General features: G+C 47.8%; 2 protein-coding genes across 2 annotated transcripts in view; both read right to left on the bottom strand.

Annotated features, from left to right (window-relative positions):
- Nucleotides 1-17,669: 17,669 nt before the first annotated feature.
- Nucleotides 17,670-40,523, bottom strand: LOC144112276 (beta-scruin-like). The gene is made up of 10 exons (XM_077645188.1): nucleotides 40,485-40,523; nucleotides 39,065-39,207; nucleotides 38,130-38,249; nucleotides 36,838-37,024; nucleotides 33,133-33,327; nucleotides 32,592-32,803; nucleotides 31,230-31,414; nucleotides 29,847-29,954; nucleotides 24,366-24,535; nucleotides 17,670-18,042 (listed from the first exon to the last, which is right to left on the bottom strand). The coding sequence occupies exons 1-10, from the start codon at nucleotides 40,508-40,510 to the stop codon at nucleotides 17,670-17,672; spliced, it is 1,719 nt and encodes a 572-aa protein (XP_077501314.1). The 5' UTR covers nucleotides 40,511-40,523.
- A 20,440-nt stretch (nucleotides 40,524-60,963) lies between these two features.
- Nucleotides 60,964-72,089, bottom strand: part of LOC144112382 (beta-scruin-like) — a 21,456-nt gene continuing 10,330 nt past the window's right edge. Inside the window, exons 7-8 of the mRNA XM_077645250.1 lie at nucleotides 68,712-68,881; nucleotides 60,964-61,336 (exon numbers count right to left, since the gene is read on the bottom strand). Coding sequence (XP_077501376.1) covers nucleotides 60,964-61,336; nucleotides 68,712-68,881 — 543 coding nt within the window. The remainder of the gene's footprint in view (nucleotides 61,337-68,711; nucleotides 68,882-72,089) is intronic.

Consider the following 72,089-nt stretch of genomic DNA (forward strand, 5'->3'; position numbering starts at 1 on the left):
GCGTCAGTCGCAGCCCAGAACTCTGCCAAGACCACATCGTGTAGCGGCTCGCGTCCTGCAGCAAATCCGTATTGAGTGGGTCCCGCGTCACCTCCTGAGCGCACAAAGCCACGCAGATTCAGCGACCCGCCTTTCGACCCCAAGCTCGTCTTTGCCTCGAGTCCTCACTCTGGATGGCACCACCCTCCTTTCAACAAGAAAGGAACAGCTCCGGCGCCGCACATGTGCTCTAATCCTTCCGTAGCGGTAACCCTACCCCGTAGTCTTACACGTGCAGAGGAGGTTGCGCTTCAGAGGAGACAGGTCTGGGTTGCCCTAACTCCAGATGTGACACGCAAGAGGCCGCATTTCAAAAGTTTATATCCCCACCCTGGGTGTCAAGTCTGCAAGATCAGAGACTTTGAGGGGGATATCCACCACCTGTTGTGGGTTTGCCCGGCGCTGAAGCCGACGAGAATTCGTCACCTGGCGGCGGTGGGTCTCTCACAGGACAATCCTGATTCCTATATTGCCTGGACACAGCGTCCAAATTATCGTTCACTACTTCATTCCATTAGATCAGCCCACCTTTTTTTTCATTTCTTTAAGCATTTTCCTCATCTCTCTTTTCATAACCTTTATGCTCTGACGCAATAAACATCTCTTCAAAAAAAAAGCACAGTGAACTTAATCTTTAGACCAATGCCCTCCTAACGGATATTCAAGTTACTGTATTAATGGAACGATTTCAGTTTCAGGCTCGAGAGTCTGAAGTGACCGAGCTCCCGCCCGCCCCTTTTCCAACCGCAACTTGCATCATCATCAACTGTCAGATCACTCCCAATGCAGGACAAGGGCCTCTCCTATATCTTTCCAATTAAACCTGCCCTGTGAGCCAGCTGCTACCGCCGTATCCCTTCAAACTTAATATCAACCGCTAATCTGGCTGGTTCTTCTTGCTACTGTTATATTCTCCCCGAAACCGCCCAAACAGGACATGGAAGAAGAAGGAAACGTACAACAGGAGCGCTGACTTACAGCTGTGGGTTTATTGCGATATGCCCCTTATACCCTGCGCAGTACAATACACAGAAAAAGAAGGAAACAGATGATGTACACAAAAAGAGAATCATGTAATCAAAGAACACTGGTTGTCACGAATTTGTCATTGTTTTGAAGTAAGGAACGTCATTTCGTTGTTTGACAAAAGAACAGAAGGCGCCCTGACACAGGTGTATTTGTTTGATGTTATGTTAAAGGCTGTAGTCATTTCCCTGGTCAGTTGATCTGCGTTTCCTCCAATGACTTTAAATTGTTCGAATTCTGATTGACATGCGCGAAAGTTTTTCATATGGACTGATATATATCCTCTATAGCACCGTTACATATCATCATTATGCTCACGCAAACGGTGATTGACGCAGGCCTGCCCGTGTGCCCGATGTATTTGGCACCGCATGTTAAGGGAAATGAATAGATCACTTATTTCTCGCGTTGGACGAATCGTTTTCGATTATTGATCCTGGCCAAACGATTCACACAGTTGCAAATGTTTGCCGACTTTTCTGGCGCAGAAAACACCACCTTTACCTTTGCACCGTTCGCAATCTTTTTGAGATGATCCCCTCTAGTCTTAACACAAGAGTTGCATGAAAAACGCACTATCGGGTTTCTAGATATCAAGCTGGAATTAAAACGTCACCACACATCTTGGATCTATGAATCAAGTAATAAGAAAATAGCAAGCGATAAAAAAATGCACCCATGAGAGTCCACGATGTCCATATTTTGAAGAAAGAATACTTGTAATGGGGGGGAGGGGGGCTACAACTGTGAGCTCTAGCTCGAAGGTGAGCAGTTCTAAATCTAAAAAGAAGTTTCGATTTCTTGAAAATATTGAGCAAAACACAATGGTTCTCCCCTATAGACTCAGCAAAATGCGATTGATGCATGGATGGGAAATGATTCTTTAAGTTTTTTAATCAGCATTTCCGAGGGAGCAATTTGACAGAACATATACGAAGAACTAGGCCTGCTGTTCCACTGAGGTGATGCGACATTAAAGTGCATGGAGATAATTATGGCACGTAAGAGGCACGTATTATGTTAGTTTTCTGGGCGGGCTACAAGTACGACCACAGTGATTTTCTATTAAGAGAAACAGGTCATATTGTGTTGACTTTCTTCATCACAGAACTCTCTAGGGTTTGTAAAGACTGACACCATGCAATGAGCTCATTTCCGTATACCATACACGCATCCCTGGATGTTGCTGAGGAAACGGTATCTCCCTGGAATAAGAGCTCTGGAGACGCTCAGGAGCTGTATTTAAGTCTGCTGTACCCTAGTAACCCTACATTAGACCAAAAAGTGTATGCTTTTATGAGAAACACTAAAACGAAGCTTATTTTAATTGTGGAAGCGTCACGTACAACTCTATGCGACAACAAGACTCAGCACGTAGCTATGATGTCAGTTGACACCACCATCTTTAAAAAGCCCTCCGTAGTTGCAGTCTTCATCATTTCTGTTTAAAGTGAATTTTTTGTTGGCGTTATCACCAACTTCATGCATCCTTATGTGGTGTTTGAATTCCTTCTATGCTTCTGGCGACCAGACTGAGTTCAAGTGAATTGTTTATGTGCGTTCTTGGAAAGAAATTGTGATGAGATTATTAGCCTTAGTTTTCTCACATGCATTTAAACTCATTTGATTGAACTGATAATGGAATAATGACAGGAGAATATTTGACCATGAGGTTCACTGACATGGCAAAAGAAGGGAAAATAAAATTATCATGCGGCCTTTACAGCTGCCTTGTTTTGTTCTGCGATGTTTACTGCGACTTGCTAAAGCCGCATACCATGGGCTGTCAAAAAGAAAAACAATTCACTGTTGATCAAGACTAGGGCAAGAAAACCAGTGTGAAGGAAAATTTAAAAGACTGCCTATCAAAAAAGTACTTCAAACCACTTGATGCCGTCTAGCCGATCGCATCACAGCGACAGCACTGTGTCGAGCGGTTGGTTCAGAAATCTTCCTTGGCGATATGACGTTCTCATCAGTGAGGAGCCGTGTGTTTCTAAAAAGCAACTTTTGCGCTGACGTTTAAGATGGTGACGTAATCGTCTATTAAAACAGTGACGATCTTCTTGCTTCTCCTCCCTTCTACGGAGAAGTGCTTAAAATCTTGATGACTCCACAGTTGCCGAAATTTTAAATTCCTGCCGCCTTCGCCCCCATGCTGCCGCTCGTCGTCCGACACTGCCAATCAACGCTTCGCGGGCTTTACCTTCGGCAGCGTTGGTGTTGTTCCTTCAGGCAACCGTTTCTTCGCTGTGAATGTAATGCTGCTGTAACACACGGCATCACTGCAGCCCTTGACCAATGCTGTGCACATCTCAGATGCATAAACGCTGCTTCATTAATCGTCTATGCCATGAACTGAAATGCTAGCACAAAAAAACTCCGCATCATGTACCTCCCAGCTTCACATATTCGTACCCTTGATGCTGATAGGATTTTAGCACATCTTCGTCGCCTTTTTAACACAAACTGGCAAACTGCTCACGTAAGCAAAGCTGGACTAAGCCTCCAGAGAGGGTGCCTTCTTGTGATGTCGTTTCTGCAGTGATACAGACTAGTTCATACAATGTGCAAGAAGCAGTGAAAGTATTAGCCTGATAATCCAACTGCAAAATTCCGCGTCTTTCGCAGGGAAGAGGCATGACATTATTTTGAGTCCATGAGTCTCTAGCGCTGTAACATATTTGACGTTAACATATGGGACGTTAAACCCCATAAAACCAAACCGAAATATTTCCGCCCCCGAAACATTCCGGGTGCCATGGCGAAGAGATTTGTAGCGGACTTAATTTCCCGAACCGTTCCTTTGAGGAATTTGTGGCCATCTCGTTTCAGCGTTTTTAGTTGCAAAAGTTTTCGAAAGCAATGCACCTTCTGCATACTAGCTTGCTACATCATATCCTTTTAAACGAACACTCGCCAAAGTCATAAAGGAAAAAAACCGTAAGAGAATTGACGTTTCGTTAACACTACGGGTGCCTTGAAAAGAATGCGGTGCAGCCTATATAGGTGAAACTGGGGACTTCAGGAGACGATTCAAAGAACACCAGTGTGACGTCAAAAACAAAAAAGTGCCTTCAACGCTCTCGCCGAACACCAGCAAAACACGGGCCACTTGATGGACTGGGATTCCGCGCGCATACTTGAAAAAGAAAAATTATTATCTACTCGCCTGCTCAAGGAATCCCTTCGCATACAAATTACAAGCCAAGCGATTAACAGGACACAGGGCAATCTACCCGAGATATACATCCGCACGATACGCAACTTTTTCCTATATAAGCAGCCCGTATTGTTTTTTATCCAATTGTGAACAAGGCACCCGTAGTGGTGCCGAAACGTCAATTCTTTTACGGTTTTTTTCCTTTATGACTTTGGAGAGTGTTAGTTTAAAATGATATGCTGAATTTCCCTCGCCAGACGTTTCCGTCGAACTCCCAACTAGCTGGCTACATCTCGTCACATGCCGACCGTTCCCGAGCGCCCCTCTGGAGGGACGGAACGAAACACCCATGATTCCTGCGACACCATGACATTTCACTGCCATGTCGACCGCGTAGTCCATCTGTTTACCATAATCAGCTATGTAGCGTAATTTATCGGAGTGAGAGGGTACCCGTGATTAGAAGCGTATCGTTAACGAATGCATATGCGTGGAATTTTGATGCTGCTGGTACGGATGAATCTGGTACGGCAAGTTACACTCTAGGCCAGGTGTGTTCAGACTACTACTCCTATTACTGTGCATCAACAGTGACGAAGTGTTTGCACGCACATAAGACGAAGGCAGAAGGCCTATAAGGTCTTTCAATGAACTATAAGGTTCATTGAAAAAACTGCGCAAGAAATACATATATGGGACATAAAGAAAACAAATAATTTGCATGGTATCACACCTGTCCTATTTTTGGCATCCGCTTTCCCTTTTCGCTTACTTAGTAATTTGCGCTGTGCAATTATGTCGACAATGTATCACTAACTTTCCCAACTTTCCAATGTATCGACGTTCTGAGTTAGGCGATGCGGGCTGGGCAGCATTATTTTTGTTTCTTTTTCTTTGCCAAACTAATATAAGTACAACTCATGGACAAAGTGGCACATACCCTCAAAGGAGGCCTTCCAGACAGTAACGTCTACCTTATAGCTTTCTGTGGTTGTGCAGCCACGGCTAAGCAAGAGAGGGAAGGAAACGGTCCTTTTTTTCCCGTGCCAATCATCCTTATCACGAAAAAAGGTCACCCCACCTCTGATGCCGTTTGCAAAAAGACGGTACCCTTCCCTTTCCGTTCGCCCTTTCACAACCATAGCCCGAATAAAGGAAGCCCCACTCGCGACGACAAGCACAAAAGGGTCTTCCCTCTAGAACATAGCCTTGCCTGCATAGCTGTAGAAAGCTGTTCGGTCGACGCGCTTGGCTGGAGGTTCTTTTTTGAGGGAAATATCCTGCTTCGTTCTTGAGTTGTACCCGAATATAGTTAGTTATCCACGTACTCTATTCGTGTCAAGCGAATTAGGCAAGCTAGCAAGCCGCAGTTCAGCTACCGTGTGTGGTTGTAGAAAACCGAGCAAGGGGCAGGCAGAGAAAGAAGCATGCCGAACCACCCCAGCCAAAACCTAACCCCACGCACGACGGAGACAAACAGCCGGGTTTGCAATGGTTCGTTTGTAATCCTCTGAAGGCAGGCGCGGCAACAAAAGAAAAGCATTCACGCAGCGCGGGTCAAAAAAGGACCGGACACGTATCTCAACCAAAACCAGTCTCGGGTCGCTAATGGGCCTGTCACACTAGGCCAACAGTCGGCCGATTGTCGGCGTCGGCGCCAGTTCTCCCACAAGACGGCAGCTGGCCGATGGTCCGCCAACTCCCATGTCACACTAGCGAGACAGCGTGCGAGACCTCCCGCAGACTTGGCCCTTCCTCGTTCTCACTTCTCTTTTCTCATTTCCTGCTATGCGAAATTCATGCGCCTGGATGCTTCATTTTTACCTCTTTTAAATTAATCCCACCATAGTAAAAGAAACTCATTAACAATCGTGATTATGAACCTAGGTTGAGTGCAGCCCACTACTGAGCGGCACTTATTGCTGTGTCAGAAAGGCATAGCTCAAACACTAAATCCAGTCGTTCGCGGGTAAACAGGACGGGAGAGATTATTTAAGGCTAAAATAATAAAATGAAAAAATATCTCAACCACGCGGATTCGAACTAGAAACCTCTGGCATGCAAAGCTACGGCTATGCCCACGACGCCATGGAGAACAGAGCCATGCGCGTCCAGAGTTTCTGATAAGAACTCCGCAGTGTGGCATTTGCGACAGAAGTAAAGCAAGCGACCCATGTGCGAAAACTCGGCCGGCGCGCTGCACCGGTCGCTGCTTGCGAATAGCAACCCCGCTACAAGCAGGGACACACGGAGCAGCAAGCATCGCCGCGCCGCACGACTCAAGCACTCGAGCTCAATGCGTACGCTTTGCCACCCGCAGCGGTCTGATTACTGGTAGGCTTGGTGTAGAAGTTCGCACCAGAAAAGAAAAAACAGCCATATTATGAGAAACACCGCCTGCTATACAAGAGCAGCGACAAAGCATGCTTGCCCTAGTAGCGAGCTTTCGGCAACGGCTGTTGTACTCACGCTTCCTACCTGCTGTTGAGTTAGGCGAAGTTGGACATGGGGGAGGATTCCCTGAAAACCTCCGCGAAGGTGAATGAGCCCTGTGGAAGAAACATGGCTGCAGGAACATCGGGTGCAGCGACGATAATAGCGTCCCCACGTATTCGTTCGGGCCACCAGACGACGAAGTACAATATCAGTGTTGCCCTCTTCAGTCACGCTGGGGTTGAACAATTGCCGGAATGCCACGCCTTCGACAAAGGTTCCGCGTTCCGGTCATCAGTACAACATCTTTCAACCGGTGCTGGGAGACAGCCTGCATTCCTGTGTAACGCAGGCGCCTTCCGGGTCCTCATGGGCGCGGTCAGGACACGCGTGCCTGCCGACCTGGAGGCTGCGGGGACGACAACGTGACCGGGTCCTGTTCCCTTTCCTTCGACCGAGCTGAGAGAGACCATCAGTACCGCCCTGCCGTGGGTGGCACCATTAGTGCCATCGTGTGATTGGACATCATTCTTCGAGCTGTATTCCCCAGCTAGGGAAGTGGGGAATGCGAAGAGTATATAACGAGCCTCTGGTTTGGCACCAAGGGAGAGCCCTCATCTTGAGATACCCGTTGCTGGGAGACTCCCGACTGCTAAGAAGCTTCCTTTACTGAGAGGCACTCTAAGTTGCCCTTACTTGTACATTATGTATATAGCCTTTGTATAATGCTTTCCAAGTTTTCTTCTTCCGATCGTCCTCGTCTCTTCTGCGGCCCAGTCACGCTACCTGAATCCCACACACTAAGCAGAAATCAACCCACATGGGTGTTTTTGGCTTGTCCTCTAGCGTCCTCCCAAATCGAGGTTCGATATACACCGTTAGACTTGGGGTCGATTTCAGCACCAGAAAATACTGAGGACTTACGGTTGGCGAGGGAGCAGATTGGGTGTAAATGTTTACACAAAAAATACGAAGCACTTGCCGTTGATAATGGGAGTATATTTGGTCTAGATTTTTACACCAAAAAATACGATGCACTTCCGGTTTGCAATGGGAGGTTTCAACCGCTTCGATACGCTGGGCGGTGGCTGCGGTGTCGTGTTTATGCAGGCGCCGATTTTGCAACGCCGGCATCTAGGAGAAGGTGATGACAGCGGTCCGTTTTTCTATATTGCATTTTTGCTCTTTCTTAGAGGGCTACCAGAACTGCTAACTATAGAGGCGTAACGGTGCTAGTTCATTAATCACAATAATCAGGTTCGAATGTGCTTTGTAATCATGAACAAAGCCCAATCGAACTTCAATTTTGAGATATAACAACCAGCCCCGTTCCGTCCATGCCGTTACGAAGTAGTACTGTAAGGAACAGGGCAAAAACGCTGGATACAAAGTGCATCGAACCGCTGTCTTCACCTCCTCTTGGATGCCTGCGTTGCACGGTCGTGGCGCCATGCATACACACGACGTCCCAGCCACGTCGCAGCGTACTGCCGTACATCGCGGAAACAAAACGAGACCAACGGTGGCGGAAAGGAAACGTCTTTAATCATACTCCGCTGAGTATACGGCACTTCTGTAAAAAATACACAAACCATGGCTCCGGCGCGAGCCAAAAGTATCTTGATGGGGTAGTTCGCAGTGGACAAGAAAATCAGAATTGGGGAGACGACAGGCAATGAAACTGAAAACAAGACCGTGGTAACGGATCTACGTGCCAAATTACTGCAACACATTTTTCTTCTCGTAAAAGCATACCATCTCTTCAATGTGGTCTAAAAACCAAATCCCTGAAGTTAAAGAACCTGAATGGTGCACAAGCCACTTGCGGGCAGCTCCACATTGGACAAATAATGTTTGCCATATCTCTGTCTTCATAAGTTTTTAAAAGAATGCATTTGTATATTGTATCCTTAAAATCCGTTCATTACTGTTATTTTTGCAGTCCATAATGGACCTTTTTAAAGAGAATTTTTAATTCCGTGCTCCACTCGCGTATTGAAAATATTTTTCGAGCACTATTTTCATCCAATCTATAAGTCCTCAAAGTCGATAAAAGCAGGATTCGCAGTAAGGATTACACAAAAACATTGCATAAAGCTTGTGCTCCGTGGTTTTATTCTCGAACAAAAATATAGTCCTTGGACTTTACCTTCATAGGGCAAGGTAGCTGTGTAAGTTTTAGACATTTCTTTTTTTCGAGACTGCAGTTTTAAACACTTTACAGAACATTGTTACTAGCACGTCCTCAAAACACTGTTCGCAATTTAACTTGTTCATGCGACTTATTCATTCCATTGGATGTTCGAAAATACTGAATTACACAGACCACCGCTACAAATAGCACTGGATTATCACAAATGTCAGTTACTAACCTACACACATATCTGAAATATTAACACCAGCAGCATTAAAAGGCTGCATAACATGTCAAGCTTATTCAATTGAAAAGAAATTGAAGAACCTGCGTAAAGTAAAGGTCACCATGACCTGTAGATTACAATTTTATTTTTTAAATGGAGGACAATAAACAACATTTGAAACCACAATTCTTGGACAGGTATTAGAGATAGGGACTAACTTGAAATAAGCACGTAAAAGTAATCAAAACGATAAAATAGCAAACCTTCAAAAACAATGCAGAGTTGACTTGAGAACTTCTTCGCTACACTCAGGCTAACTGGTGCTGTCAGATGAGATTAACTAAAAAAATGTTATGCACCAGACAATTCCCAGTGGCTAACTTCAAGATGCAGATTACAAACTACAGTAAAAGAAATACTAAACAGACGTCCTAAAGCAGCCCACTAAATCTACAGTAAAATATCACAGGTATCTAACCTGTAATGTTTGTGCTTGTTCTTGAGAAACACATGGGATGAACATAACCTTAGAAAACGTATACAATACATTCAATTTAACACAATCACATAAAAAGAACACAAAACAAAACTTTACACTCAGTATATGGAGGCCTATGCTCTAGAGAAAGTTTATGTGCCCCAAAAAATATGTTAGCCACCAATTTGAAGGAGCCTGTCAGAAATAAAATGCAGCACTCATACCTTTTATGGACAATATTAGAATACAGAAACATATGCTTTTCAGTCCAGCTAACAAGTAATGACTAATGCTGAAACACAAGGAATTAGTCATTAGTCAACCTGGTATTACAAGACTGCGCACTACAAGCAAAGCAAAAACACATGGGCTAAGGTCAAAGCGCTCAGGACACAGGCATTCCCTTTGATCGCGAGAAAGGCATTCATCATCGTCACTTTAGGACGAAGTGAAGAAAAATTCCAGAAAAGTTCCCCTGGCAACTGATCAGACTAAGGACTAGTAACTCTGTGATTAAATAAGTAATTGAATTTCTGAAGACCTGTGTCTAAGCACATATTTGCTTGATAACTTAATTGTTCACCAAATCCATTATCACCATTATTTTTTCTAATTAAAGGATATGTATAAATGCTAGCAAATGTGTCATGTGGTAGAATGGGAAGTTTATTAAAGAACAAAAAAATTACAAAATTCTGACAGTGCTACCAGGAAGCTGTCCGAGCTAGATGCAAAAAGATAAAAACCATGACTAGCCCATACAGGGACAAGAAACCAGTAGGGTGATGATTCTTAGGGTCAACAAAATGTTGCTGTTCCTGTTTGTCATGTCTTTCCATGCTGAAATGCGAGTACAGAATTTGTCGAGGTTTAGAGCCCAAGGAATTCGCTTCTGAGCCTTGTTGTGCATCGCTAGCATTCCAGATCTCTTGAAGGTACAGAAAATCTTGCCCTGACCACCGTGAATGTTGGACATCCATGGATGCTCAGAGGCCTTATTACACGGCTTAGAAGCCAAACCCTTTGGCTCTGTGCTTTTTGACAAAGGCTATACATCAGTTTTCTCACAGATTCATGCTTATATTGTTTTCCTTTTTCTTTGCTCTGGCCAACTGTATGATGTTAACATTGATAAGTTATAGCAGCAAAGTTTGTGTTCCACTACCAGTATTCCAAAGAGTACTAAAAAAACGACATGTAAAACATGTACAGGCAGATAGAGAAATTCAGCCGTGAAGGAAAGACGAAGTGGTTTTTAAAAACTTATGAGCTCAAAACCATCGAAGCGTGGTTTATTTTAAGCCAAATATCTAAAAGCACTCTAAACAAATGTCAGCAGACAGAGTGCCTTCTTTAGATTGTCCATACGGAACACCCAGAAGGCTGCAAACAGCAGAATCCCCACAGAAGCGATGAGGTTTTCACTACAGGGTGATGGCCAATGAACAGGAAAACTGCGCCTTGATAGGTGAGGAGGCATGTTGTAAGTGCTTGGTCCTGCAAAATTAAAAACGAAATATCACTGACATTTCTAACACTTGTAGAAATGAAAAAAATACTGTCGCATTTCAGTATAATGCACATTATGACTACACTATCCTAGGGATGAGTTCTTGAGGGGGTGGTCTCCCCTCCTCAAAGTGAGAAATTTTACAAAGAAAAACATGCTCAACCCAATTTTTTCAAGAATAAAGTCAAAGAAATGCGAGGTTCAAACATGCCAATGACTGATTTTTAAAGATAATGGTAACCAGGCTAATGTACTTGGAGCTATCAACACTGTCTGGCTTCAACTTCATTGCCCACCACTATGTGCAGGAGACCTCGGTGACAAGTTTTGTATCAAAACTTTTTCATTCATGATTCGTTAGTATGGATGAATAACTTTGCGAGAATTTTGTTCGGAAACCAAAGTGTCCATATTACAGAGGTGCAACTGTACATATGATTTGTCCATTAGAGCCATCATCACATTTAGTGGGCCATCACAACTATGCAAAAGTTAAACAAAATGCTGCAATGGCCTCCCTGCCAAAGATTTGAAAACCATATTCTAGCTATAAGACAACTGAGCTGCTCAATCTCATTTAATTGCAACCATTGCAGCAACAGCCTAACTGTAATCGAACTAGAGGCTAAAGAAACAATGGTGAGCCACTGCTCATAAGGGAGCGTGATACAAAGAGCGTATTCGAAAGGTACAGCTGCACACGAAATCTACCACTCTTGCTTTACCCGTGACATTTGATGCATATGGCGACTACATGAATTTTTGCTGAGCATCGAAGAAGCAAATGTTCTCCAGGGAATCACATTTTGAGTGCCTATAACAGCCCGGGATGCAACAATCAGTACTCCCCATGAATCATATTTGCGTGTGTATAATGAAGGCCTAAAAATACAAAAATGGTATGGTGTTGTTCAAGGTGTATATTGCCATTATACACAGCTGGTGAAGTAGCACTCCACAATGATTGGATGCCATCGAAGACTACAACACAAAACACTCTTTTCCAACTGAAAATAAAAAATAGCTGCACAGTATCTAGACCTCATTACCATTTGTCAATAAAATGAAAAAACCACAGTCGCAAAAGCAAATTTCGTGCAAGTCCGATGAAACCACAACCGTGTCAACATTAAATTATTGGTTAGTTGAAAAGAGTGGTAGTGAACACGCGTGAAAATGAGACAGTAGCAATGCAAATCCGAAAATAGCAGCGTGTCAGTACGCTGCATCTGGTTTAGTCATGAAAGTGCTCTATTTTCAGAACTGAGCATAGTTACAGCAGTTACACTGGCTCCTTGTTCCTACTACTGTCCTTTTTTAATTGCACAAGTAACTATGCCTGAATTTTAACGAAAATCCCTTGGAGGTCAGCAGCACCTTACTGTCACTGTTTGCATCCCACCTCTTTGCAAGATAACGAAACACCAGGGCTTTGTGCCAGCCCCATTCTAAAATAATCACAAATCCCAAGCTTTGCTAAGGCTCGTGACATCAATGACTAAATTTGAGTAAATTCTTTGCCTAAAAGGTAGTCATCAGATGCTCAGATAAATACTGAGCTGCTATTTTCGTACAAAAATTTCTGTTCCTGCCTATGTCCACCAATAATTTGCACAAAAAAACCTACAAGTGTTGCAGGGGGCATCTTTCCTTGCAACTTAACTCTGAACTGTTTGGTACTGCTTGTAGATTAAACTGATGCAACCTTGGAGTTCTTCATAGATTAGAACCTGTATAGAACAATGTCCAGTCAGGTTTGATACCAAAACCAATCATTACGAATAAAATGTATGTCGTTCGAATTACTGACTCCAATAATGATAGGAGAGCAAGGCAATGAAGTATGTGATGCTTTGAAATTAAAGCAGCTGTTATATTTTCACAAATAGTGACAGCACGTTTATACTGCATCCATCGAAGCTATGCCGCAGCGAACTGCAGAACATAAGGCAAGAACTGACAGCCGTTGCTTCCTCACTTTCACTCGTGTTCCAGCGACAGAGATTGCGCCATTGATTGAAAGCAACAGATAATCAGATTGGAATTCTAAATGTGGTGGCCGAATCTATGACGGCAGAATACAAGTATGCACTTCAGAAGCTTTGAGTACATTCATTTGCTGTGACGCGCACGATAGGCAAAATTATGTCTTTTGTGGGGAACCATGGCATTTTAGAAAAAGCAACCTGATTTTTTTATGTTAATAGCGATGCCGCATACCTCGTTCTGCGGACATGCATGAAATTAGGAGTGGCCAAAAATGCTGCACATATCCAAATTAAAATGACACAAATGCTTCGGAGGGCACTAAAATAACAATGCCGAAAACATACAGCCGCTTGCAAGGTGTACTTCAGTGCAGGCGCAAGCAGACGCAAGCAGACTTGTACTACAGAGCGCTCGTGCGGTGCTTTGCGGAATGAAGGCGAACTTCTAACGCAGGCAGTGGGATTGACTGAGAATGCAGATGCTCAAGCGCTGGCGCATAGTCATATAAAACAACCCATACACTGGCAGCGCGTCGTTAAGAAAACTTGTTTTGCTCCATTACGCAGCAGTGCTTCAGCGTTCCACACAAGCCTGCTCACGTCTTTATCGTACAAGATATTTAAGACCCAAAATCGCTTACCATGACGGCGAGACGGATGTGAGACGGCAGGGATTCAAAAATATCCTTCCGGGCAGCAGTGTCGAGGTAGAAATTTCTCTCCCGCTGGCCAAGGGAGCGGCAAAGCCAGCGCTTGTCTCAATTCGCTCACAGCGGCGCCATACCGATATTCGCAAAGAGCGAGGGGCAAGCTCAGCCGTCGTTTACGATATCCACTGCGGTGAACTCGGTTAAGCATCCATCTTTCTTTTCTCCGTCGCGCATCGAAAAGCAGCTGCGGCAAACGCACAGCCGCCGCTCACGATATCCGTTCCAAGATAGGCTCCAGACAACCCGCCGCGCAATCCGAGACGGCCCCGCTGGCGCTGCTAGGCCTAGCGCCTACGCCGCTCTTCTTCTTCTTGTGGCTACGTGGGGGGGAATGTGCTCGATTTCTGCTACCCATATCGCGGGGGCACAGCTTGGAGCGGGGGATGGGGAAAGGGGATGTGGGGAGGGGGACTTCGGTCACAGCGTCCGCACTCACTAGTCACGACTCCTCGGACTCTCTCGCCGTCTTCTGATCCTTTGCGCCGCCTGCTGTCGATTGCATCTCGACCGAAACCAAAACTTGCTGCTTCGTTCCGGAACTCTAAGCGAAACAGATAAAAGTACACTGGTCCACTAGGGCGTTCTTTTGAACAGCAGCAGGAATTCGACCTCGCTCCGTCTCAGTTGTCGTACGGTGTTTTTTTTTCTACACCGTTCGGAAGGTTCTGAATGGCGACAACCACTCCGTTAGAGACGGCTGATGAACGATTGCGGACCTTGTTAGCACACCGTCAGTTCTAGCTCGTGTTGCTTCGGTGTTTATGATATCATGTGCACCGTTTTACCGGTGTTCTCGTCTGGCGATGCGGTGTTTTAAAGCGGACAAACACGGATAAACCTGCCATCTCGTGTGATTCGTGTTAAGTGTGCAACACGGCACCGCCCGCGGTCGCGCCAAGGGACGAACTGCGCTGCAGCCTGGCGCAGCGGACGCCGCTTCGCAAGTAGCCTGCGCTATAATATCTCTTAATATCGCTTTCTGTTAGAAGTATAATCGCACCATAAACTAAAATTATGGTCAATTTCCGCGACACCTTCGGCTGCGGAGCTAGCGTACCGCAGCGGGCGACAGGCGAGCCGGACCGCAACGGCTGGCCAGCGGCAGCTTGCGAGGCGATTCTGGCGAGAAATTTTGCTCGTATCAAAGTTTCTGCTTTTACCAGCAACTCGGTGTTGATCAACGATCCTCAGAAATAATACATTTGCCATATTTTTCTTTCTCAGCGTTTACTGCTTACGTCAAAAACAATCTTAAACCGATTTTTATTACGGCGGCGGACGGGATCCAGGCTGGCCTGCCGGCGAGCAGGCTCGGTTTACTTCACGTTCGCACCAAAAAAGACATAACAGCCATGCTATCAGAAAGGGCGCCTGCTATATTCGAGCAACGACAGCATGCCTGTGCAACAGCCGCGCTTTCCGCAACGACGCCGCCTGCGGGAGCGCCAAGGCGACGAACTGCGCTGCTTCCCAGCTGCCGTACTCGTCGCCAAGCGTAGCTGGTTTCGCAGCGATGCCGCAGCTCAGGGAGCTTTGGAACAAGCCAGGGCCGTAATATAGGAACTTCTCTAGTCACCCCTTTACTGCCAACCTGTCGCATAATAAAATAAAGTTATGCTCGATTTCCTCGACGGCTTCAGCAGCGGATCTAGCAGACGTCAGGCGAGCCGCACGAAGCAGCAGCAGCAGCAGGCAGCCGCTATAGCACGAAACTTGCTTGTATCGCAGTTATCACTTCAACCAGCACCTTGGCATTGGCCAACGATCCTGAGTAATGACACCTTTTTGGACATTCATCTATCCCAGCGCTTGTTATGAACGTAAACAAACAGTACTATAGCGGAATCGTGCTCGTGTCTCGTGAATGTTTTTGCTCTGCGACCGATCTGCCGACGACACGGTCGGCAGACTGGTTTTGTCGACGTCGCGGGCGTCAAACATGTCACACTACGAAGACATCTGGTCGTCGGACGCATTGGTGTCATTGTCGGCCTAGTGTGACAGCTTGGTCTGCCACAGACAAGGTCTGCCGACCGGGTTGGCCGACCTTTGGTGTCTGTCGGTCGGCGTCGGCGGGGTGTCGGGCTAGTGTGACAGGGCCCTAAGGGGCAAGACGAAAGACACTTTCTCTGTCATGTATCAGCGTCGTAGCCTGGTGGCAAAATCTGAACTGATCTGAATCTGAATCTGATCCAGATATATTGGGATAATTTCGTGGAATAAACATATTCTACCCGCCAAAACCAAGCTTAATCTGTACTATGCGTTCTTTTATTCTTATGTATCGTATTGCTTCCTTGTATGGGGACAAACCACAGCATCTAACATCCAGAAGCTTCTAGTACTGCAAAAAAGAATACTTCGCGTAATTGCTAATGTACCGTATGATGCTCCGACACGTCCTATCTACCAGCAATACAGAATAATACCCGTAACAAGAATGTTCGATTACAGGTTTTCATTGTTCTATAAAAAAATAATAGCCGAAGACGACGCATTTTTTTCCGGCATTGTGACACTTACACCACATCGGACACCGTATGTGACACGACAGCGTATGATCTATTCATTACCACGATGCAGAACAAACTATGGTTTTTCCACACTAAAATACATTCTTCCGAAATACTTGAACACGCCATTTTACGACACGTTACACAGCATGTCTGTCTCGGCTATTCGAAATGCGTTTTCAAGCTAGGTGCCACAGTATGTGTACCCATGTATAGAACTCTATTGCATTGAACTGTAAATTTTGTGTAAAACCTTTATTCTGTTGTGCGGAAATACTACTTGTCCATGCTAATAAAAAAAAAGTTTCCTTTTATGCATGTATTTGAAAAAAAAGTTTCTTTTTATGCACGTATTCAAAAAAAAATATTTCCTTTTGAGCATGTATTTTACACGCCTTGTCTTTCCCTGTACCTTTGCGTTGTTACAAGTGTATGTAACCATCACAGTCGCTACCAAACTGCCTCTTTGTAGGGGTGGCGAGGCTTGTCAAGCGGTCGTAATGACTGCTTTTTTCTTGCCACCCTCAGTTTTGTAAACGAAGCTGAAATAAAGTGATTGATTGATTGGATTACTCGCAAGATGGCGGCAGTAGAACCGACAACTTGTTCATGTGGTTTTTCAGCACGGCCGACCCTGAAGTGCAAGAACACCAATCGTCATTGCTGTTGACGCCATTTACTAGAACGGCCTGTATCAGAACCCAGTAGGTTTCTGGGGTCCAGTCCGCCCACAAACAAGACCCCTGGTAAGTGCAAGTCGGAACGCTGTCCAGTTATCTCGAGCTCGCGCAGACCCACAGTCAGCCATTATGGCACCGCCTGCAGGCCTAGTACCCTCCCCCCCCCCATTCCAATTTTCTCGTGAGAGGGCGCTTTGCGGGCCACTCAGCCAGTCGGACAGAAACTCTAGACTGGTAGGAGACCACCCATGGTGCCTTTTTTGACACGAAGTTGTTTGCAGGCCCAGTGCGATCACAAGATGCCTTGATCGGAGCAGCGACCGCTAGTGCTCTCGTAAAAGTGTACGTTTTAAAACTGGCTGCCACATAGACGCGCGAGTGGATGCGCGCGGTGCTCTTTACGTTTTAGGGGTTTGTGACGACTGCACAAAGAAAAGACAGTGTGCACGTTCGGAACGCGAAAATTACAGCTAACCCTAATTACTCTGGAGCCTAAGCAAACAGCCATCAACTGAAGGGTGTACTTCGTAGTTTACAGTGCGAAAGGCTCAGTCCAGCCCTCGGTGCCTGACTGCGCTTCTAATCTCAGCGAGGAAATTGACGTTTTTCGCGATTTAGGCGTACCGAAAACTTTTGTTGGCACCTGTACGGAACTGTGATACCAACGCGTTTAAGATGACGACATCCGGCCATCCGGATGGCAGGCGCAAACAGCGGTTGCGCCTTGCGCTGACAGAGTCACATTTATTCCAGGCAATGGACCGTGCCCCTAGTAACCCCACCTATCCGGCTTCCTCCTAATTCGCTGGCTTCTGCGCAGCGCAGGCGGTGGCGGTGAGTCCTGGGGCGCCGGGAGTACCGAGGGCTCCTGGTCGGCTGCGTGAGCTGGGTGGGCCGGGGGCGGCGGGAGGGCTGGGGGCGGCGGGAGTGTCGGGTGTGCCGTGGACGTCGGAAGTGCCGGGAGGGCCGGCGGGGCTGGAGGTGCCTTGATGGCCAGCGGCGCCCTGTCTGCCGGGGATGCCTTGAGGGCCGCGGGCACCAGGGAGGCTGGATGGGCGGGGGATGACAGGAGAACCGGGTGCACCTGAGGAGTCGGGTGGGTCGTGGGCGCCAGGACGTCCGGAGGTGCCGTCGCAGTTTTGCTAGGGAGAGGGATGGTACATATCTTAACAGTAGTGGTACATGTACACAGAAACTGCTGGCGCCCTTAGACCGTGACCCGTTTGCGGTCTGACACGTCGTACTGCAATGCCATCTGTGCTTGAATTTTGTATCCCATACTTACAAGTAAAGCTGAAATTTATTCCGTGAGCTAAGTTAAGTATGAAAAGGAACGCTTAGCATTGTGTACCGGCATCCAGGATTAAACTTGCTGAGCTGAAGTTTCACGGGTATTACAAGCGAAACAAAAACTAGCCCAAAAAGGGAGTAAGCTATCATCAGGCGTGCTTCTGTTTACGGCAGTATATTCTGCCCAACTCCTGGGGCAATATTTCTATCACTAAAACTACGGAAAAAAACACTATGTTGGGAACGCAAACAAATTCCCTCTTCCAACTACGAGATAAGATGATTTTAACCGACGTGTCAATCTTCTCTATATCCTAATCTGAAGACCTCCAGTGCCGCTTTTATACGCCTCCTCCCACTGCAGTAACCTAAGCACCGTTGTATCGTTTGGAACGCGAGCTCGCAGATGATATCGCCTCCGACGCCGTCCGCAGAGTTGACAGTTGACACGAACGTTCTAATTCGGGGCTTTGTCTGGCATTAGCGTCGCTAGGCGCTGGCGGCTGGATATTTTCGACGGCTGATGAAAGCGGGAGACCTGCTGGCATTTAAAATGGTGGACCTACCGGCCAACGCTCAGCGTCGATAATCAGTACAAGCACCACGCTCGAGCGGTGGTGCGGGTGGCGGTGCCTCAGAGAGAACCCACGACGTGCACCAACCTCAAACGCCGGTCAAGACTGAGCCGCTGTGTGCAACCGCTTTGGCCATGGCGCATCACTAGCTTCCCGAGTGTGACGACCACAATGACAAATCGATGGCGTATCTTACGAAAGTTGAAGCCTTCTTCGAAGCAACGGAAATATGCGGTTGAATTGAGAAGAGGGTGTTTCTCAGTTCTACATTGAACACGCGCACAAGGTGCTTCCAGGAAAAGTGGCACCGAAAAATTCAAACGCAGTGAAGTACGAAGAATTAGTCGAAGTCCTAAATGCGTATTGACCCTAAGAGCATCGAAATAACGGGCAGCCTCCGCTTTTTCAACCGGCGCCAGTCTGCAGGTAAGTCTCGAGAATTTGATAAAGAATTTCGGCAAATAGCGGATGGCTGCCTCCTGTTGAGCATGCTCCATAGAATGCTTCGGGATAATAGTTTGCGGCGTCAGGTCATGTGCCTTGCAAAAACAGTTGTTGGCGAAAACAGAGCCCCCCTGCAGAAGGCCAAAGCAACAGTGCTCTGCTCTGTGGCAGCGGAAAGGAGAAACAACGTGATTTCTTGGGAGTTCACAGCTGTAAAGAAGATAAGCGCGTGCCGATCGGCTTTGGACAGGCGGTAATAATGTGGACGGTGCGGAAGCACAAAACACGATGGAAACGTCTGTAGGTGGATGAAAGCTCGCCGCTACCTCTGCGGCAGGTTCATTTACCTTGCAACAAAGCGCCTTGCGACATGAGCGAGGAACGCCAGAAAATTCATGCTCGAAGAAGGCCAACCCTTCATTTTGAAAGAAGAAACATTGGAGGACGCGGCCGATAGCATGCACATGTGGTCATCATATGATCGTCGATACTGGTTCGGCTCTGTGTTTTGTGCTTAGGAAACTTTGAGAGCAACACAAGAAAAAGTGGCCACCTTTGTCGCCATGAAACATCAAACTTTCCTGTTACCTGGGGACCTTGCCACAACTGGGGCAGTTGGATATGCTTGTTTCTTACACGCGACTCTCATCGAGTGCTCGGTAAATGTTCTCGACTGCTCAGGGCCAAGCCTCTGTGGACGCGACTATAGTATATAAAAGTTCAGCAACAGAGTGTCGCCAGTCATCAACGTCGGGGCGAAGCGGGAGGAGGGCCCACGAAAGAACTGATTATCAGCCGTGGATGATGTGGTCTTAGAATTCGAAGACTACTATTCTGCCTTGAATAGACTATGAATGAATGAATGAATGAATGAATGAATGGATGGATGGATGGATGGATGAATGGATGGATGGATGGATGGATGGATGGATGGACGGACGGACGGACGGACCTCAAGGCGCTCGCTTCCACTTCAGTCATGCTACGAGGTAGGTGCCCCTGTTCAATCGCTCGTGTTCAGTAAGCATACACGTTATGTCTCGCATGCCTTCCAGCAAAATGCATGAAGACACATACTCCCCGATCCGGCATTCCCTGAGAACCAACGCGAAGGTGAATGGGCCCTCTGGAAGAAACGTGGCTGCAGGAATGTCGGAAGCAGCGTCGAAAATAGCGTCTCCACGTGTTCGAACACGCCATCGGGTCGACGAACGGAGTGTTGTCCTCTTCGGTCATGCTGGGGTTGAAGAATTGCCCGTGAGCTGCGCCTTCGACAGAGGTTCCACGGTCTGGTCATCAGACGACGAAGTACAGGATCAGTGTTGCACTCTTCAGTCACGCTGGGGTTGAACAATTGGCCGACAACTGCGCCTTCGACATAGGTTCCACGTTCCGGTCATCAGTACAAGACCTTTCGACCCCTGCTGGCAGACAGCCCGCATTCCTGTGTCACGCAGGCGCCTTCCTGTTCCACATGGGCGCAGTCCGCACCCACGTGCGCACCCACCTGGAGGCCGTGTGGACGACAATGTGACCGGTTCCTGTTCCCTTTCCCTCAACCGAGCTGCGAGAGGACATCAGGACCACCCTGCCGTGGGTGGTACCATCAGTGTCATCGTTTGATTGGACTTCATTCTTCGAGCTGTATTCCCCAGCTAGAGATCTGGGGAATACGAAGCGTATTTAACGAGCTGCTGGTTTGGTAACAGGAGGAGAGCCCCCCTCTTGAGAGATACCCTTTGCTGGGAGAGACTCCCGACTGCTAAGAAGTTCCTTTTACTGAGATGCACTCTCAGTTGCCCGTACTTGTACATTATGTAAATAGTCTTTGTATAAAGGTTTCCAAGTTTTCTACCTCCGATCGCCCCCGTCTCTTCTCCGGCCCAGTCATGCTACCTGAATCCCAAAAACTAGTGGCAGTGGTGGGATGCCCGCGTCAAGTCACCAGCTCCAATGGGCCCCGGCATCTGCGTGATTGACTGATGAAATCAGCTACGCTTCTTAAGACCGAGAGATGAACGCGTCAGGTCACCGGCTCCAACGGACTCCGGCCTCTACGGGACTGACGACGTCAGCTGTATCTCGGTTGGGTGAGTGCTCGATGTTTGCCATTCATTTCACCTGACCGCACTAGCACAGGCAGATGTTAGTAGTCGGACTTTGGTCATCTGGGAATGAAATTTGCAGGTTTGTGTACTGTTTGCTTCAAGGTGCAGCTTGTGTTTTAGCGGGGTTAGCGGCACGAGGTGTGATCAGCGATGGAGAAGTTCAAGGTAAAATACCTCCTTGAAACTCTAGATTGGGGATTTCATTAGACCCCACTAAAACGAGAGAAGCGATCATGGATGTTATACGGGCGGAAGAGGTGACAGTCGTGGAGGCAGGCGAGGAGTGGGAGACGATTTTGGAACGAAAAGTTGAGGTAGAAAAACGAATGATCAGCGAGGGAAAAGAGAAGAAAGAGGAACGCTTCGCCAAGAGAAGGAGGAACATTATCTTCTTGAAAAACAGGAAAGGCGATGGCTCCGCGAGGAGCAAGAGAAACAATATCTTCTTGAGCAAGAAGAAAGACGAATGTTTCGTGAGGAAGTAGATAGAGAATGGGAGGATAGTTGTAAGCAACGGGCGCAGCTAGCGGCTGAGCTAGAAGAACAACGCAGACGAGAGCTACAGGAGCTCACGCGTTTAGTTCAGTGGCGTAGAGTTCGAGATCGTTTGCGGGCTTTCCGAAGAGGCGAGAGCTTCAGAAGTTACTTGACGAAATTCGAGCGGACCTGTACGGAAGAGCAGGTAGGCCAGGGCGACTGGCCTTGGATGTTGACGGCCATCCTCTCTTTTGATGTCTTCGCCGTATTAACGCGGCTGTCCGACGAGGATGCCGACAACTACGAAATAGCGAAAAGAGCCCTCTTCCGCTTCTTCGTCACACGTACAGAGACGGAATCTAAATATTATAGTGATACCAGTGGGCAGCGCTCCCATCAGAGTGTCAGCGACCAGCCCACGAACCCCGCTTGGTCAGCTAGGGACATAATTGTTGCTCGGAAGAGCAGAGAAAGGGCCGGTTCTAGGCCTGATACAGATGCCGCTATGGCAAATGAGGCAGAGATTCCGCGCCAGAAAGACTGCGGCGAACTTATATGTCACCGCACATAAAGAGAGCTTTCCGGAAGAGAGCGTCACGTAGTTACTTGACAGCAACGTTGAAGCGCCAAGTCAGAGCGCAGCCTTCGCTGAAAAGTTCGATGGCGCTCAGATTGCTGTTACCCGGACCGCTGCTCCGAATTAAAAGCCTGAGAACAGCGAACTGTTATTTTCTGCAGACGTTCTAACGCAGGCAGACTGTTTTGTCTCCGGCGGGCAGTGGTCGACGGATAGCGCCCGCTGACAGTTCGATTGTAAGCGCAGAATGCGGCTCAGCGCTGCATCGAAACAAAGAGCAGCTAGTAACTGCGGCTAGTGATAGACCGCAGGAAAATGAGCTATCGTGCACAGAAGAAATGGCAGCGAACGGTTCGTCAAATGAACCGTCGCCTCGCACTGAGAGCCAAGCACAGGTGATGCCGCCACGCAAGAAACATAGCGAACGCAGCGAGCTTTCGGAGATTGATGCGTCAACTCTCGATGCTGAGGCGAGGTCCTGAAGCATAGCGCCTTGAGAAGTAAACGAGAAACTTACACCGTTTCCCAGAGGTCAGCTGCACGCGAAGAAAGATGGGCTGGTCAAAAACACCGAAAGTGTTAAGGCTAATCAGCAGTGTAACGACCTGACATCTTCGCCGCGGCACAGGAAATCCGAAAGGCGTCGCGCGCAAAACCTACCAACTATGCATGTAGGGTTAAAGCCACCTGTTTCATTGTGGCACCACGACAGATGTTGTCCTAAGACACGTGACGCGTACGGCGTGCTATGCAGAAGGGCGCGCAGCCGCCACACAAAAGGGCGCCATGGAACGCGCGCGTGCCGGAGGGGGACACAATATGCTGGGAAAAGAGAAAGGAAGTAGCGCCCCTCCCGATTTAGGCTTTCCGAGAATTACCCAGGCTCTGGAAACATATCGCACAGAGGAAATTCTATGGAGGGTTTTGACAGAGGCATAGCAAATCAGCCACTCAAAATTTGCGAAGCCTTGCCCACAGGAGGCTGTCTTGGCTGGTAGAGCGGCCGTCGACCGCGTCCGCGCAGTGCGCGCCTCAAGAAACAGTTTATTCCTTGAATCGCAAAATGGTTTTAAGGCGTACTCCAGGACAAAGCCCTCTTTGTATTTAGTGTTTGCTTTTTTATTCATTAGAACTAAGACTTGAGATTTTTAGGGCTGAGCAGAATTTTGTACTCCTCAGGAAGTTTGTGCTGTAGTGATGTAGCCTTGATCTTAGTTTAACCACTAAGTGTTGTACAGTCTAGTGTAGTGCAAACGAACGCTGTAGCAACAATCTGTTTGAAGATGTAATCTTAACAGCGAGATTATCTTATGTTTTGTTTCTTTTCTTTACGGCATCACTTATGCTGATAAGCTTGATGCGAATTGTTGTGCGTAGGTTTAGCTGCGCACTGAGAGTGTTCGCTGAAAGCGGAAATACAGAGGTTGAGTCACGGGTCTATGATGCGTAGTCTCTCGTGTAGGCGCCTCGAGATGAGTGTTTGGTTTGTTATGCGGTTTTGAAAGAAAATTACTTTCAGCGGTTGATTGGACATTCTGCGAACTGTATTCCCTAGCTAGGGATCTGGGGAATACGAAGAGTATTTAACGAGCTATTGGTTTAGTAACAGGAGAAAAGCCCCCTCTTGAGATACCCTTTGCTGGGAGAGACTCCCGACTGCTAAGAACCTCCCTTTACTCAGAGGCACACTCAGTTGTCCTTACTTGTACTTTATGTAAACAGTCTTTGTATAAAGTTTTCCGAGTTTTCTTCCTCCGATCGTCGTCGTCTCTTCTCCGGCCCAGTCACGCTACCTGAATCCTAACAACGTTATCAGAGAGCATGACATGCGAAGCTAAGAGAAATGCCGGAGCGTAAAATTCACTTCAGCAGCACGAAAATGTGGAAAAGAAGGAAGGACCGCATCACTGCGGCCGAATGCAAAGTGGTGGCGCGACTGTTGGCGAGCAGCATTTAGTTATGAGTAGTGTTGTTGAGCTTGAGATGTCACTCACTTGGTTTTGAGGAAGGAGCCATCCATGCGACCCACCATACCCAGGTTGGGGTCCATGTTTTCACGGAGTGTTTGCTGTCGCAGGTACTGTGTTGCTCCGGAGGCCTCAGCGCCGTTGGCATCCCAGTGGCTTTCAAGCGTTTCAGTGGAGCGCGCAGGGGGAGGCCAGGTCTGCGTGTCAGTGAGAAAGCGGAAGTCTGTGCTTGCGTCAAGGCTTTCCCGTTCAGAGCTGTCGGGCGCAATATAAGCACAGCCAAAATGCGGCGGGCAGAAGGGGTAGAACCCTGTGGAAACGTTCGTCTGGATGGATGGATGGAAGCTAGGAGCGTCCCATTTGAAACGGGGTGATGGCAGTTGCTACAATACCGAGTTTATTCCCTTTATTTTTGTTTAACTGTGTTGGTAAGTTAATAAAATTCGCCATTTCTTTAAAATACGTCTTTCTATGCTTTTAACGCTATGTTTCATCTCTGCTTTTGAGCCACAAATCTTCGAATCGCGTTTTGCTAATTTCAACCACAGATTTGTTTACATGACTATTGTTATCTCTAAACCCTAGGGCCTCAGGAAGATTGACTGTGGCTGCATCAACATCGGAATGGATACCATCACAGTTTAGTACGAGGTGCTCTATTGTTTCTACAAATTTACCACACGCAACACGTGTGTCATCTTCTCCATTAAATTTTTTTTTGTAGCTGCGCGTTCTAAGACACCCTGACCTAGCTTCAAAGAGTAGGGCACTGCCTCTTGAGTTTCATAAAACGCTTCCTTACTGATCTTCCTTTTCCAGTATCGTTATTGTTCTACACTATGCTTGTTTTCCATTGAATCTATCAAATTTTTCCTTCCGCGTTTTTAATTTGTCGTTCAATGCTTTTTCTTTCTCCGTCCTCGTGTCTGGCATGCTTACTGGTAGCTTTGTAGTGCTTTTCCGCCACTGTGAGTAAGCGCTCTTTCTCTGTAGGTATTTTTATACCTTAGCTGCCCACGAGCTATCGACCAATTTCCTCAGGCGTTCTTCGTATAGTGTTTTACTCTGAGGCTCCCGTGTTTCGAAGGATATTAAGGTGGGAACAGATATTCTAGGACTAAATTTCCGGAACCTGAAGGCGTTGTTTTATTAATTTGCATGTCCCTAATACACACCACACATTTCATAAACAAAACACCTTGTACAGATATTTAGCCACTGTTTCATTATGACTGCATGTCTTTATTTCCCGACCGTTCCATGAGCTTGTCGCCATACCTTTCATAAAAATGCCAAGTTATAATTTTCTTTGTCTCTGTATATTTCTGTATATTTTTTTCTGTACATTTGTTTCTGGATTGTGTTGCTTCGTTGCCGTCAATGCCAGGGGGGACCAAGATTTTTTTTCAAGCCGTAAAGGAACGGCTTTTCTTCTTGGCCCCTTTCACAATGTGTACGTCATGTTGTGAAGAACAAATAAAAATGAATGAATGAATATCCCCCGGTACTGCGGCGTTGGTGGTCTTCCCCTGGCCACCTTGTGCTAATCTTCCAACAGCTCTCTCATTTACTTTTAACCTCGACTGAACCTCTTCCCTCAAGCACAACACCGCATTCCCGAAAATAAGCGCAGGCACCATTATTCGTTTCCAAATACCTCTCAGTACCTGTTGTACCCCCCCCCCCCCCCAGTGCCCTATGTTTCATTTTCCCGGAATCTCTTCGCCCTTTTGCTATGACAGTCTTTTCGTGCTTTTCCGTGTACCTCGGCCCTTTGTTTACCCATACCCTGAGGTATTTGTATTCGGCCGCTCGGGTATTTCATGGCCTTGTATTATAATTACCTGATCACTTGTATCGTTGAAAGTCATCACACCTGACCTAGTCGCGCTAAAACTGACACCTAGACTGTCTCCTTCGTCTCCACAGCAATTAACCAAAGTTTGCAATTCTTCCTGGCTCTCTTCGTTGCTCAGCTAGCCTTCCGCGTAATCTGTACGACAGATTATAACCTAGATTGCTTCCCAGTATCCTAGCAGCCTTCTTTCCATACTTATCATATAAAGCATGAACATCAGCTGTGATAAAGGACAACCTTGCCTTAATCCTTGTGTACCTCGACAGTTGTACTCTTATATGTTCCCATGTTATTTAAACTTCATTTTCTCGATGTATTTCATGTAGAAAATCAATTAGCTCAAGGCCAACACCTTAATCTTTTAACATCTTCCAGAGGAGTTCCCTGTTCACATTGTAGTATACACCGCTTATGCAAAGAAAGCTAAATACAGAGGTCTGTTTTCCGTCTTAGATATTTATATGCAGTGGGTAAGCACGAACAGGCTATCATCTAAGCGCTTACCACTTCTGAACCCGTTGTGAAGTTCTGAGGCATTGCGGCGGCGCTTCCTTTTAGCAGCGTCATGTAGAGAAGAGCGTATTGCACAAAACTAAACTGCGCCTCTTCGCTGCCAGGCTGTCAAACAAGGAGAGCTTTTTACTTTTCAGTTCCTGTGTCAGGGCCGGACCGATCTGTGGTTCGAGCTATGCTGCAATCTGAAGACGTGACGCAGATTACCGCCTCTCCAATCAGCTGTAGCTATCGTGTTATTTGTTTGATAGTGGGAGCAACTAGTGCGACATCATTTCCTTTTCCACATTGATGTAGCTGTTGCGACACTTCACTGCATCTGCGGCGAAACCAATTTTCCTCTTTTCCACTTGTCCACCTGCTATGGTGGGCAGGTGGCAACCTGCCCACCGGGTTGTGGGAAGCCTGCCATCCCCAGGCTTCAACCACAGACAGGACGGCTTTTTCGCTAGCGAGGCGTCCAGCGAGGCAACCTGTCCACCAGGTTGTGTGTGGGAGCCTGTCCTCTTTAGGGTTCGATTACAGACAGGAAGGCTTTCAACTCAAAGGATGCAGCTGCGAATGCCCCTCAGAGGTGGCCGTCCAGCCAATACAGTCGTGCAGATATGGCTCTGTAGCAGACGCTGTAGACAGGAAAGGAATAGGGGCCTTTGTCTTCGGCCCTAGAGACGGTTTCCCGCGATGCACCCTCCGAACGGAGGGGGGGAGGACGGACGCCCCGTGACCCTCCCTAGTTACATAACTAACAAGAGAGGGCGCTACGTCGCAAAGGCATGAGCGCCACGGACGGCTGACTGCTGAGTGCGTGCGGGAGAGCACTCTGGCTGCGTTCCAATACTCTAGACGTCTAACAAGACGTATAGTGTGACGTCTAGTTAGCCGTCTACATGTCCATGTATTGGAACTCTTCTACTGCTCACGCCGCCTCGCGTCATAACAATGTAACTAAAGCTTATGAACAGTTGTAGTACAATTTTTCTCAAACTGAGCAATAACGATCATTAATAACGTGTTTTCAACAAGTTTGCACAATTTTTCTGCAATGAATGCGCGTAAACCGGACTGATGGATGTGCCTATCGGTGGATGTGCCTATGCGATTATTCTTTTATTATTGATGCTAAACTGTACATGCTCCTCGAACGTGCTCGTCCAAACGGCCCTGTAATTATAAGAAAGAATACGAAAGACTGTAATCAATATGCGCGAAATGCGATACGGCTAATATACACTGCAACAGGAAAACACAACGTGCCATTAAACCTGTCTGCCGTACGTGGTACTCGGAGACGGCGAGAAACATAAAAACAGCAGCCAGCTTTAATCCTGCAAAGACTAAAATCAATTCGCAACATGCCGGTGTATTTGTTCTGGGAGTGTAGAGAAAAAAAGAATGTACGCGAAAGAGTTGATGCAATTAATACAGCAACAGAACACATTTGTTAACCGTCACGCCAGCCGTCTTAACGCCCGTCGAGTAACCCAACGGCAGCGACGAGTATTAATCTCTAAAATGAAGGTGCTAATTAAGATCCGGCATCGTCGGATGCCGGATCACGTAAATTAACAGACCACGTAAACAGACCTACAGCGTCCGAAGCTGTAGCAAAGCTCTCAACTGCACGATTTTCTCCTGCGTGATTCACTGCTAGGAATCGCACATCCACGAAGATTAATTAGCCACTAGTTTGCGTACCAAATAACATAATGGAATTACATTTTTCCTTTCGTATACTCCGTGTACAGTCCGACGCCCGCAAGAGCATGACTCGCTGATCCGCGTATATCAGCTCCGCCATCTTTAGACCGCAAGTTAGCCTGCATCGATGTGGACTTCGGCGAAGCAGTCTTAGTAGACTGCTTCGCCGAGAAATAGAACGCGTCCCAAAATGGCGGCTGTCCGGCTAGACGTCTAAGTAGCCGTCTACTTGGGAGTATTGGAACGCAGCCTCTCTTCGGGTGGGGATCTCGTCGAGTACGGACGTGTAGGCACTGCTCCCCACTCTTTGCCAGCGGGGCGAATCCTCGTGGGGGAGAACGTTCTCCTGCATCTCATCCCGTCCGGCCGTGGAGTGTCTTCCCAGCCCTACCGTGGGCGAACATTCGCTCGTAACCGTGCTGGTGAGTCGTCCGACTTCGATTCCTTCACGCATTTTGTTGCTAGCTGGCGTTATTGTTGTCGCAATAAATGCCTCCTTTGTGCCAGCCAGTGTCGCTGCTTTTGTTTCCCCCAGGGGAAAGCCAGCCGTGGCCGGCGTGCGCTCGGTAGCGTACGCGATCACGGGGTGTGGTCCGGGTGATTTTGTACGGTGTCAGCCGCGATTAAACGGGGAGAAGGTACTTATACCCTTAATAAAACCACACACTCGAGACCGAACAACCCGCTCCCCGCGGCCTTTCTTCTTCCCTTACTTGTAAAGTCTCTGCCTGATAAAATCGGTCGACGCCACTGGCTGGAAAGCCTTTTTCGAGAGGAATTCGCCGCTGCATTCTTCAGTTGTAACGGACTGTAGTGCTAGCGCGCTAAAAAATGCTGACAGAATTAACGAAGCGCCGTCTGCATTTTTGAGTAGCCTAAGACCTGTTCGTGGCATCAAAATGGTGCTGTGCGATGTCAGTGCACGTTAAAGATCCCCAGGTGGTCGAAATTATTCCGGAGCCCTACACTACGGCACCTCTCTTCCTTTCTTCTTTCACTTCCTCCTTTATCCCTTCCGTTACGGCGCGGTTCAGGTGTCCAACGATATATGAGACAGATATTGCGCCATTTCCTTTTCCTCAAAACCAATTATTATTATTATCATCAAAATATGTAAGAGGAGGAGTATGAAAAAAGGAAGGTGTGCCCGACAGCATACTGGCATACTGCCTTGTGCTTGTGCTCACCTCAACATAGACAGGCGCAAGCGATATCGGCAGCACGCGCTGGTTCTCGCGCAGATGAGGCCGCTTCAAGTACACTGACCTCCCAGGGCGTCCCTGCGGTGAACTGTTGTGGTTGCTATGCGCTCACCGGCGCTGGTCAAATCAAATTATAATTTATTTACAAGCCACAAAGATGGCGTCGGTACAAAAGGCTGCTGCGACCAGAAACACGGCGAGGCGACTGTCCTGCTCACAGTTTTGAATGTTACTTGCATTTTTTAGGCGTGGCTGAAGTCTCTCCCCTCTGCGGTAATTCCGGTACGCCTTTTGGATGACGGTCGCTGCCCTCTCACGAATGTTTGGCGTCGCCTTTTTTCCCGGCTGTGAAACACACGAAAATGAGAAATAGAAAAAATAAGGCCGATTTGTTGCAGGCAAACATGTCGACAGACAGCAAAGTCTGATGCTGCGGATGCTGTTCATGTAAAAAACAACTAATCTTTGAAGGCTAGGACATTGTGCTTGCTGCTCATGCAGCATGACTGGACAGCTCTAAGATGAGGAATAAGTGGCAGTTTCCAATACGAGTGAACATAAAGAGTGCCAGGGACCATTATTTCAAGCAATCCGATTGTTTCTCCTTCTCTGTGCAGAGCGTGGAAAGAATTAGCACAAAAGCAATACTTTTTCACAGGTCACAATATCAGGTGTGTCGTCTAAATTGGTTGGGATCCTTCTTGATTTAATTTAATAGCCTCCAAAACGTCCCTTTCTTGATAACGATAAACTTCTTGGAATCGTTAGGGTTCATTGCGAGCAACTCATCGCGAACGATTTGTTTGGCGCCATTCAGCTTAGCTTCTTCTCTTTACTGCAGCACGCATCGCTCCTCCCTTTTGCTTCGGCTTGCCCATCTGAGACGATTAGCTGACATCCCAGCAACCCCGTAGACGAAGTGGCCTAAAGCGGCTGCCCAAGTCCATCCATGGGTGGAATGACCGCACGTTGAAGACAGAAAACCACTACCAAGGCTGTATCTCTGTTGGGAACTAACCAAATGAGGCGGATTTACGCGTTCCATTCGCGGGCGCTGCGGCAGGTGTAACGTAGTTGAGTTGTCCTAACGTGGCCAAGTGTTCTATCCGTTCGGTGTGCTTATTCCTTACACTCGCAAGGTAGTTCAGGTTCGTTTATTTCATTACATGATAGATATTAATTATTCGTTCAACTACACGCAAAAACACTGCTGAGGCAGAACAGTCTACTGGAGCTGTACTCCAATTTTGTCCTCGGACAACATGCCAGTCTTGTTTTCGTCTGCGTGTTTTTTTGCCAGTTGCATTTAGCTATTCTGGGATGACCTGTATAGTATATGTGTACGTCATATGTGCTGGCTTTTTAAATCCCTGTTATATGAGCCGTGGCTACCACACTTCACTGTCGGCGGTTTCTCCAATGAACCGCTAATGGGAACTGCACGAAGCTCTCACGTCTGGGACATGCCACATGGGAGAAGAGCGTTCCACAAGGTTAGTAAGAAGATGAAGGCGCGAGTGACCACTGATAATCAGGGACGCTTGTTTCGATGGATCGTTGCAGTAGAAGACGCGTGGAGCAAGACCTGGCGCCGATGAGCCGTCCCGTGGCCGGACTCACCCATATACTACGAAGGCGTAGCCAATCCAAACCATCCTCGGGCATCACGGCCGTGGCTGAGCCCGCCAAGATCCTCGGCAGCGGTTCACACTGCATGAAACTGCGACGGGCGCTGTCGAGCATGATCACGTCGCCGAGTGGGCGGTTGTTCTCATCTTGGCCCCCAAACAGGTACACTTCGCATCCTGCGCGTGGTGTCCAGCGTTTCCATTCACACTCTCACCCTTGGATTTAAGCAGCTCACGACTGTGAATAAGAAGAACCATTAGAACACACATGAAGAAAAAATATGTCGGGTAGGCCTACGAGGCTGCCCTGACGCCGTGTATCTGCGTGAGCGATGCCTTCGACAGCTCTTACGAGTGCAACAGTGTGGCTCTCGATCACCTTAACTATGTTGCACTCAGTTTGCTGTACGACGAAAAAACGCGCCACAGAAGGCGATGTTCATAAGCTGCTGGGAAGCGGTTCCACCCGATAATCGAAATCCGTGGAAAGACTCCCAAATGAGGGTCAGCAACAGCAAGTATTACACAAAATTAGCAGTACAAGGTTGCTCCTTTCGCGGAGTTTGTGCGAGAAGATTCACCCTTGGAGGCCTTCAACTTCTCGCGGTGCAAACGCCATGTCAGCTATCAGATATTAAGCTTAATTTAATTCTTTTTAAGCATGACGCCGCGTCCATATTGCCTTGAGCTGGCGCACCGCTTTCCAAATAACATAAATGAGCAAAGGTAGTCGATGAAAACTATTCATGCCCTGGCTTTTCTCATTCCATTTCGGCACGCTCTTCGCTTGCATTGTATCTTGTAAAGGAAAGACCACCTAATAAAGTAAATTAATGCGGCTAAGTGTAACCGGCGAGCGGCCTGCGTTCTGTTGTTTTTGTTGCGTAATTTTCATTTAACGTTAGGTATTTTAATAAGCATTTAACATTTTTGCTTAACATTTAGGCATCTGGTAATATAAGTTCTTTAGACTGCTTATGTACCTGTTTATAAAAGCGAGACGACAAAGCAGTTTTTAATACTGTCGCATTAAGAATGGCACATACAGTTCACACCAAACCGGGCGAAAGCGCCAAACCTGATTGTTTCCTCTCCGGATGCGTTTCGTTCGCTGCAGAGTATCGTCGAGATGGGTGTGATGGGGATACACTACCCACATTTGACCTATAGCGCACGTTGTGAGAAATACCGGACCGAGCAGGTCACTAAATCGCGAACCGTGCCTTCGAATAAACCGCTCCAGCGCTTCAGCTCGGATCATGCGACAGTTTCGACCGGAATAAGACAGAGAGGGTTATCTGCAGCACTCTGGTGGCGGAATGTGCTTGTCAGCGGCTGCCGCTGGCCCTCTCACCTGTTTTTTCCGCGCAAACAGAGTGCCTAGGCGATGGCATGACAGATCGTCGCTGCATGGTGGACGAGGCCAGGCGGAGCACGTCGATACACGTGGTGCACTTGACCTTGGGCCTCAGCTGCATGACGCCCCCTGCTAGCCAACAGTCGCGTTGTACGGCCAAGGCTGAGAAAAAGGCCCTCTTCTCCATCATCGCTGCTAGCTTGGTCCAGCTGCAAAACACGGGGGGTTTGCATTTACTGAGCACAGAGGAGCGCCCGTCTGCCGCCGATTCTCTACTGCAGTTCACGTAGCGGCTATAGAGGAAAAAAATTAAGGTCATGCACTCACGAAGTTTTCTTTGAATTGAGGCTGAAAGGCCCCAGTGGGGTGGCCTTTTCTGCAAGCGTGGGGCCTTCGTGCGCTGGTTTTTACGCATTTAACTTTTTTTGGCGGGTTAGCCTCCCGCCCCCTCCCACACAAACACACACAAACGCATGAAAAAAAGATAAGAGGAAAACTACGCCGTCAGACCATTCTGTGGCGTACAGTGGGTACTTACGAGTCTGTGCTCGAGTCGAAGATGTAGATCGAGGCCTGGAGGGCGTGCCCGTCTGGACCGCAGGAGGTGCCGCCGATGATGTAGACTCGCGTGTCGATTGGGGCGCCAGCCATCCGCATGAGAGCCATCGACATTGGGCGAATGAGCAACGACTGGTTCGTATTGAAGAAGTAAACTTCAGCGCTGCTGAGCATCCTGCAGAAAAACCGTCGCGTCGATCTGACCACGCCGTAAGGTAAGCAGTCGACCACTCCTCAGGCACGAGAACGCTCTTACAAGGAGCGCCACTGTACAGCGAAGAAACTCCGCTTTACTTCAGATAACGTACAGTTTACTATTCTGGATTAGCTTATTTGTTACCAACACTTGAAAGCTTGTAATGATTTGCAATGATCGCATCAATTTAATGACTAGCAACCGCGTCTCCTTTTAATCTCCAGATACTGATACATGAGTTGCATTCATGAGACTTCTTAATCGCACAGATCGCTCTATCACTTTCATGGGCCTACTTTGGCATATATCTAATCGCGTAGAGTGTAAGTTGCGGCTTCCGAATGCGATGTATAATTAAGAAGACAAAGACGCGTTATGATTTATTGCTTTCGCACAAAGACTCTTATACGCTGGCATTTACATAAGGGTTAAGCCCAGCATGTCCTTTTCCTCACTCCCTCCCTCCCTCCCTAATCAGCCAATCTCCATTAGCTCTCATCTCCAGCAGTTCAAAATCCTGGTCTCTGAAAACGTGTTTGCAGGCGGTGACCAGCATTGGAGATACCGTGTCCTCCTGCCAGACATCCTTCCTTATTGGAATTTGACTGCTGTCTTCGTGGATGACGTCAGTCGGTGTGCAGCCATTATAGATGTTTTAAAAAAGCTTTTAGTGGGACAAGAATGCGCACAGCTTCTGGAACAAATATTAGGGCGAAAACAGACATACGAAAAGGCATCTTCATTATTTAATACCAGCATAACTGCTGAGGTTTAGACCGAGTCGAAGGTGTCTCTGGTTTCCGGAATTTCTAGAATTTACTACAATACAAACGTCTTTAAGTCTTCACAATATAAACAAAAAGCAAAAGAATGTTGTGCTCTGGTCTTCAAAAATAGGAAAAATATTTAATTCGTTTTGGCCTCCTTACTGCTCAATAAGTAGCATAATCGAAGATAATTTACTGTGAATGCAATACGCCTCTGCAGCCGTGAAACGCGCACTAGTAAGACGCAAGCGATGGCTTGTGCGCGGAACTTCAGAGGAGCGTACGGGATTGGCGGAAACGGAAGCATTGACACTTAAAGAATTAAAGAGAGCGCTTCAATGTAAATGTTCTTCTCTATTAGTATCATAGCCTCGAAAAATATCATTTCTTTTTTGCTCCAGGTTGACGCCTGCTTTAATGTTTTCCCTCAAGCTATTGCCTGAAGTCCAAATATTAGCAGGTCAAAATAAATAATCCCAAGCGGACCTTTGAAGAGGTACCTTACATGTCACAGTATTTTTATTCCCTTTTCTTTATTTGCAAAACAGCGCACAATGCGAAAGACGGCCAAGAAGCGGGATACCTAAGCGATGCATATTTGTACATGCACGAACATTTCGTCCAGCACCGGTTTCACCACTCAGCGTTAATTTTATAGTCAGTAATGCAACGTGGATTTCACATGACAGCAAGAGTTGTGCGTTGTTGCAGAGCGCCATTCAGTCTGGTTTGTTCGTGCTGCATTCGATGAAGCGAAGGAACGCCTAAAGCCTGGCCTACATTAAGCATTTTTAGCACGCGGAAACGTGCCACGAGCGAACCCTCATGCGGCCCTGCCGCCACACCTGCACCGCCACGGATGCAAGAAGCGGCCGCGATAAACGACCGTGACAGTGCAAATTCGGCGGGACGGCCGCATGGGTTTGGCCCGCGGCGCGTTTCCCGGTGCAAAAAACACTCCATGCGGACCAGGCCCATGCTGGCTCAAAACGTGCAAGCCAGCTGAAAAAAACTACCGTATGGGTTTTCTTTTGTGCATTTGTCACAGGCTAGTCTCGTGGCCGAATACAGGCTGTCGCACGCTCTGAATTTGCAGTGCACGCTATAGACGTTTCACAGTGCCGTGTCACGGGAGCTGCCATCTTTGATCACGTGAGCCCGCAGCCATTCCACGCCTCTTGACTGTTTGGCGTGCGCCTCGACGCGTCGGCTGCCGCGTCCGATGGTTCGGTTCCGGCAGGCAGTGTTTCTGTTCATACGGTTGTAAGACACTATAGTTTGTCCAAAGATTCGAAGGTCATGTGTGCGCCCTAATTTTTTCACTTGAGGCGTGAAGAAGGTTTCGGGCTTTATGTCGCAGAGCCAGCCAACGGATGGATCGACTGATGCTTGTCTTTGCATCCGCAGAAGGCTTTGGTGAATGTTGTTTATTGATATTATCTAAAAAGGGAAGGTTCAATGCTCCTGCGGCTGCGCAGGTCGTTGTAGTATTGCGTAAATACATGCAGACACCGCTCTATAAAACGCTCACATGCACATCGAAAGCATTTGTTTGGAACCTGTTAACGGAGCTTCGAAAACCAAAAACATTTTCTACTTGTTTGTTAAACACAGAAAGGCGACCAAATTAAATACCCACACAAATGTTAAATATTATGGTAGCAGTGTCATGCATTAAGCAGCCTTCATGAGCTGGCGCGCAATCACTTCGAAGGATTCCGCGATATAAATGTTATAACACGCGCACGGCAACGCGTTCACACTACACGAAGTTCAAAATTACGTCAGTCTGACACATGAAATTTTGGTACGCTCCACGCTCGATATGCGGGCATGAAAAGGCTCGATGTCTCGGCAATGGTAAGCAATCAGCGTCACTCTGTGCGCTGGCCTGCGGAGTCACTTTTCGTGACTGTCTCGCAGGAAGAAGTGACAGCCACCCTGCAGCACTGCAGCCGTAACGCAAAAGCTTCATTCCGAATATGGTCCACGAAAAGAGCTCTGCTTGGAGCGAAGTTCAAGAGTAGCGCCAAGAGGGCACACAATACACAGACGGTAAGCGTCGTCCGTACGCGCGGCTGTGCACTACACGATCTGCACTAGTGGCATGTAGGAGTGTAAGCCGTCCTTGTTTAGAGTACCTAATTCGGCCTCGGGCGCTGCTGTTACTAAATTGCCGCACACCTTAACTTGCAAGCAATGGGGTCTCGCTACACACGCAGGCGCAACCGCGCAGCAACAGAAAGCACTAAGCGACTGCTTCGGTGGCAGAACAGTATATAATGCAGCAATGTTGTGCACTTGCCCTCGCAGATTTTCCAAGATCGTAACCTTTCTTTCTATATCGGCTCTCTAGCGTTGGCGAACGTGTTTGCCGGGTTCCTCTTCACGGAAAGGGTGCGTGGCGAACGGCCGCGAAAAGGGGCAGTACTTGCTTGTGCTGTTCGGTTTCGAGAAGCTCGCAAACAATTGAATACCGCACCTTTAACTCTCCGTAGCATTTCTTGCAATCCACAACAGGGCAAGTATTTCCTCTTTCCTTCTCCACCTTTACATAAAGAACACTTTGGCAGCCACCCGTGATATTTCCATTACTGTGTAAAGCGTACACGCCGGCGACTTACGAGGCCTGTAATGGCACCGTGTTACGAGCGCGTCTGTGGCGCCATCTCGTCTCAAGAGCAAGAGCTGCACGCTGTAAACGGTCTATACGGGAGCTCACCGGCCGGTGCGATGGAATCCACCGAAGACCATCATGCGGCCATGCCAGCCGACGGCAGCGTGGAAAGCGCGTTCACGGCTCATTGCGGGTAGTTCGATCCGCCTCTTCCATCTGCTACTGAATAAAAAAGCCTTGTTCGATGGCTGCATATGGCCACTGGTCGTTACGCAGAGAGGGTCCAGGCCGCCTGCGCAGAGGGCACGGCTGCATTCAAGCATAGGCATATATAGCCTACGACGAGACACAGGATCGCAAGTATAGGCCGCGCAATTTCAAGCACATGGTGCAGTGCATGCGATGCGCGCTTAGCTTGTAGTGGGTGTTTGCCGAGCTGTTGCGCAGGGTGCCTCGATGCCCGCTCGTATCGAGGCACCCTATACTGTTGCTTATATGAAGACCGAGGCGAGGAAACAAAAAGCAGAAAGACCATGCGGAAGCCTGTCTACTCTCGAGCACCACGGTGCATCGTTTACGTTCACCGTGCTGCTCCGGCTGTATGTGACGATATGTGTGTGTTGTAAACGAAAAAATGATTATAATAACGATAAAATCAACAAACTGCGGTTAGAGAACAGGACCGACTGTGCATACGAGTATCCATAGGACGAATGTCAAAGATCATGGCCTTCGGATTGCTCTTCCAACTTGCGTTGTTTTGGGTTTTACGGCGCATAAGGAGGTAAGGCTAATAGTGCTAAAGACAGGCTTAGGAGTGACATTTTATAAAAGTTTGCAAAGTTAAAATTTATTTGACACCTCTCCTTCTTCAAAGAACCCCTAAAACCCATGAAGCATCTACAACTGCATTTTCTATTAAAATCAAGAGTGTGATAAATAGAATGTGATGGACGTAAAACTACACGAAATATCTTGCGTGGTTCCGTTTGTTTCTATAAAAATAGGGTGTGGTTTGCTCTGGGCTCGTCGCCGCAAGCTTAACATAGAGCTTTATCTTGTTTCTTGAGTACAAAGCTTTTGCGGGAGGCGTGCGTAACGTGCACGTTGCAAGCTCTTCGAGCCTAACACAGGCGCTCGAAAAGAAAAGTCACTCTGTTCGCACTGAAGGACGGTATCAACTTTGAGTACTCCACAGAGCTTGAAAAGTGTTATGTGGATCATTTCTACACAGGACAGCCTTTAAAGTGCATGCATCACCCACTAATGCCTGGAGACCAATAGATGACGGAACACATTTCCTTCTATGACGTTTGTAGCCGCGTGGAACACTGCGTCGAGCCGCGTAGAGCCGACGTTAACGCTTTTGTGTAGCGGGCGTTTTACACTGTACTCACCGGCCAGCATGACGTCGTTGTTGCGAACGATGACGACCGTGCGGTCGCACCTCGGCTCTGCCATGAAGCCGTAGGGCCTCCAGCGATCGTGTCCCGGGCCATAGGACAGCATGGCGGCTCCTGCACTCACCGCGTGTGCGCTGGAATAAGCTTCCTTTTTTCTCCCACTTTTCTATGCGCACTTAGCACTGAAATTTTCTACGTGAAGGCCTCCTTGCAGCGTGCGAACCAAGGCTAAAACACGCTCTGCTATTGTGGGAGGCACCAGCTAGGACCCCGCGAAATAATTACTAGACAGCAGGCTTTCCGACGGCCCAGAATAATACGTCCAAACTAGATGGAACAGAGTTAGAGTGTGCAAAATGAAGCCCAATCTGGGCGTGAACTCTAACCTGTCGGTTCTCGAAATTATTCCCCTCTTTACTTCTAGAAATCCTGCCCTGCCCCTTCATTTCCGCCGGGCCCAGCTCTGGGGCTTAAGATACGTGATAGCAGTTCCCGGGGCCGGCAAAATCTTTTTCTTCTTTTGTTTTTCTTTTTTAATAATCGGTTCTACTACAACCATTACTACTACTTGGAAAATGCAAGGAATATATAGAACTGAGAGATAAAACGGAGACGCGTAATACCTCCACGGAGTGAATGTTACGTACATTAAACGCACACCGATTGTCTGCATACAGATAAAGTCTTCGTTTAGTAGCTCGTTAATTAGGTTTTTCATTGCGCGCTTGCTCTCAAAGACGTGTAAAGCTATTCCTATGTTGTCTTTAACACTGCTTTTTACTGTGTCAGCATTAAACTGCGAAAGAACATATTTATGGCAGAATCATGACTCCCGAGCTAAAGACGCTGCGTGGACGGCTCACGCGTGTATATCGACGCAAGCTATGACCAACTCTATGCGTGCGTGTTCCGACTCAAAGGCGGCTTACCATGAGCATCATCGGCTAGCTTGGTAGGTGATATGCCCCCGATTAGCATCAGGTTGCGACAAGGCCCGTTGTAGGTCAGCTGAAGTGCGGTCGCTAGGTCGCCGTAAAACGAGACATCGAAAAAGGAACCCAGTATTTCGTTCCTGGGCACAAGAGAAATAGAAGAAAAAGTAAAGATAAAATGTAACGTAAATTCAGTGTCACCACGTGCTGTTTTGCCTAGTGCGTTCGTTTTCGGCTCCCACACACTCACACACATTTTTGTTTTTTTTTCAGGTCAGACTGAAAACGCTGCCAGGCTTTAGAAACGCTGATATGCTTTGCCGCTAAGCTATGATGTGAGAGCTTGAAGTTTGACAAGCACCCCATCTTTGCTTTGCGTCACGTTTGGAAGACGCGTGTTGTTACAGTTTATTTCTCTCATCCAGGAATGAGGGACCATGGCAGCTGAAATCGAGCTGCCTATTATGTTGTGCGCCAGCCGTTAGAAAGCCGCGGAGGGAGACATCGCAGCTGGGTGGGCGAAAGAGCCGGAAAACAAGGGCCGAGCAACTGCGTAACACGCATATACAGAGCGCAACTTTTAAAGCGATATCGATATCGTGATTTTTTGCGCATGCACGTGTTATTGGGTGTGAGGCATCTCAAGCAGCGCCCAGTCGAACTTCGCTCAACGAAACGAAGGCGCAGATGGCAAAGGACCGGGGGGTGGTCAAGGTGCTGACCAGAACGGTTATGAGTGTGACCTTTCAGCGTCTGCAAAGAAGCAGAAACGCCTTTGGTCCTTACAGCCTAGATCGCCATCTGCATTACATATATTTCTCACCAAACCATGGGCAAAACTTCGATGGCCTATTGACTGAATATAATAATAATAATAATAATAATAATAATAATAATAATAATAATAATAATAATAATAATAATAATAATAATAATAATAATAATAATAATAATAATAATAATAATAATAATAATAATAATAATAATAATAATAATAATAATAATAATAATAATAATAATAATAATAATAAATATAATAATAATAATAATAATAATAATAATAATAATAATAATAATTGGTTTTTTGGGGAAAGGAAATGGCGCAGTATCTGTCTCATATATTTTTGGCCACCTGAACCGCGCCGTAAGGGAAGGGATATAGGAGGGAGTGAAAGAAGAAAGGAAGAATATGTGCCGTAGTGGAGGGCTCCGGAATAATTTCGACCACCTGGGGATCTTTAACGTGCACTGACATCGCACAGCACACGGGCGCCTTAGCGTTTTTCCTCCATAAAAACGCAGCCGCCGCGGTCGGGTTCGAACCCGGGAACTCCGGATCAGTAGTCGAGCGCCCTAACCACCGAGCCACCGCGGCGGGGCACTGAATACAGCGCACCTTGCGATAAATTCTACTCACCGCTCGTCGACTGTTCTCGGAGTCATCGGCGGCAAAATCTTGCACAGAGGACTCCAGAAGTCCGGGTGGCTTTGCTGACTCGCCGCCAGCCAGAGTGAACTGTGGCATGCGCGCAACTCACTTTTTTTTGCCCGCTAACGGTGTTTTCCAACTGCATAGCGCTTAAGCGCCAAGCGCTTCGCGGCCGAGATGCCGCAGACAACATATGCTGGGGGTCAGCCCAGCTGAGAAATTGGTCGCCGCTGCCGCCGTGAGCGCTGGAAATCCATTTGCTTTGTTGCGGACGTATATCCCCGATACCACGTTCTCCCATGAGAGGCCACGATCCTCTTGTGAATACCTTCTCCGGGTGTTCTTCCACAAAGTGATATACTGGAGCTCTGCACTCGTCGCGGAACACTTGTGTAAACCGTCCCCTGTTTCCTCTTATGCGATGGTCCATCGTTTCTGTAATGTGTAACTGAGGGGCTTTACACTGGTCACAGCCTAGCTCTGTAGGCCACCGTCTACTCTCGCTTACACGACGGTCAATGGTCTCCACGAAGTCGACACCAGGATCTCTGCACTCGTGACGGCCCACATCTGCGCACCATTCCTTATTTTCGCTGATACGGCGGTCCATTCTTTCAGTAGGGTCGAACGGAGGGGTTCTGCACTGGGCGCGGCCAGCTTCTGTAATCGCCCCCCTTTCTTGGATGATACGGCGGTCAATAGTTTCCTTGCTACACTCGTTGCTACCCACTTGCGCAAGCAGGGCCCTGTTAACACTGGTACGATGGTTCATCCTTTCCACTATGGAGGCTCCCGCAGCTTCACACTCGCCACGAACCACTTCTGCATGCCGCGCAATAATCTCGCTGTTAGGATGGTACATCGTTTTCTCGAAGCCGGCTGCGGGAGGTCCGCAATCGTTGTCTTCGTCGTCGTCGGAAGGGACGTAGAAAACGCGGGGCGTAGGAGTGTACTTCTCTGGGCGTATGCGAAATACATATCTAAAGGTGGCCGCACATCTTTTCATTTCCTCTTCCCTAATTATGTCTTTGTAACTTCGCCCGGTTTCCTGCTCGGCTAAATGGGTGTGTGACACAAACAGTAAGTGCTTCCTCTCCAACGGTGGTGAAGTGTCTTCGGAGGAAACGTCAACGGAAGCTTCTTGCACGTTTTCCACAATTTTCAACTGTGTTTTTTTCTTCTGTGTGATTGGGTTGGAAGTCATAGGTGGCGAAGCAGCGCGCCCGTATAAGAGCACGGCATCAGCCACGCTTTCAGCGTGAGGAGGCTGCTTTTCTGGTACCCGGAAGTTTTGGCACAGGACCCACCTTTCTGTCTGCAAAGGGTCTTCTGGCAGGAACCTAGCTTCAGCAAGGGATCCTTGATTGTCGCTTTCGGGGCGAGATTCACGCGGATAATCGTCGGGTGTCTCTTTTCCATGCGCGTGCCTTCCTATTCGTTTTTCGTGGTAACGACGGTCTGTGCAGCAGCAGCAGTAGCAGCAGCTGCTGCTGCTGCTGCTACTAGAGTTCGGTGGGTACCTCCCTTCGTGACGGTTGACGGTGCGGCCGAGACGCCAGTGGTCTCGCTGGCTTGAGAGCGCCGCATGGCGACGCCTGCTGTCGCTGTCATGCGGCGGGAAGTCACCAGCGGCGACAGCAGCGCTCCTGCAGGGCGCCGGCACGCGGCTGATGCGTGTGCCGCGATGATGTTGCAGCCTCTGTAAGAGAAGGGACTCTATCGGCGTGCGCTTGGCTGCTGACACTTTGTTGAAACCTTACCCTGAACATTGGTGCCTTCTTTCGCGCGAGGTGGACGTGCTAGGCCGCCTGTATCGGCCTCACCGCTAATACTGCGAGTAAGACAATTCAGTATTTTCGCTTGCTTCAACGAGGTTGCTTTGAAGGCTAATACTATATTGGGGATACAGATCAAGGATGTTGACCGCCAAACAAAGTGCTCACTGTTTAATTATTTGAAACCAATGTAATTCTGCCGTTCAGACAAGCACGCGGTTAGAGAAAGTTTGAAATTTCCATGCATGTGCCCTCTTACGCAGAGCATGTTCTCATTTTTGGAGGAATCTACGGGTTCGACGCTTGCCGTTTGCTGTTTAGAGAAAGCTTGTAGCTTTTAGATTCTTCAAAAGTCGGGAGGGTCGCGTAATTTCCCGCACGGGAATCAAATTGATGCTCAACTTAAGTGGTCCATTACGCTTCATTAGATCAGGTGCGTTTATTTCTAACATCTTGCAATGATGCATCGTGAAACACGCATTAACATTAATTAGGTGACGCTGAACATGAATTATACTTAAATACATAGAAAATAGTACAGTGGCTGCTTCCATGCTAAAGCCGCGGGAGCGAATGTAAGCCACGCGTGTATAGGTGGCTCCTGACTTCGACTGCCTAGACTTCTCAGTTGTCTTAGGCACACCGTCCGCATCGGTGTTGCAGGGAGATTTCGCTACACAAAGAATTTATTCATCGAAACGCGGCCTTTGTGATACGGCTCGAAGGCGCAAAACCTAGAGCGTATTTAGCAAAACGCCAGCAGCAAACAACAGGAGCCATTGAAAAAAATGAAATAAATATTAATCTCACAAATGCGTATTAAATCTGACACAATCACTATTCGTAGCGCGGGCGTGATTTCGCTGCTTGGATTATTTCGGACGCATCACTGATAGGGCTGCGCCACGTGCCCTCGCTTATTCCAGCAAGATTGCTCCAAATACACATTGGCAAAAAAACCAATGCCTTGACACTCTCATCTGACTCACGCATACCTGATCATTCTCATTCGCACAGGTCACTCACACAGGTCACTACGAACACCACTCATGGTGCGTGCCCGTCTCCAGCTTCTATCGAATTTCACAATGTGGGCCATAGTGTAGATCCCACAAAGCCATTCGGGACTGTATTCTGTTCAGAGAAAGGGCGTGCTGTTTGACTTTGGTGCGGCACATGCTGTGTGCGGATTAACATCGCCAAGCTGCACACGAACTATCAAGTGGAGGCAGCCTCCGCTGCAACGTCGCAGAGCTCCCAACGCTTTTGCGTTTCACCTCCATCGAAATGCGGCCCCCGCGGCCGGGATTTCTCCCACGTCTTGCCGCTTACCTGCTCCGGCTGCTGGCAGGTGACGGTCTTGAAGCGCGACTATTTACCCGCCGCCTTCTCAGAAAGGACACGTCAAGGATGGCGCGATACCAGCGGCATTTTTCTGCTGGAACCTTGCCACAGCAAGACGAGCGGGCCCGTCTTCGAAGCGGAGACGGGATTCCTGGCTGCTCGTGGATGCGCGCGACCTGCGGAATCGCGTGACCGTCCTCCTCTTCGGTGTCGATGGATGCTGCCGCGTGCAGAGATTTTTTCCCTGCTACTAAAACTGCCAGTGCTTTCGATCGCTCTATAGTGAATCGCTAGTCGAACGTAAACATTGATATCACACGAAAAAAGAGCTGTGAAAGATCTGTGAATGATGCGAAGCGTAAAAAGTAAATATCGGTGATGCTATGGTGATTATTATTATTTTAGTTGCCTGAAGAGATTCTAGGCGCACCCAGCGGATGCCTGGGATTTCATTCCTGTCTACTGTCCTTGCAAGCCACCCCTGAACAAAAGGTCAAAGTTTCGCCTCCCAGAACCACCTTCCTCCTCCTGTGCGGAGATGCTTCCGGTTCATGAGGCACTTTGCTCTGTGGCCGCCGTTTCCATGCTACCTACGGCCCGCACTGTCATTCGCACCGATGCCTTTCACGTCACACGCCTACTACGACCACATCGTGTAGCGGCTCGCGTCCTGCAGCAAATCCGTATTGAGTGGGTCCCGCGTCACCTCCTGAGCGCACAAAGCCGCGCAGATTCAGCGACCCGCCTTTCGACCCCAAGCTCGTCTTTGCCTCGAGTCCTCACTCTGGATGGCACCACCCTCCTTTCAACAAGAAAGGAACACCTCCGGCGCCCCACATGTGCTCTAATCCTTCCGTAGCGGTAACCCTACCCCGTAGTCTTACACGTGCAGAGGAGGTTGCGCTTCAGAGGAGACAGGTCTGAGTTGCCCTAACTCCAGATGTGACACGCAAGAGGCCGCATTTCAAAAGTTTATATCCCCACCCTGGGTGTCAAGTCTGCAAGATCAGAGACTTTGAGGGGGATATCCACCACCTGTTGTGGGTTTGCCCGGCGCTGACGCCGACGAGAATTCGTCACCTGGCGGCGGTGGATCTCTCACAGGACAATCCTGATTCCTATATTGCCTGGACACAGCGTCCAAATCATCGTTCACTACTTCATTCCATTAGATCAGCCCACCTTTTTTTTTCATTTCTTTAAGCATTTTCCTCATCTCTCTTTTGATAACATTTATGCTCTGACGCAATAAACATCTCTTCAAAAAAAAAGCACAGTGAACTTAATCTTTATACCAATGCCCTCCTAGCCGATATTCAAGTTACTGTATTAATGGAACGATTTCAGTTTCAGGCTCGAGAGTCTGAAGTGATCGAGCTCCCGCCCACCCCTTTTCCAACCGCAACTTGCATCATCATCAACTGTCAGATCACTCCCAATGCAGGACAAGGGCCTCTCCTATATCTTTCCAATTAAACCTGCCCTGTGAGCCAGCTGCTGCCGCCGTATCCCTTGAAACTTAATATCTGGCTGGTTCTTCTTGCTACTGTTATATTCTCCCCGAAACCGCCCAAACAGGACATGGAAGAAGAAGGAAACGTACAACAGGAGCGCTGACTTACAGCTGTGGGTTTATTGCGATATGCCCCCTTATAAGCTGCGCAGTACAATACACGGAAAAAGAAGGAAACAGATGATGTACACAAAAAGAGAATCATGTAATCAAAGGACACTGGTAGTCACGAATTTGTCATTGTTTTGAAGTAAGGAACGTCATATCTTTGTTTGACAAAAGAACAGAAGGCGCCCTGACATAGGTGTATTTGTTTGAATTTATGTTAAAGGCTGTAGTCATTTCCCTGGTCAGTTGATCTGCGTTTCCTCCAATGACTTTAAATTGTTCGAATTCTGATTGACATGCGCGAAAGTTTTTCATATGGACTGATATATATCCTCTATAGCCCCGTTACATATCCTCATTATGCTCACGCAAACGGTCATTGACGCAGGCCTGCCCGTGTGCCCGATGTATTTGGCACCGCATGCTAAGGGAAATGAATAGATCACTTATTTCTCGCGTTGGACGAATCGTTTTCGATTATTGATCCTGGCCAAACGATTCACACAATTGCAAATGTTTGCCGACTTTTCTGGCGCAGAAAACACCACCTTTACCTTTGCACCGTTCGCAATCTTTTTGAGATGATCCCCTCTAGTCTTAACACAAGAGTTGCATGAAAAACGCACTATCGGGTTTCTAGATATCAAGCTGGAATTAAAACGTCACCACACATCTTGGATCTATGAATCAAGTAATAAGAAACCGGCAAGCGATAAAAAAATGCACCCATGAGAGTCCACGATGTCCATATTTTGAAGAAAGAATACTTGTAATGGGGGGGAGGGGGAGCTACAACTTTGAGCTCTAGCTCGAAGGTGAGGAGTTCTAAATCTAAAAAGAAGTTTCGATTTCTTGAAAATATTGAGCAAAACACAATGGTTCTCCCCCTATAGAGTCAGCAAAATGCGATTGATGCATGGATGGGAAATGATTCTTTAAGTTTTTTAATCAGCATTTCCGAGGGAGCAATTTGACAGAACATATACGAAGAACTAGGCCTGCTGTTCCACTGAGGTGATGCGACATTAAAGTGCATGGAGATAATTATGGCACGTAAGAGGCACGTATTATGTTAGTTTTCTGGGCGGGCTACAAGTACGACCACAGTGATTTTCTATTAAGAGAAACAGGTCATATTGTGTTGACTTTTTTCATCACAGAACTCTCTAGGGTTTGTAAAGACTGACACCATGCAATGAGCTCATTTCCGTATACCATACACGCATCCCTGGATGTTGCTGAGGAAACGGTATCTCCCTGGAATAAGAGCTCTGGAGACGCTCAGGAGCTGTATTTAAGTCTGCTGTACCCTAGTAACCCTACATTAGACTAAAAAGTGTATGCTTTTATGAGAAACACTAAAACGAAGCTTATTTAATTTGTGGAAGCGTCACGTACAACTCTATGCGACAACGAGATTCAGCACGTAGCTATGATGTCAGTTGACACCTCCATCTTTAAAAAGCCCTCCGTAGTTGCAGTCTTCATCATTTCTGTTTATAGTGAATTTTTTGTTGGCGTTATCACCAAATTCATGCATCCTTATGTGGTGTTTGAATTCCTTCTATGCTTCTGGCGACCAGACTGAGTTCAAGTGAATTGTTTATGTGCGTTCTTGGAAAGAAATTGTGATGAGATTATTAGCCTTAGTTTTCTCACATGCATTTAAACTCATTTGATTGAACTGATAATGGAATAATGACAGGAGAATATTTGACCATGAGGTTCACTGCCATGGCAAAAGAAGGGAAAATAAAATTATCATGCGGCCTTTACAGCTGCCTTGTTTTGTTCTGCGATGTTTACTGCGACTTGCTGAAGCCGCATAGCATGGGCTGTCAAAAAGAAAAACAATTCACTGTTGATCAAGACTAGGGCAAGAAAACCAGTGTGAAGGAAAATTTAAAAGACTGCCTATCAAAAAAGTACTTCAAACCACTTGATGCCGAAACTTGATGCCGTCTAGCCGATGGCATCACAGCGACAGCACTGTGTCGAGCGGTTGGTTCAGGAATCTTCCTTGGCGATATGACGTTCTCATCAGTGAGGAGCCGTGTGTTTCTAAAAAGCAACTTTTGCGCTGACGTTTAAGATGGTGACGTAATCGTCTATTAAAACAGTGACGATCTTCTTGCTTCTCCTCCCTTCTACGGAGAAGTGCTTAAAATCTTGATGACTCCACAGTTGCCGAAATTTTAAATTCCTGCCGCCTTCGCCCCCATGCTGCCGCTCGTCGTCCGACACTGCCAATCAACGCTTCGTGGGCTTTACCTTCGGCAGCGTTGGTGTTGTTCCTTCAGGCAACCGTCTCTTCGCTGTAAATGTAATGCTGCTGTAACACACGGCATCACTGCTGCCCTTGCCCAATGCTGTGCACATCTCAGATGCATAAACGCTGCTTCATTAATCGTCTATGCCATGAACTGAAATGCTAGCACAAAAAAACTCCGCATCATGTACCTCCCAGCTTCACATATTCGTACCCTTGATGCTGATAGGATTTTAGCACATCTTCGTCGCCTTTTTAACACAAACTGGCAAACTGCTCACGTAAGCAAAGCTGGACTAAGCCTCCAGAGAGGGTGCCTTCTTGTGATGTCGTTTCTGCAGTGATACAGACTAGTTCATACAATGTGCAAGAAGCAGTGAAAGTATTAGCCTGATAATCCAACTGCAAAATTCCGCGTCTTTCGCAGGGAAGAGGCATGACATTATTTTGAGTCCATGAGTCTCTAGCGCTGTAACATATTTGACGTTAACATATGGGACGTTAAACCCCATAAAACCAAACCGAAATATTTCCGCCCCCGAAACATTCCGGGTGCCATGGCGAAGAGATTTGTAGCGGACTTAATTTCCCGAACCGTTCCTTTGAGGAATTTGTGGCCATCTCGTTTCAGCGTTTTTAGTTGCAAAAGTTTTCGAAAGCAATGCACCTTCTGCATACTAGCTTGCTACATCATATCCTTTTAAACGAACACTCGCCAAAGTCATAAAGGAAAAAAACCGTAAGAGAATTGACGTTTCGTTAACACTACGGGTGCCTTGAAAAGAATGCGGTGCAGCCTATATAGGTGAAACTGGGGACTTCAGGAGACGATTCAAAGAACACCAGTGTGACGTCAAAAACAAAAAAGTGCCTTCAACGCTCTCGCCGAACACCAGCAAAACACGGGCCACTTGATGGACTGGGATTCCGCGCGCATACTTGAAAAAGAAAAATTATTATCTACTCGCCTGCTCAAGGAATCCCTTCGCATACAAATTACAAGCCAAGCGATTAACAGGACACAGGGCAATCTACCCGAGATATACATCCGCACGATACGCAACTTTTTCCTATATAAGCAGCCCGTATTGTTTTTTATCCAATTGTGAACAAGGCACCCGTAGTGGTGCCGAAACGTCAATTCTTTTACGGTTTTTTTCCTTTATGACTTTGGAGAGTGTTAGTTTAAAATGATATGCTGAATTTCCCTCGCCAGACGTTTCCGTCGAACTCCCAACTAGCTGGCTACATCTCGTCACATGCCGACCGTTCCCGAGCGCCCCTCTGGAGGGACGGAACGAAACACCCATGATTCCTGCGACACCATGACATTTCACTGCCATGTCGACCGCGTAGTCCATCTGTTTACCATAATCAGCTATGTAGCGTAATTTATCGGAGTGAGAGGGTACCCGTGATTAGAAGCGTATCGTTAACGAATGCATATGCGTGGAATTTTGATGCTGCTGGTACGGATGAATCTGGTACGGCAAGTTACACTCTAGGCCAGGTGTGTTCAGACTACTACTCCTATTACTGTGCATCAACAGTGACGAAGTGTTTGCACGCACATAAGACGAAGGCAGAAGGCCTATAAGGTCTTTCAATGAACTATAAGGTTCATTGAAAAAACTGCGCAAGAAATACATATATGGGACATAAAGAAAACAAATAATTTGCATGGTATCACACCTGTCCTATTTTTGGCATCCGCTTTCCCTTTTCGCTTACTTAGTAATTTGCGCTGTGCAATTATGTCGACAATGTATCACTAACTTTCCCAACTTTCCAATGTATCGACGTTCTGCCTTAGGCGATGCGGGCTGGGCAGCATTATTTTTGTTTCTTTTTCTTTGCCCAAACTAATATATGTACAACTCATGGACAAAGCGGCACATACCCTCAAAGGAGGCCTTCCAGACAGTAACGTCTACCTTATAGCGTTCTGTGGTTGTGCAGCCACGGCTAAGCAAGAGAGGGAAGGAAACGGTCCTTTTTTTCCCGTGCCAATCATCCTTATCACGAAAAAAGGTCACCCCACCTCTGATGCCATTTGCACAAAGACGGTACCCTTCCCTCTCCCGGCTCTCTAGCTTTTTCCGTTCGCCCTTTCACAACCATAGCCCGAATAAAGGAAGCCCCACTCGCGACGACAAGCACAAAAGGGTCTTCTTCCCTCTAGAACATAGCCTTGCCTGCATAGCTGTAGAAAGCTGTTCGGTCGACGCGCTTGGCGGGAGGTCCTCTTTTGAGGGGAATATCCTGCTTTGTTCTTGAGTTGTACCCGAATATAGTTAGTTATCCACGTACTCTATTCGTGTCAAGCGAGTTAGGCAAGCTAGCAAGCCGCAGTTCAGCTACCGTGTGTGGTTGTAGAAAACCGAGCAAGGGGCAGGCAGAGAAAGAAGCATGCCGAACCACCCCAGCCAACACCTAACCCCACGCACGACGGAGACAAACAGCCGGATTTGCCATGGTTCGTTTGTAATCCTCTGAAGGCAGGCGCGGCAACAAAAGAAAAGCATTCACGCAGCGCGGGTCAAAAAAGGACCGGACACGTATCTCAACCAAAACCAGTCTCGGGTCGCTAATGGGCCTGTCACACTAGGCCAACAGTCGGCCGATTTGGTCTGCCAAAACCATGTCGTCGTGGTGTCTCGCTCTATGTCCCACTGCGCCGATTAAAACAGTCGGCCGATTGTCGGCGTCGGCGCCAGTTCTCCCACAAGACGGCAGCTGGCCGATGGCCCGCCAACTCCAATGTCACACTAGCGAGACAGCGTGCGAGACCTCCCGCAGACTTGGCCCTTCCTCGTTCTCACTTCTCTTTTCTCATTTCCTGCTATGCGAAATTCATGCGCCTGGATGCTTCATTTTTACCTCTTTTAAATTAATCCCACCATAGTAAAAGAAACTCATTAACAATCGTGATTATGAACCTAGGTTGAGTGCAGCCCACTACCGAGCGGCACTTATTGCTGTGTCAGAAAGGCATAGCTCAAACACTAAATCCAGTCGTTCGCGGGTAAACAGGACGGGAGAGATTATTTAAGGCTAAAATAATAAAATGAAAAATATCTCAACCACGCGGATTCGAACTAGAAACCTCTGGCATGCGAAGCTACGGCTATACCCACGACGCCATGGAGAACAGAGCAATGCGCGTCCAGAGTTTCTGATAAGAACTCCGCAGTGTGGCATTTGCGACAGAAGTAAAGCAAGCGACCCATGTGCGAAAACTCGGCCGGCGCGCTGCACCGGTCGCTGCTTGCGAATTGCAACCCCGCTACAAGCAGGGACACACGGAGCAGCAAGCATCGCCGCGCCGCACGACTCAAGCACTCGAGCTCAATGCGTACGCTTTGCCACCCGCAGCGGTCTGATTACTGGTTGGCTTGGTGTAGAAGTTCGCACCAGAAAAGAAAAAACAGCCATATTATGAGAAACACCGCCTGCTATACAAGAGCAGCGACAAAGCATGCTTGCCCTAGTAGCGAGCTTTCGGCAACGGCTGTTGTACTCACGCTTCCTACCTGCTGTTGAGTTAGGCGAAGTTGGACATGGGGGAGGATTCCCTGAAAACCTCCGCGAAGGTGAATGAGCCCTGTGGAAGAAACATGGCTGCAGGAACATCGGGTGCAGCGACGATAATAGCGTCCCCACGTATTCGTTCCGGCCACCAGACGACGAAGTACAATATCAGTGTTGCCCTCTTCAGTCACGCTGGGGTTGAACAATTGCCCGAATGCCACGCCTTCGACAAAGGTTCCGCGTTCCGGTCATCAGTACAACATCTTTCAACCGGTGCTGGGAGACAGCTTGCATTCCTGTGTAACGCAGGCGCCTTCCGGGTTCTCATGGGCGCGGTCCGGACACGCGTGCCTGCCGACCTGGAGGCTGCGGGGACGACAACGTGACCGGGTCCTGTTCCCTTTCCTTCGACCGAGCTGAGAGAGAGCATCAGTACCGCCCTGCCGTGGGTGGCACCATTAGTGCCATCGTGTGATTGGACATCATTCTTCGAGCTGTATTCCCCAGCTAGGGAAGTGGGGAATGCGAAGAGTATATAACTAGCCTCTGGTTTGGCACCAAGGGAGAGCCCTCATCTTGAGATACCCGTTGCTGGGAGACTCCGGACTGCTAAGAAGCTTCCTTTACTGAGAGGCACTCTAAGTTGCCCTTACTTGTACATTATGTATATAGCCTTTGTATAATGATTTCCAAGTTTTCTTCTTCCGATCGTCCTCGTCTCTTCTCCGGCCCAGTCACGCTACCTGAATCCCACACACTAAGCAGAAATCAACCCAGATGGGTGTTTTTGGCTTGTCCTCTAGCGTCCTCCCAAATCGTGGTTCGATATACACCGTTAGACTTGGGGTCGATTTCAGCACCAGAAAATACGGAGGACTTACGGTTGGCGAGGGAGCAGATTGGGTGTAAATGTTTACACAAAAAATACGAAGCACTTGCCGTTGATAATGGGAGTATATTTGGTCTAGATTTTTACACCAAAAAATACGATGCACTTCCGGTTTGCAATGGGAGGTTTCAACCGCTTCGATACGCTGGGCGGTGGCTGCGGTGTCGTGTTTATGCAGGCGCCGATTTTGCAACGCCGGCATCTAGGAGAAGGTGATGACAGCGGTCCGTTTTTCTATATTGCATTTTTGCTCTTTCTTAGAGGGCTACCAGAACTGCTAACTATAGAGGCGTAACGGTGCTAGTTCATTAATCACAATAATCAGGTTCGAATGTGCTTTGTAATCATGAAAAAAGCCCAATCGAACTTCAATTTTGAGATATAACAACCAGCCCCGTTCCGTCCATGCCGTTACGAAGTAGTACTGTAAGGAACAGGGCAAAAACGCTGGATACAAAGTGCATCGAACCGCTGTCTTCACCTCCTCTTGGATGCCTGCGTTGCACGGTCTTGGCGCCATGCATACACACGACGTCCCAGCCACGTCGCAGCGTACTGCCGTACATCGCGGAAACAAAACGAGACCAACGGTGGCGGAAAGGAAACGTCTTTAATCTGACTCCGCTGAGTATACGGCACTTCTGTAAAAAATACACAAACCATGGCTCCGGCGCGAGCCAAAAGTATCTTGATGGGGTAGTTCGCAGTGGACAAGAAAATCAGAATTGGGGAGACGACAGGCAATGAAACTGAAAACAAGACCGTGGTAACGGATCTACGTGCCAAATTACTGCAACATATTTTTCTTCTCGTAAAAGTATACCATCTCTTCAATGTGGTCCAAAAACAAAATCCCTGAAGTTAAAGAACCTGAATGGTGCACAAGCCACTTGCGGGCAGCTCCACATTGGACAAATAATGTTTGCCATATCTCTGTCTTCAGAAGTTTTTAAAAGAATGCATTTGTATATTGTATCCTTAAAATCCGTTCATTACTGTTATTTTCGCAGTCCATAATGGACCTTTTTAAAGAGAATTTTTAATTCCGTGCTCCACTCGCGTATTGAAAATATTTTTCGAGCACTATTTTCGTCCAATCTATAAGTCCTTAAAGTCGATAAAAGCAGGATTCGCAGTAAGGATTACACAAAAACATTGCATAAAGCTTGTGCTCCGTGGTTTTATTTTCGAACAAAAATATAGTCCTTGGACTTTACCTTCATAGAGCAAGGTAGCTGTGTAAGTTTCAGACATTTCTTTTTTTCGAGACTGCAGTTTTAAACACTTTACAGAACATTGTTACTAGCACGTCCTCAAAACACTGTTCGCAATTTAACTTGTTCATGCGACTTATTCATTCCATTGGATGTTCGAAAATACTACACAGACCACCGCTACAAACAGCACTGGATTATCACAAATGTCAGTTACTAACCTACACACATATCTGAAATATTAACACCAGCAGCATTAAAAGGCTGCTTAACATGTCAAGCTTATTCAATTGAAAAGAAATTGAAGAGCCTGCGTAAAGTAAAGGTCACCTTGACCTGTAGATTACAATTTTATTTTTTAAATGGAGGACAATAAACAACATTTGAAACCACAATTCTTGGACAGGTATTAGAGATAGGGACTAACTTGAAATAAGCACGTAAAAGTAATAAAAACGATACAATAGCAAACCTTCAAAAACAATGCAGAGTTGACTTGAGAACTTCTTCGCTACACTTCAGGCTAACTGGCGCTGTCAGATGAGATTAGCTAAAAAAATGTTATGCACCAGACAATTCCCAGTGGCTAGCTTCAAGATGCAGATTACAAACTACAGTAAAAGAAATACTAAACAGACGTCCTAAAGCAGCCCACTAAATCTACAGTAAAATATCACAGGTATCTAACCTCTAATGTTTGTCCTTGTTCTTGAGAAACACATGGGATGAACATAACCTTAGAAAACGTATACAATACATTCAATTTAACACAATCACATAAAAAGAACACAAAAGAAAACTTTACACTCAGTATATGGAGGCCTATGCTCTAGAGAAAGTTTATGTGCCCCAAAAGATATGTTAGCCACCAATTTGAAGGAGCCTGTCAGAAATAAAATGCAGCACTCATACCTTTTATGGAAAAAATTAGAATACAGAAACATATGCTTTTCAATCCAGCTAACAAGTAATGACTAATGCTGAAACACAAGGAATTAGTCATTAGTCAACCTGGTATTACAAGACTGCGCACTACAAACAAAGCAAAAACACATGAGCTAAGGTCAAAGCGCTCAGGACACAGGCATTCCCTTTGATCGCGAGAAAGGCATTCATCATCGTCACTTTAGGACGAAGTGAAGAAAAATTCCAGAAAAGTTCCCCTGGCAACTGATCAGACTAAGGACTAGTAACTCTGTGATTAAATAAGTAATTGAATTTCTGAAGACCTGTGTCTAAGCACATATTTGCTTGATAACTTAATTGTTCACCAAATCCATATTCACCATTATTTTTTCTAATTAAAGGATATGTATAAATGCTAGCAAATGTGTCATGTGGTAGAATGGGAAGTCTATTAAAGAACAAAAAAATTACAAAATTCTGACAGTGCTACCAGGAAGCTGTCCGAGCTAGATGCAAAAAGATAAAAACCATGACTAGCCCATACAGGGACAAGAAACCAGTAGGGTGATGATTCTTAGGGTCAACAAAATGTTGCTGTTTCTATTTGTCATGTCTTTCCATGCTGTCACATAATGCGAGTACAGAATTTGTCGAGGTATAGAGCCCAAGGAATTCGCTTCTGAGCCTTGTTGTGCATCGCTAGCATTCCAGATCTCTTGAAGGTACAGAAAATCTTGCCCTGACCACCGTGAATGTTGGACATCCATGGATGCTCAGAGGCCTTATTACACGGCTTAGAAGCCAAACCCTTTGGCTCTGTACTTTTTGACAAAGGCTATACATCAGTTTTCTCACAGATTCATGCTGATATTGTTTTCCTTTTTCTTTGCTCTGGCCAACTGTATGATGTTAACATTGATAAGTTATAGCAGCAAAGTTTGTGTTCCACTACCAGTATTCCAAGGAGTACTAAAAAAACGACATGTAAAACATGTACAGGCAGATAGAAAAATTCAGCCGTGAAGGAAAGACGAAGTGGTTTTTAAAAACTTATGAGCTCAAAACCATCGAAGCGTGGTTTATTTTAAGCCAAATATCTAAAAGCACTCTCAAAAAATGTCAGCAGACAGAGTCCCTTCTTTAGATTGTCCAAACGGAACACCCAGAAGGCTGCAAACAGCAGAATCCCCACAGAAGCGATGAGGTTTTCACTACAGGGTGATGGCCAATGAACAGGAAAACTGCGCCTTGATAGGTGAGGAGGCATGCTGTAAGTGCTTGGTCCTGCAAAATTAAAAACGAAATATCACTGACATTTCTAACACTTGTAGAAATGAAAAAAATACTGTCGCATTTCAGTATAATGCACATTATGACTACACTATCATAGGGATGAGTTCTTGAGGTGGTGGTCTCCCCTCCTCAAAGTGAGAAATTTTACAAAAAAAACATGCTCAACCCAATTTTTTCAAGAATAAAGTCAAAGAAATGCGAGGTTCGAACATGTCAATGACTGATTTTTAAAGATAATGGTAACCAGGCTAATGTACTTGGAGCTATCAACACTGTCTGGCTTCAACTTCATTGCCCACCACTATGTGCAGGAGACCTCGGTGACAAGTTTTGTATCAAAACTTTTTCATTCATGATTCGTTAGTATGGATGAATCACTTTGCGAGAATTTTGCTCGGAAACCAAAGTGTCCATATTACAGAGGTGCAACTGTACATATGATTTGTTCATTAGAGCCATGATCACATTTAGTGGGCCACCACAACTATGCAAAAGTTAACCAAAATGCTGCAATGGCCTCCCTGCCAAAGATTTGAAAACCATATTCTAGCTATAAGACAACTGAGCTGCTCAATCTCATTTAATTGCAACCATTGCAGCAACAGCCTAACTGTAATCGAACTAGAGGCTAAAGAAACAATGGTGAGCCACTGCTCATAAGGGAGCGTGATACAAAGAGCGTATTCGAAAGGTACAGCTGCACACGAAATCTACCACTCTTGCTTTACCCGTGACATTTGATGCATATGGCGACTACATGAATTTTTGCTGAGCATCGAAGAAGCAAATGTTCTCTAGGGAATCACATTTTGAGTGCCTATAACAGCCCGGGATGCAACAATCAGTACTCCCCATGAATCATATTTGCGTGTGTATAATGAAGGCCTAAAAATACAAAAATGGTATGGTGTTGTTCAAGGTGTATATTGCCATTATACACAGCTGGTGAAGTAGCACTCCACAATGATTGGATGCCATCGAAGACTACAACACAAAACACTCTTTTCCAACTGAAAATAAAAAATAGCTGCACAGTATCCAGACGTCATTACCATTTGTCAATAAAATGAAAAAAAGCACAGTCGCAAAAGCAAATAATGGTTATCGCCTCTGCATAATTTCGTGCAAGTCCGATGAAACCACAACCGTGTCAACATTAAATTATTGGTTAGTTGAAAAGAGTGGTAGTGAACACGCGTGAAATTGAGACAGTAGCAATGCAAATCCGAAAATAGCAGCGTGTCAGTACGCTGCATCTGGTTTAGTCATGAAAGTGCTCTATTTTCAGAACTGAGCATAGTTACAGCAGTTGCACTGGCTCCTTATTCCTACTACTGTCCTTTTTTAATTGCACAAGTAACTATGCCTGAATTTTAACGAAAATCCCTTGGAGGTCAGCAGCACCTTACTGTCACTGTTTGCATCCCACCTCTTTGCAAGATAACGAAACACCAGGGCTTTGTGCCAGCCCCATTCTAAAATAATCACAAATCCCAAGCTTTGCTAAGGCTCGTGACATCAATGACTAAATTTGAGTAAATTCTGTGCCTAAATGGTAGTCATCAGATGCTCAGATAAATACTGAGCTGCTATTTTCGTACAAAAATTTCTGTTCCTGCCTATGTCCACCAATAATTTGCACAAAAAAACCTACAAGTGTTGCAGGGGGCATCTTTCCTTGCAACTTAACTCTGAACTGTTTGGTACTGCTTGTAGATTAAACTGATGCAACCTTGGAGTTATTCATAGATTAGAACCTGTATAGAACAATGTCCAGTCAGGTTTGATACCAAAACCAATCATTACGAATAAAATGTGTGTCCTTCGAATTACTGACTCCAATAATGATAGGAGAGCAAGGCAATGAAGTATGTGATGCTTTGAAATTAAAGCAGCTGTTATATTTTCACAAATAGTGACAGCACGTTTATACTGCATCCATCGAAGCTATGCCGCAGCGAACTGCAGAACATAAGGCAAGAACTGACAGCTGTGACGCGCACGATAGGCAAAATTATGTCTTTTGTGGGGAACCATGGCATTTTAGAAAAAGCAACCTGATTTTTTTATGTTAATAGCGATGCCGCATACCTCGTTCTGCGGATATGCATGAAATTAGGAGTGGCCAAAAATGCTGGACATATCCAAATTAAAATGACACAAATGCTTCGGAGGGCACTAATATAACAATGCCGAAAGCATACAGCCACTTGCAAGGTGTACTTCAGTGCAGACGCAAGCAGACGCAAGCAGACTTGTACTACAGAGCACTCGTGCGGTGCTTTGCGGAATGAAGGCGAACTTCTAACGCAGGCAGTGGGATTGGCTGACAATGCAGATGCTCAAGCGCTGGCGCATAGTCATATAAAAAAACCCATACACTGGCAGCGCGTCGTTAAGAAAACCTGTTTTGCTCCATTACGCAGCAGTGCTTCAGCGCTCCACACAAGCCTGCTCACGTCTTTATCGTACAAGATATTTAAGACCCAAAATCGCTTACCATGACGGCGAGACGGATGTGAGACGGCAGGGATTCAAAAATACCCTTCCGGGCAGCAGTGTCGAGGTAGAAATTTCTCTCCCGCTGGCCAAGGGAGCGGCAAAGCCAGCGCTTGTCTCAATTCGCTCACAGCGGCGCCATACCGATATTCGCAAAGAGCGAGGGGCAAGCTCAGCCGTCGTTTACGATATCCACTGCGGTGAACTCGGTTAAGCATCCATCTTTCTTTTCTCCGTCGCGCATCGAAAAGCAGCTGCGGCAAACGCACAGCCGCCGCTCACGATATCCGTTCCAAGATAGGCTCCAGACAACCCGCCGCGCAATCCGAGACGGCCCCGCTGGCGCTGCTAGGCCTAGCGCCTACGCCGCTCTTCTTCTTCTTGTGGCTACGTGGGGGGGAATGTGCTCGATTTCTGCCACCCATATCGCGGGGGCACAGCTTGGAGCGGGGGATGGGGAAAGGGGATGTGGGGAGGGGGACTTCGGTCACAGCGTCCGCACTCACTAGTCACGACTCCTCGGACTCTCTCGCCGTCTTCTGATCCTTTGCGCCGCCTGCTGTCGACCGAAACCAAAACTTGCTGCTTCGTTCCGGAACTCTAAGCGAAACAGATAAAAGTACACTGGTCCACTAGGGCGTTCTTTTGAACAGCAGCAGGAATTCGACCTCGCTCCGTCTCAGTTGTCGTACGGTGTTTTTTTTTCTACACCGTTCGGAAGGTTCTGAATGGCGACAACCACTCCGTTAGAGACGGCTGATGAACGATTGCGGACCTTGTTAGCACACCGTCAGTTCTAGCTCGTGTTGCTTCGGTGTTTATGATATCATGTGCACCGTTTTACCGGTGTTCTCGTCTGGCGATGCGGTGTTTTAAAGCGGACAAACACGGATAAACCTCCCATCTCGTGTGATTCGTGTTAAGTGTGCAACACGGCACCGCCCGCGGTCGCGCCAGGGGACGAACTGCGCTGCAGCCTGGCGCAGCGGACGCCGCTTCGCAAGTAGCCTGCGCTATAATATCTCTTAATATCGCTTTCTGTTAGAAGTATAATCGCACCATAAACTAAAATTATGGTCAATTTCCGCGACACCTTCGGCTATGGAGCTAGCGTACTGCAGCGGGCGACAGGCGAGCCGGACCGCAACGGCTGGCCAGCGGCAGCTTGCGAGGCGATTCTGGCGAGAAATTTTGCTCGTATCAAAGTTTCTGCTTTTACCAGCAACTCGGTGTTGATCAACGATCCTCAGAAATAATACATTTGCCATATTTTTCTTTCTCAGCGTTTACTGCTTACGTCAAAAACAATCTTAAGCCGATTTTTATTACGGCGGCGGACGGGATCCAGGCTGGCCTGCCGGCGAGCAGGCTCGGTTTACTTCACGTTCTCACCAAAAAAGACATAACAGCCATGCTATCAGAAAGGCCGCCTGCTATATTCGAGCAACGACAGCATGCCTGCGCAACGACAGCATGCCTGCGCAACAGCCGCGCTTTCCGCAACGACGCCGCCTGCGGGAGCGCCAAGGCGACGAACTGCGCTGCTTCCCAGCTGCCGTATTCGTCGCCAAGCGTAGCTGGTTTCGCAGCGATGCCGCAGCTCAGGGAGCTTTGGAACAAGCCAGGGCCGTAATATAGGAACTTCTCTGGTCACCACTTTACTGCCAACCTGTCGCATAATAAAATAAAGTTATGCTCGATTTCCTCGACGGCTTCAGCAGCGGATCTAGCAGACGTCAGGCGAGCCGCACGAAGCAGCAGCAGCAGCAGGCTAGCCGCTATAGCATGAAACTTGCTTGTATCGCAGTTATCACTTCAACCAGCACCTTGGCATTGGCCAACGATCCTGAGTAATGACACCTTTTTGGACATTCATCTATCCCAGCGCTTGTTATGAACGTAAAGAAACAGTACTAGAGCGGAATCGTGCTCGTGTCTAGTGAATGTTTTTGCTCTGCGCCCGATCTCCCGACGACACGGTCGGCAGACTGGTTTTGTCGACGTCGCGGGCGTCAAACATGTCACACTACGAAGACATCTGGTCGTCGGACGCATTGGTGTCATTGTTGGCCTAGTGTGACAGCTTGCTCTGCCACAGACAAGGTCTGCCGACCGGGTTGGCCGATCTTTGGTGTCTGTCGGTCGGTGTCGGCGGGGTGTCGGGCTAGTGTGAAAGGGCCCTAAGGGGCAAGACGGAAGACACTTTCTCTGTCATGTATCAGCGTCATAGCCTGGTGGCAAAATCTGAACTACTCGCAAGATGGCGGCAGTAGAACCGACAACTTGTTCATGTGGTTTTTCAGCACGGCCGACCCTGAAGTGCAAGAACACCAATCGTCATTGCTGTTGACGCCATTTACTAGAACGGCCTGTACCTGAACCCAGTAGGTTTCTGGGGTCCAGTCTGCCCCCAAACAAGACCCCTGGTAAGTGCAAGTCGAAACGCTGTCCAGTTATCTCGAGCTCGCGCACACCCACAGTAAGCCATTATGGCACCGCCTGCAGGCCTAGTACCCCCCCCCCCCCATTCCAATTTTCTCGTGAGAGGGCTCTTTGCGGGCCACTCAGCCAGGCGGACAGAAACTCTAGACCGGTAGGAGACCACCCACGGTGCCTTTTTTGACACGAAGTTGTTTCCAGGCCCAGGGCGATCACAAGATGCCTTGATCGGAGCAGCGACCGCTAGTGCTCTCGTAAAAGTGTACGTTTTAAAACTGGCTGCCACATAAACGCGCGAGTGGATGCGCGCGGTGCTCTTTACGTTTTAGGGGTTTGTGACGACTGCACAAAGAAAAGACAGCGTGCACGTTCGGAACGCGAACATTACAGCTAATCCTAATTACTCTGGAGCCTAAGCAAACAGCCATCAACTGAAGGGTGTACTTCGTAGTTTACAGTGCGAAAGGCTCAGTCCAGCCCTCGGTGCCTGACTGCGCTTCTAATCAGCGAGGAAATTGACGTTTTTTGCGATTTAGGCGTACCGAAAACTTTTGTGGGCACCTCTACGGAACTGTGATACCAACGCGTTTAAGATGACGACATCCGGCCATCCGGATGGCAGGCGCAAACAGCGGTTGCGCCGTGCGCTGACAGAGTCACATTTATTACAGGCAATGGACCGTGCCCCTAGTAACCCCACCTATCCGGCTTCCTCCTAATTCGCTGGCTTCTGCGCAGCGCAGGCGGTGGCGGTGAGTCCGGGGGCGCCGGGAGTACCGAGGGCTCCTGGTCGGCTGCGTGAGCTGGGTGGGCCGGGGGCGGCGGGAGGGCTGGGGGCGCCGGGAGAGTCGGGTGTGCCGTGGACTTCGGAAGTGCCGGTAGGGCCGGCGGGGATGGAGGTGCCTTGATGGCCTGCGGCGCCGTGTCTGCCGGGGATGCCTTGAGGGCCGCGGGCACCAGGGAGGCTGGATGGGCGGGGGATGACAGGAGAACCGGGTGCACCTGAGGAGTCGGGTGGGTCGTGGGCGCCAGGACGTCCGGAGGTGCCGTCGCAGTTTTGCTAGGGAGAGGGATGGTACATATCTTAACAGTAGTGGTACATGTACGCAGAAACTGCTGGCGCCCTTAGACCGTGACCCGTTTGCGGTCTGACACGTCGTACTGCAATGCCATCTGTGCTTGAATTTTGTATCCCATACTTCCAAGTAAAGCTGAAATTTATTCCGTGAGCTAAGTTAAGTCTGAAAATGAACGCTTAGCATTGTGTACCGGCATACAGGATTAAACTTGCTGAGCTGAAGTTTCACGGGTATTACACTCGAAACAAAAACTAGCCCAAAAATGGAGTAAGCTATCATCAGGCGCGCTTCTGTTTACGGCAGTATATTCTGCCCAACTCCTGGGGCAATATTTCTATCACTAAAACTACGGAAAAAAACACTAGGTTGGGAACGCAAACAAATTCCCTCTTCCAACTACGAGATAAGATGATTTTAACCGACGTGTCAATCTTCTCTATATCCTAATCTGAAGACCTCCGAGGCCGCTTTTATACGCCTCCTCCCACTGCAGTAACCCAAGCACCGTTGTATCGTTTGGAACACGAGCTCGCAGATGATATCGCCTCCGACGCCGCCCGCAGAGTTGACAGTGGACACGAACGTTCTAATTCGGTGCTTTGTCTGGCATTAGCGTCGCTAGGCGCTGGCGGCTGGATATTTTCGACGGCTGATGAAAGCGGGAGACCTGCTGGCACTTAAAATGGTGGACCTACCGGCCAACGCTCAGAGTCGATAATCAGTACAAGCACCGCGCTCGAGCGGTGGTGCGGGTGGCGGTGCCTCAGAGAGAACCCACGACGTGCGCCAACCTCAAACGCCGGTCAAGACTGACCCGCTGGGTGCAACCGCTTTGGCCATGGCGCATCACCAGCTTCCCGAGTGTGACGACCACAATGACAAATCGAGGGCGTATCTTACGAAAGTTGAAGCCTTCTTCGAAGCAACGGAAATATGCGGTTGAATTGAGAAGAGGGTGTTTCTCAGTTGTATATTGAACACGCGCACAAGGTGCTTCCAGGAAAAGTGGCACAGAAAAATCCAAACGCAGTAAAGTACGAAGAATTAGTCGAAGTCCTAAATGCGTATTGACACTAAGAGCATCGAAATAACGGACAGTCTCCCCTTTTTAAACCGGCGCCAGTCTGCAGGTGAGTCTCGAGAATTTGATAAAGAATTTCGGCAAATAGCGGATGGCTGCCTCCTGTTGAGCATGCTCCATAGAATGCTTCGGGATAATAGTTTGCGGCGTCAGGTCATGTGCCTCGCAAAAACAGTTGTTGGCGAAAACAGAGCCCCTCTGCAGAAGGCCAAAGCAACAGTGCTCTGCTCTGGGGCAGCGGAAAGGGGAAACAACGTGATTTCTCGGGAGTTAACAGCTGTAAAGAAGATAAGCGCGTGCCGATCGGCTTTGGACAGGCGGTAATAATGTGGACGGTGCGGAAGCACAAAACACGATGGAAACGTCTGTAGGTGGATGAAAGCTCGCCGCTACCTCTGCGGCAGGTTCATTTACCTTGCAACAAAGCGTCTTAGCGACATGAGCGAGGAACGCCAGAAAATCCATGCTCGAAGAAGGCCAACCATTGATTGTGAAAGAGGAAACATTGGAGGACGCGGCCGATAGCATGCACATTTGGTCATCATATGATCGTCGATACTGGTTCGACTCTGTGTTTTGTGCCTAGGAAACTTTGAGACTTTGAAACTTTGAGAAAATGTTCTCGACTGCTCAGGGCCAAGCCTCTGTGGACGCGACTATAGTATATAAAAGTTCAGCAACACAGTGTCGCCAATCATCAACGTCGGGGCGAAGCGGGAGGAGGGCCCACGAAAGAACTGATTATCAGCCGTGGATGATGTGGTCTTAGAATTCGAAGACTACTATACTGCCTTGAATAGACTATGAATGAATGAATGAATGAATGAATGGATGGATGGATGGATGGATGGATGGATGGATGGATGAATGAATGGATGGATGGATGGACGGACGGACGAACGCACCTCAAGGCGCTCGCTTCCACTTCAGTCATGCTACGAGGCAGGTGCCCCTGTTCAATCGCTCGTGTTCAGTAAACATACACGTTATGTCTCGCATGCCTTCCAGCAAAATGCATGAAGACACATACTCCCCGATCCGGCATTCCCTGAGAACCACCGCGAAGGTGAATGTGCTCTCTGGAAGAAACGTGGCTGCAGGAATGTCGGAAGCAGCGTCGAAAATATCGTCCCCACGTGTTCGAACACGCCATCGGGTCGACGAACGGAGTGTTGTCCTCTTCGGTCACGCTGGGGTTGAAGAATTTCCCGTGAGCTGCGCCTTCGACAGAGGTTCCACGGTCCGGTCATCAGACGACGAAGTACAAGATCAGTGTTGCCCTCTTCAGTCACGCTGGGGTTGAACAATTGGCCGAGAACTGCGCCTTCGACAAAGGTTCCACGTTCCGGTCATCAGTACAAGACCTTTCGACCCCTGCTGGGAGACAGCCCGCATTCCTGTGTCACGCAGGCGCCTTCCTGTTCCACATGGGCGCAGTCCGTACCCATGTGCGCGCCCACCTGGAGGCCGTGTGGACGACAATGTGACCAGTTCCTGTTCCCTTTCCCTCGACCGAGCTGCGAGAGGACATCAGGACCACCCTGCCGTGGGTGGTACCATCAGTGCCATCGTTTGATTGGACTTCATTCTTCGAGCTGTATTCCCCAGCTAGAGATCTGGGGAATACGAAGCGTATTTAACGAGCTGCTGGTTTGGTAACAGGAGGAGAGCCCCCCTCTTGAGAGATACCCTTTGCTGGGAGAGACTCCCGACTGCTAAGAAGCTCCTTTTACTGAGATGCACACTCAGTTGCCCGTACTTGTACATTATGTAAATAGTCTTTGTATAAAGGTTTCCAAGTTTTCTACCTCCGATCGTCCCCGTCTCTTCTCCGGCCCAGTCATGCTATCTGAAACCCAAAAACTAGTGGCAGTGGTGGGATGCCCGCTTCAAGTCACCAGCTCCAATGGGCCCCGGCATCTGCGTGATTGACTGATGAAATCAGCTACGCTTCTTAAGACCGAGAGATGAACGCGTCAGGGCACCGGCTCCAACGGACCCCGGCCTCTACGGGACTGGCGACGTCAGCTGTATTTCGGTTGGGTGAGTGCTCGATGTTTGCCATTCATTTCACCTGACCGCACTAGCACAGGCAGATGTTAGTAGTCGGACTTTGGTCATCTGGGGAATGAAATTTCGCAGGTTTGTGTATTGTTTGCTTCAAGGTGGAGCTTGTGTTTTAGCGGGGTTAGCGGCACGAGGTGTGATCAGCGATGGAGAAGTTCAAGGTAAAATACCTCCTTGAAACTCTAGATTGGGGATTTCAGTAGACCCCACTAAAACGAGAGAAGCGATCATGGATGTTATACGGGCGGAAGAGGTGACAGTCGTGGAGGCAGGCGAGGCGTGGGAGACGATTTTGGAACGAAAAGCTAAGGTAGAAAAACGAATGATCTGCGAGGGAAAAGAGAAGAAAGAGGAACGCATCGCCAAGAGAAGGAGGAACATTATCTTCTTGAAAAACAGGAAAGGCGATGGCTCCGCGAGGAGCAAGAGAAACAATATCTTCTTGAGCAAGAAGAAAGACGAATGTTTCGTGAGGAAGTAGATAGAGAATGGGAGGATAGTTGTAAGCAACGGGCGCAGCTAGCGGCTGAGCTACAAGAACAACGCAGACGAGAGCTACAGGAGCTCACGCGTTTAGTTCAGTGGCGTACAGCTCGAGATCGTTTGCGGGCTTTCCGAAGAGGCGAGAGCTTCAGAAGTTACTTGACGAAATTCGAGCGGACCTGTACAGAAGAGCAGGTAGGCCAGGGCGACTGGCCTTGGATGTTGACGGCCATCCTCTCTTGTGATGTCTTCGCCGTATTAATGCGGCTGTCCGACGAGGATGCCGACAACTACGAAATATCAAAAAGAGCCCTCTTCCGCTTCTTCGTCACACGTACAGAGACATACTCTAAATATCTTAGTGATGCCAGCGGGCAGCGCTCCCATCAGAGTGTCAGCGACCAGCCCACGAACCCCGCTTGGTCAGCTAGGGACATAATTGTTGTTCGGAAGAGCAGAGAAAGGGCCGGTTCTAGGCCTGATACAGATGCCGCTATGGCAAATGAGGCAGAGATTCCGCGCCAGAAAGACTGCGGCGAACTTATATGTCACCGCACATAAAGAGAGCTTTCCGGGAGAGAGCGTCACGTAGTTACTTGACAGCAACGTTGAAGCGCCAAGTCAGAGCACTGCCTTCGCTGAAAAGTTCGATGACGCTCAGATTGTTGTTACCCGGACCGCTGCTCCGAATTACAAGCCTGAGAACAGCGAACTGTTATTTTCTGCAGACGTTCTAACGCAGGCAGACTGTTTTGAGTTTACGGCGGGCAGTGGTCGACGGAGAGCGCCCGCTGACAGTTCGATTGTAAGCGCAGAATGCGGCTCAGCGCTGCATCGAAACAAAGAACAGCTAGTAACTGCGGCTAGTGATAGACCGCAGGAAAATGAGCTATCGTGCACAGAAGAAATGGCAGCGAACGGTTCGTAAAGTGAACCGTCGCCTCGCACTGAGAGCCAAGCACAGGTGTTGCCGCCACGCAAGAAACATAGCGAACGCAGCGAGCTTTCGGAGATTGATGCGTCAACTCTCGATGCTGAGGCGAGGTCCTGAGGCATAGCGCCTGACAACACCTTGAGAAGTAATCGAGAAACTTACACCGTTTCCCAGAGGTCAGCTGCACGCGAAGAAAGATGAGCTGGTCAAAAACACCGTAAGTGTTAAGGCTAATCAGCAGTGTAACGACGTGACATCTTCGCCGCGGCACAGGAAATTCGAAAGGCGTCGCGTGCAAAACCTACCAACTATGCGTGTAGGGCGAAAGCCACCTGTTTCATTGTGGCACCACGACAGATGTTGTCCTAAGACACGTGACGCGTACGGCGTGCTATGCAGAAGGGCGCGCAGCCGCCACACAAAAGGGCGCCACGGAACGCGCGCGTGTCGGAGGGGGACACAATATGCAGGGAAAAGAGAAAGGAAGAAGCGCCCCTCCCGATTTAGGCTTTCCGAGAATTACCCAGGCTCTGGAAACATATCGCACAGAGGAAATTCTATGGAGGGTGTTGACAGAGGCATAGCAAATCAGCCACTCAAGATTTGCGAAGCCTTGCCCATAGGAGGCTATGTCTTGGCTGGTAGAGCGGCCGTCGACCGCGTCCGCGCCGTGCGCGCCTCAAGAAACCGTTTATTCCATGAATCGCAAAATGGTTTTAAGGCGTATTCCAGGACAAAGCCCTCTTTGTATTTAGTGTTTGCTTTTTATTCATTAGGACTAAGATTTGAGATTTTTAGGGCTGAGCAGAATTTTGTACTCCTCAGGAATTTTGTGCTGTAGTGATGTAACCTTGATCTTAGTTTAACCACTAAGTGTTGTACAGTCTAGTGTAGTGCAAACGAACGCTGTAGCAACAATCTGTTTGAAGATGTAATCTTAACAGCGAGATTATCTTATGTTTTGTTTCTTTTCTTTACGGCATCACTTATGCTGATAAGCTTGATGCGAATTGTTGTGCGTAGGTTTAGCTGCGCACTGAGAGTGTTCGCTGAAAGCGGAAATACAGAGGTTGAGTCACGGGTCTATGATGCGTAGTCTCTCGTGTAGGCGCCCCGAGATGAGTGTTTGGTTTGTTATGCGGTTTTGAAAGAAAATTACTTTCAGCGGTTGTTACGTGTATAGTCTTCGCTGACACGGAAGCACGAGCGAAGCCCCTCTTGGACATAGTAGCTTAGGTAGCTGGCGAGAGCTCTTGGAGATGCTACTGTTTTAGCAGTATTTTGTGCAGTATGTTGATTCTGTACTGTTTGTTGTCCAAGCTTTGCACATTTGTCGTGTCTGCTGCCATGCAGAACGAAAGGAAGACCGTATGGTCAATTGTGCTAGTTAGGAATAGGGAATAGCTTGGGCCAAAATTACAAGCCTCCTTTTAACCTCTCGGTTGATTCCTCCCTGCCCGGGTGACATCCGAGATCGTTTTAACCTTTCCGACCGATTGTACACCAATTCTAATTTTCCTTCTATCTTGAGTACTGGCTTTTGTTGTGTGCGGCTTGGCGTTTGTTGTCCCGTTTGGCTCGCATCGCAGAGATCACGGAGCTGGATTTCCCTTGTAGAGCAGGAGAGTCCTGGAGAACTTCAGAACGAGAACTCCTTCTCGCACCTCCTGTCAGCCGAGCTGCGTAGGAGCAGCTCATCTTCCCGACGCATTGTCTGGTGGCGGAGGTGCTGTTATGCCTGGCATGCCTTCCAGGCCAAATGCATAAAGACACGGACTACCCGGTCCGGAATTCCCTGAAAACCACCGCGAAGGTGAATGAGCCCTCTGCAAGAAACGTGGCTGCACGAATGTCGGAAGCAGCGACGATAATAGCGTCCCCACGTGTTAGAACATCCAATCGGGTCGACGAACGGAGTGTTGTCCTCTTCGGTCACGCTGGGGTTGAACAATAGCCCGAGAGCTGCGCCTTCAACAGAGGTTCCACGTTCCGGTCATGAGACGACGAAGAACAAGATCAGTGTTGTTCGCTTCAGTCACGCTGGGGTTGAACAACTGCCCGAGAGTAGCGCCTTCGACACAGGTTCCGCATTCCGGTCGTCAGTACAAGATCTTTCTACCCCTGCTAGCAGACAGCCCGCATTTCTGTGTCACGCAGGCGCCTTCATGTTCCACATGGGCGCAGTCCGGACCCACGTCTTCGCCCACCTGGAGGCCCTGTGGACGACAACGTGACCGGGTCCTGTTCCCTTTCCCTCGACCGAGCTGCGAGAGAACATCAGGACCGCCCTGCCGTGGGTGGTACCATCAGAGGCATCGTTTGATTGGACATTCTGCGAACTGTATTCCCCAGCTAGGGATCTGGGAAATACGAAGAGTATGTAACGAGCTATTGGTTTAGTAACAGGAGGAAAGCCCCCCTCTTGAGAGATACCCTTTGCTGGGAGAGACTCCCGACTGCTAAGAAGCTCCCTTTACTCAGAGGCACACTCAGTTATCCTTACTTGTACTTTATGTAAACAGTCTTTGTATAAAGTTTTCCCAGTTTTCTTCCTCCGATCGTCGTCGTCTCTTCTCCGGCCCAGTCACGCTACCTGAATCCCAACAACGTTATCAGAGAGCATGACATGCGAAGCTGAGAGAAAAGCCCGAGCGTAAAATTCACTTCAGCAGCACGAAAATGTTGAAAAGAAGGAAGGACCGCATCACTGCGGCCGAATGCAAAGTGGTGGCGCGACTGTTGGCGAGGAGCATTTAGTTGTGAGTAGTGTTGAGCTTGAGATGTCACTCACTTGGTTTTGAGGAAGGAGCCATCCATGCGACCCACCATACCCAGGTTGGGGTCCATGTTTTCAGGGAGTGTTTGCTGCCGCAGGTACTGTGTTGCTCCGGAGGCCTCAGCGCCGTTGGCATCCCAGTGGCTTTCAAGCGTTTCAGTGGAGCGCGCAGGGGGAGGCCAGGTCTGCGTGTCAGTGAGAAAGCGGAAGTCTGTGCTTGCGTCAAGGCTTTCCCGTTCAGAGCTGTCGGGCGCAATATAAGCACAGCCAAAATGCGGCGGGCAGAAGGCGTAGAACCCTGTGGAAACGTTCGTCTGGATGGATGGATGGAAGCTAGGAGCGTCCCATTTGAAACGTGGTGATGGCAGTTGCTACAATGCTGAGTTTATTCCCTTTTTGTTTAACTGTGTTGTAAGTTAATAAAATTCGCCATTTCTTTAAAATACGTCTTTCTATGCTTTTAACACTATGTTACATCTCTGCTTTTGAGCCACAAATCTTCGAATCGCGTTTTGCTAATTTCAACCACAGATTTATTTACATGACAATTGTTATCTCTAAACCCTAGGGCCTCAGGAAGATAGACTGTGGCTGCATCAACATCGGAATGGATACCATCACAGTTTAGTACGAGGTGCTCTATTGTTTCTACAAATTTACCACACGCAACACCTGTGTCATCTTCTCCATTAAATTTTTTTTTGTAGCTGCGCGTTCTAAGACACCCTGACCTAGCTTCAAAGAGTAGGGCGCTGCCTCTTGAGTTTCATAAAACGCTTCCTTCCTGATCTTCCTTTTCCAGTATCGTTACTGTTCTACACTATGCTTGTTTTCCATTGAATCTATCAAATTTTTCCTTCCGCGTTTTTAATTTGTCGTTCAATGCTCTTTCTTTCTCCGTCCTCGTGTCTGGCATGCTTACTGGAAGCTTTATAGTGCTTTTCCGCCACTGTGAGTAAGCGCTCTTTCTGTGTAGATATTTTTATACCTTAGCTGCCCACGAGCTATCGTCCAATTTCCTCAGGCGTTCTTCGTATAGTATTTTACTCTGAGGCTCCCGTGTTTCGAAGGATGATCAACCCATATCCCCCGGTACTGCGGCGTTGGTGGTTTTCCCCTGGGCACCTTGTGCTAATCTTCCAACAGCTCTCTCATTTACTTTTAACCTCGACTGAACTTCTTCCCTCAAGTACAACACCGCATTCCCGAAAGTAAGCGCAGGCACCATTATTCGTTTCCAAATACCTCTCAGTACCTGTTGTACCCCCCCAGTGCCCTGTTTCATTTTCTCGGAATCTCTTCGCCCTTTTGCTATGACAGTCTGTTCGTGCTTTTCCGTGTACCTCGGCCCTTTGTTTACCCATATCTCGAGGTATTTGTATTCGGCCGCTCGGGGTATTTTATGGCCTTGTATTATAATTACCTGATCACTTGTATCGTTGAAAGTCATCACACCTGACCTAGTCGCGCTAAAACTGACACCTAGACTGTCTCCTTCGTCTCCACAGCAATTAACCAAAGTTTGCAAATCTTCCTGGCTCTCTTCGTTGCTCAGCTAGCCTTCCACGTAATCTGTACGACAGATTATAACCTAGATTGCTTCCTAGTATCCTAGCAGCTTCTTTCCATACTTATCATATAAAGCATGAACATCAGCTGTGATAAAGGACAACCTTGCCTTAATCCTGGTGTACCTCGACAGTTGTACTCTTATATGTTCCCATGTTATTGAAACTTCATTTTCTCGATGTATTTCATGTAGAAAATCAATTAGCTCAAGGCCAACACCTTAATCTTTTAACATCTTCCAGAGGAGTTCCCTGTTCACATTGTAGTATACAACGCTTATGCAAAGAAAGCTAAATACAGAGGTCTGTTTTCAGTCTTAGATATTTCTATGCAGTGGGTAAGCACGAACAGGCTATCATCTAAGCGCTTACCACTTCTCAACCCGTTGTGAAGTTCTGAGGCATTGCGGCGGCGCTTCCTTTTAGCAGCGTCATGTAGAGAAGAGCGTATTGCACAAAACTAAACAACTGCGCCTCTTCGCTGCCAGGCTGTCAAACAAGGAGAGCTTTTTACTTTTCAGTTGCTGTGTCAGGGCCGGACCGATCTGTGGTTCGAGCTATGCTGCAATCTGAAGACGTGACGCAGATTACCGCCTCTCCAATCAGTTGTAGCTATCGTGTTACTTGTTTGATAGTGGGAGCAACTAGTGCGACATCATTTCCTTTTCCACATTGATGTAGCTGTTGCGACACTTCACTGCATCTGCGGCGAAACCAATTTTCCTCCTTTCCACTTGTCCACCTGCTATGGTGGGCAGGTGGCAACCTGCCCACCGGGTTGTGGGAAGCCTGCCATCCCCAGGCTTCAACCACAGACAGACGGCTTTTTCGCTAGCGAGGCGTCCAGCGAGGCAACCTGTCCACCAGGTTGTGTGTGGGAGCTTGTCCTCTTTAGGGTTCGATTACAGACAGGAAGGCTTTCAACTCAAAGGATGCAGCTGCGAATGCCCCTCAGAGGTGGCCCTCCAGCCAATACAGTCGTCCAGATATGGCTCTGTAGCAGACGCTGTAGTCAGGAAAGGAATAGGGGCCTTTGTCGTCAGCCCTAGAGACGGTTTCCCGCGATGCACCCTCCGAACGGAGGGGGGGGGGGGAGGACGGACGCCCCGTGACCCTCCCTAGTTACTTAACTAACAAGAGAGGGCGCTACGTCGCAAAGGCATGAGCGCCACGGACGGCTGACTGCTGAGTGCGTGCGGGAGAGCACTCTGGCTGCGTTCCAATACTCTAGACGTCTAACAATACGTCTAGTGTGACGTCTAGTTAGCCGTCTACATGTCCATGTATTGGAACTCTTCTACTGCTCACGCCGCCTCGCGGCATAACAATGTAACTAAAGCTTATGAATAGTTGTAGTACAATTTTTCTGAAACTGAGCAATAACGATAATTAATAACGTGTTTTCAACAAGTTTGCACATTTTTTCTGCATGACTGCGCGCAAACAGGACTGATGGATGTGCCTATCTGTCAGTCTACTTGTAGCAGACGGGGCCGCTCTCCGAAGACGACGCTAAAAAGATATGCGATTATTCTTTTATTATTGCTGCTAAACTGTACATGCTCCTCGAACGTTGTCGTCCAAACGGCCCTGTAAACATAAGAAAGAATACGAAAGACTGTAATCAATATGCGCGAAATGCGATACGGCTAATATACACTGCAACAGGAAAACACATGCGTGCCATTAAACCTGTCTGCCGTACGTGGTACTCGGAGAGGGCGAGAAACATAAAAACAGCAGCCAGCTTTAATCCTGCAAAGACTAAAATCAATTCACAACATGCCGGTGTGTTTGTTCTGGGAGTGTAGAGATAAAAAAGAAT

Source organism: Amblyomma americanum, chromosome 1 (genome assembly GCF_052857255.1).
Source record: "Amblyomma americanum isolate KBUSLIRL-KWMA chromosome 1, ASM5285725v1, whole genome shotgun sequence".
Taxonomy (NCBI): domain Eukaryota; kingdom Metazoa; phylum Arthropoda; class Arachnida; order Ixodida; family Ixodidae; genus Amblyomma; species Amblyomma americanum.

What these genes read in the sequence shown, in the direction of transcription:
- LOC144112276 (XM_077645188.1), bottom strand. Translation starts at nt 40,510, where the DNA reads ATGACTCCGAGAACAGTCGACGAGCG. An exon ending in TTCGACTCGAGCACAGACTC is followed by an intron (nt 32,804 to 33,132) that starts GTAAGTACCCAC and finishes CGTGTTTTGCAG; the next exon opens with CTGGACCAAGCTAGCAGCGA. An exon ending in GGCTCCTTCCTCAAAACCAA is followed by an intron (nt 18,043 to 24,365) that starts GTGAGTGACATC and finishes CCCTCTCCCTAG; the next exon opens with CAAAACTGCGACGGCACCTC.